General features: G+C 35.1%; 3 protein-coding genes across 3 annotated transcripts in view; all 3 read right to left on the bottom strand.

The window, feature by feature from the left end:
* Positions 1-8,458: 8,458 nt before the first annotated feature.
* On the bottom strand, positions 8,459-10,548 carry LOC109613926 (putative gustatory receptor 93b). Its single transcript, XM_020039116.2, has 2 exons — positions 9,402-10,548; positions 8,459-8,963 (listed from the first exon to the last, which is right to left on the bottom strand). Exons 1-2 carry the CDS (start codon positions 10,539-10,541, stop codon positions 8,775-8,777), a joined length of 1,329 nt encoding a protein of 442 aa, XP_019894675.2. The 5' UTR covers positions 10,542-10,548; the 3' UTR covers positions 8,459-8,774.
* Positions 10,549-25,180: 14,632 nt separating this feature from the next.
* On the bottom strand, positions 25,181-40,672 carry LOC101888232 (uncharacterized). The gene is made up of 2 exons (XM_005176021.4): positions 39,499-40,672; positions 25,181-26,229 (listed from the first exon to the last, which is right to left on the bottom strand). Exons 1-2 carry the CDS (start codon positions 40,049-40,051, stop codon positions 25,820-25,822), a joined length of 963 nt encoding a protein of 320 aa, XP_005176078.1. The 5' UTR covers positions 40,052-40,672; the 3' UTR covers positions 25,181-25,819.
* A 17,668-nt stretch (positions 40,673-58,340) lies between these two features.
* The window catches only part of LOC131803778 (uncharacterized), a 4,679-nt gene continuing 2,604 nt past the window's right edge, over positions 58,341-60,415 (bottom strand). Inside the window, exon 2 of the mRNA XM_059125461.1 lies at positions 58,341-60,415. This exon is cut by the window's right edge and continues 1,000 nt beyond it. Coding sequence (XP_058981444.1) covers positions 58,376-60,415 — 2,040 coding nt within the window. The 3' untranslated portion in view covers positions 58,341-58,375.

Here is a 60,415-nt window from a genome sequence, read left to right as displayed (position 1 = left end):
AAGTTCGGTACTTACTTACTGCTTTTTTACCTGCTTTTTTTTTTGACCCACTTACGTTTTTGCCAGACAAATAAAAACTATCATTTAAATAGTCTAAATTCTTGTAAAATGAGAAATTATACCAACTTGATGGAATAGACCGATATATACCATCTTCACACCAGACATTGGATTAGTAAAAATATTCTGATGTGTGCCATTTCAAGACGATCGGACTCATAGATCATATTTTATAGGAGTTATAACTATCCCAAATGTTGGCCTTTTGTGGGGGTGTAGGTACTTGATGGAGTGGTCGAAATTTTCAACGAAATGGACCTATATTGCATATAGTCGAACTCGATCTAAGTTTGACAATTATGTTACGAGGTACCAAGCTAAGATCAAATCGGATACTCCCTTCGAGAATTATCGCGTGCACCAGCCAGACAGACGGACATCGCTAGATCGACCCCAAATGTCCTGAAACGGATTTGGTCCAAAGAGACCAAGGATCTAAAACCGTCATTCGACGAGGCCAGTTTTGGCCGTATCAAATGATATATTTCCTCTCTAGCCATATGCCTGAGGGTATAAACAGACAAGCTTTCGATTTGCCACAAAAACTAAAATGTGATTTTATTGGGGAGTTTTTGGTTACATTTCTGTTTTAAAATAAAATTTGAAAAGACAAATAGAGCGATGGCGGTTCTTGTATGTGGCACATTTCGTTGCAGAAACTAACTAATATTTTTTTCTGTTTTGTGGGAGATCCCTTGTATAAATTCATGAAAGCGTGGCTCCGTAGATTAGAAGGGAGGGCCATGCTCAAAACTATTACACTTGGTTTTCCATTCCACTCGGTTTGTGGATTTTTTTTTTTAATGAGACGGACATTGTGTCCGTTTGATCTCGACCGCGACCATTCGTTGTTTTTGTTAAACGCCGCACTATGCTTCCATCTAAATACTTTTGGCCATCTGTTGGCTCCCATTCTTGTCGTTGTACACAAACTAATGCAATCATGCCAGGGACGTATTTATGTTGGGGGTCAGGGCATCTTCGAGATTTTTTCGTTTAAATCACACATTTTGTTGTATCTGAATGTAATCGTATTTTTGCTACCATAATATGTTTCATGCAAATTGCAGCAACGGAGAGAATTTCGAACTCGTATTCAATAGAGAATCTATTTTTCTTACTTTACCTGACCTTCTTCCAAGATAAATTGTCTGTCTCAGAAAATAGTGTTTTAATTCCACCTGAAAACTGGTCCGATTGTTTTCGAACACCGTCTAAAATTTGTCAAACAATGTCTGTCATTGTGAGCAAAATGAGATACATCGAGTACTAGGGCGAATAACACGGCGTAACATCAGCCAGGGAAGAGGGGAAGAGGGGAAGGGAAATGGAAATGTATAGAAGGAATTTCCCAGAACTGTTGCTTTTGTCTTAATTGAATAATAACTTTTCTTTCTCATACGAACTAGAATTGGCACTTGAAATCCCCGCCCCCAGAATGAGTCCTGTGTACGTCCCTGAATCGAAGACACTTGTTGTTATCGCACCATCCTTGCTGACATTGTTTTTGTAATTGCAGCACAGAGTACTTTAATTGCAGAGTAATCTGAGAATCGTAAATACTGAGGCTGTAGTATGATTGTAGTATATGTATATGTATAAATTGTGCACCTTTCTTGTTTCGGCATCGTTCCAAGGAATTAGACAAAATGCAACCTTGGATTATAACAATAACTATAAAGTTCTTTTTCCACCGGGGTTGGTAAGAAAACATTTAACCTTTTCGAAAAACTTGTCATGAAAAACAAAAGTCAATGATGTTAGTCTAGTTACTCCAGTATAGCCGAACGCATGTGACATTAAAAGTGTTTGCAGTGCAGCACAGCTACATTTTTCCTTTTTATACCCTACAACACAAGGTGGTCAGGGTATTATGTCTTTGTGCATTTGTTTGTAACAGGCAAAAGGAAACGAGATAGACCCATACTTCCTTTTTAAAATCTGCATAGAATCACATTCTGAGTCAATCCAGATTACATTCTGCACAAGTCATTAGTTTGACCCAAGGACAAACCCTATTGGAGATAATCGGTCAAAATTTAGATATAGCTCCGATAGCTCCTTTTCCGATTTGTCTTTTATTGTGCATCAAACGTGTATCAATATCAGCCTAAATAGTATGAAATTTTGCAAATACGACCAAATTAAGCCTGATAATAAGTATGCCAAACTTAATCGAAATCGGTTCAGATATAGCTATATATATTTATGTCCTCCGCAGCCGTAATATGCTTGCTTTTTATTGTGCACCAAACGTGTAACATTAGCCCAAATGGGATGGAATTTAGCACTTACGACCAAATGGAGTCTAGAAACAACTATGCCAAAATTGGTGAAAATCGGTTCAGATATAGCTATAGCTCCCATACATATTGTTATATGAAGCTCTACTAAATAGCCGAAGGGGTGTAGGGTACATAAAGTCGGCCCGCCCGACTTTTAGACTTTCTTTATTGGTTGGTTTTGATGATGATGTGATGTTTTCACATCCACAATCAAAGACGTGTGATTTCGGAATTACCGCAGGACATCCACTGTTTTCATTTTTAGTAAATTCCGAAGACTGTGGCAAACTGACAACAATTTTAATCACAGACATTACAGCATTGGAAAGAGGGTTTGCGCACCGTTAATGCCCTGTTGTTTGACGACGCCTTTATGTAGTCTTGGATTTCCTTTTATACCCTCCGCTATAGTAGGGGGGTATAGTAAGTTTGTCATTCAATTTGTAACACCTTGAAATATACATTTTAGGCCCCACAAAGTATATATTCTTGATCAGCACAAAATTCTATGTCGATTTAGCGATGTCCATCCGTGTGTCCGTATGTGGCAATCACTCTAGCTTCCCAACGAAACGAAGTAGGTTAATATAATTTTACTCAAATGTGTATTATGCCTTCAGGGCTTTTTTATAGCCCCCATATAATGGTACCTCCCTTTTTCGGTATTTTGATGATTTCAGCGACATTATTCACCGGAAATGTTTCAAATTTGGTATTTGAAATTCGAAATGGATGCTACAGCCTAAGGCAGAAAAGTGTCTGTGCAGGTCCACATTTTGGTATAGCCCCCATATAATAGTACATCCCTATATTGATGATTTTAGCTACATTATTTACCGATTTTTTCGTTTCAAGTTTAGCATTTGAATATTTTAATGACCTATGACAAAATATGCCTATGCAGGTGCACGTCGTCGTATAGACCCTAATACAACGGCTACGTACGTTATTTTTAAGATTCTAACAGAATTTTTAAAGGATTTTGTTTTTTTGAAAATTGGCAAACTCGTTTCAAATGGTGGAGGGTATTCAAAGATCGGCCCGGCCGAACTTATAGCTTTTTTACTTGTCGAAAATTAACAATATTAATATTGTTTTAAGGTGTAGGTACATAAAGAGTTTTTTAATGGCTTAAGTCATCGGTTAGCTCCATTGTAAAGAAACAAAGGAGCTTAGGGTGAGCGAGCATAAATTATGGGCCGAAATTTAATTAAGCCAACCCAAGCCTCCTTTCTTCTTTTATGAAGCTCTTTATCCTCTTTACACCTTTTCTCTCTTTTTAAGCCATTAACAAAAATTTAGATAATTTAATTTTGGATAATAATTTATAAAAACCAATCTGAGATAGAAACAACCAGTGTGATATTCTGCACTTGTATGGTGTTTGTCTTGCTTAAGATTGAAATTTTTTCGTTTTTCTATTAAAAAAAGTAAAAGTTATGGCAGGTCATGGTTTCCCAATAAAATGTTCTGATTGGTGGGAAACCATTTTGTCTCAAATTTCATATGTCAACTGAGTTCGCATTGGGCAGATTATATATATTTTAGGTTCATCGTTACATATTCGGGTTGAACACGACCGAACTCTTTCGCGTGATGCTACTTAAGGGTTGGTTTCCTCAATCAATTTGATTTGAAAAAAAAAACATCGTAATTTAGGTACTTATTTTTCTTCTAAAATGTGATCATAACTAAAATAGTTGTGTATTCATCATTTACCGTAGCTACGCGTTCTTTGCTTCGAAGTGAGTAATTAGGGATATATTTATAATTCTATGGTAATCAGTGATGAGGCTGATTAGTCACTATCTGATTACAACTGAAAATGTGTAGACGGCTGTTCCCATTATTATAGAAGTAATGATGCTCATTTTGGCTGTTGCCCTCTTTTTAGTTCTACGCCCAGCTTAATGTTGAAATTGCCAACGTTGTGTGTGCAAACGTACTTTCTGCGGATTGAAGGTACAATCGTCAGATTATGAATGTTTTTGGTTTCTTTCCTTGTCTCCGTCTTAGCCAATGGGAGCAAAACGTTGCTGCTAAATTCGACGTTGGCTTAGTAGGTTATCTATGCGAAATACACTGTCGCTTACTGAAATAGCATTCGTTTATTGGGAGTTCTAAATTTTCAGAATAACAAATACAAATGATGCTTAAACTAAATTTTTGAAAGAGGAAGAAATAATTGAAATCGCAATCAGGAAATTGGTAGTCGTCCTTAACAGATTTCCTACAGTTGTACCTATCCCTCAGTCCATCACCGGATCATACAAAGCGGTCTGTACGAAGCCTTCACCCAATGCCAATTTAACAAAGTCGACGAATTCCGCCACAAGATGTAAATACGTGTATTTATTTAAGTCAGCCCTGCTCAAAACCGAGAGAGATAATTTAAGAGAAACATAAAATTTTGTTTTTCTTTATATTTTTCGACTCTCTTTAAATGTTTTTAAACATGAATGTTTGCCAAAATTATTTATAAAGCAGGCAGATAAAAAATCTTATCCGTTTTGTTCTTGATTTAAATAAGCGAAGAGAATTTGAGTGGAAAGAGATATTCTTTCTTGAGCAGCGCTGATTTAAGTGTTGCTAAATGGCACAACTTATTATTTTCTTTTGTATGTTGAAAATAAGATACTTATATAATGTTAGGAAGGGGTATCCTAATACCTCTCATATACCTTTGACGTTTGTCACCACAAGAACTGAATACATTTGGACCATTTTGTCGTGACATATTGTGCTATTTAATTCAATGGCACTGTCAGGCGTACCTTCGTCCATCTCGTAAAGTCATTACAATTATGGGCTAGCCACAGAGCTAGTTTTGAAATTGATAATGAGCAAGCGAAATTCGGTCCTCAGGAATGCGATTAGGTGAATAGATAAAAGAATATATTGTAATTCCTATGGAGCCACATCCGATCATTACAGCGTCCAGGGCATATGGTATAATGCAAGTAGTCATCCAAAACTACTCACACAAACGATTGTGAGGCTTATAAAATTAACAAATACTTTTTATACCATACATACCCTATGTGTTGGGGTATAACAAGTTTGATTGGGCCAAAAATTATGTAACACCTCGAAATATTGATCCTCGACATAGGAAACTACACATGGAACTTCCCAATTCGCCGAGCTGAGTCGATCTAGCTATGTATGTCCGTTCATCCGTCTATTCATGTTAATTTGTAATCACGCTACAGGTCGCCATTATGGTCCGATCCTTACGAGACTGAAAGCGGAGGTTGGGATAGGGTCAGATAGAAGCCTATTGTTTTTGGAGATAATCGTCGTGATCAAAATATTTAGGGGTTGAAATGAAACAAAAACAGAAAAATTTCCAAGGGCCAAAATGGAGGTTGGGATAGGGCTAGATAGAAGCCTATTGTTTTTGGGGATGATCGTCAAATGATCGTCGTGATCAAAATATTTAAGGGTTGAAATGAACCAAAAAGAGAAAGGGCCAAAATTATAAGCCAATAGACGCGGAATTAGGGCTGGACGGTCACGGACAATATTTAGGGGGTAAAATGAACTAGAACTTTTATGTCAAAAAATACGAAAATGTCCACTAGACCGCAAATATTTTTTTTTTACCCGACCAAATCACAAATACATTTAAAGGTCACTTCTGATCATTAAGGTGAGGCAAAATAGCTACAACATATACATATTAAAAATGTAAATCTTAGTTATTCTGTTTATAAGTCAAGAACCGCTGGTCTGATTTTCACCTTTCTTAACGATTCGGTTTGGTGTCCTTTGTTAGAAAAGTATAAAATCTAAAATTATGACAATAAAACAGATAACCTTCTTTTATTTTTCTTCAACTTTTGGCAAAAATTTTTTATCGCATGCGATTTTTCAAAATTTAACTTGCAATTTCTACACCTCGCAACACTATGTTTTGAGGGTATTATATACAGACCGCAATTATCTTCCGATCTTCTTCCTCACGAAATTTTGCATCGGGATAGGGTTAGGATCAAAATTTGAAGAAGTAAGGGGTTGAAATGGACCAAAACATTAACATTTTCCTAATTTTGCAGTCACTCTACGGGACACAATTAAAAACCAATCGACACGGAATTTTGCACTAGGAGAGACTTAAGAACAGGGCAGAAGTCCAGGGTTTTGGACGACTATTGGATTATATTTAGCTGGTAACAACTTATATGTGAAAATATTTTGAATATTAATCAGCACGACATAGAGGGGTAAATATGTATAGGGAAAATGCCCCGGTCAAAACACGAAAGGTAACATTTGTGCAGTACTGTATGGCATTATTTAAAAAAATCGAGTAATATGCAATGCAATTGCAATATATTGTAGGGTATCACATGGTCGGCCGTAGTACGACCTTTTGCCTTTAGCCTTTTCATACTAGTTTTAAATGCTGTCAAGCCTGCCATTACAAAAGACATAACAACTGCCTTCATGAATAAGTTGTCAAAAGAACAAGGCTTGTCTGTGTGACGTAGGCGTTCGCAACATTGGCCAAATTTTCGTAGAACTATGAACGAAAATTTGAAAATTCTGCAACTATTGGATGTTTCTTCGCTTTAGCAACTATTGACTGTTTCGCTTCAGCATTCGCTTGCAATGTCAAGAATTGTTAGAATTCACTGGCTTTGAAAAATGCTAGACAGACATGTATGAACATATGTGGTAGCAAAGACGCTCGATTGCGTACATACATTTATTCATGAAATCGTTTCCAGTTATTGTGTTTTACATTATGACCACAATCGCACATTCAATTCTGCCCCACAACAACTTCCCGGCATGGCAACTACTAGTCTACACTGCAGCGACTTCGTCAACTGCACTTGTACTTGGCCTTCAAGGGAACATAGAGGCATCAGAACCAAATATTAATTGTGGGAACTTTTCACTGCTCACACGTTTCTAAGCGGTTCGTTGAACACCGGTGTCCGTTGTGTCTGGAGGGGTGGTGGCTGCTTAAGGCGGTGAACACTCTTTCGCTCAGTTACAATATGTTTATAATTGTAGCGATGACCAACTTTTCTGCTTCAACATTCAGTTACCTTCATTAACATGACAACTAATTGCACGCAATCAAGGTTAACATTCGCCCGTCTATGGCTCCGAAGAAAGGTTCATTGTACGAGTTCGTACGCATAGCTGTGGACTGACACCAAACCGTCGGGCTTTGTTTAGTTTCTGGCTTAACGTTCTTCGAAACAGTGTTAGGCGAATGAGAGGGTCGACTCACTAACGTAACACGTTAGATGAAGTTGTAGTTGCTTATGACTTCCCACGCAACAGATGAAGTTCCAATGGGTGTATTCTCAAGTGTACGAGTACAGTTTTCTGATTTAAAACGAAAGATAGAAAAGTTTAGGATATAATATAATAATAAATGCAACGATAATAGCTTTGGTCGTTTATGTGCTATTGTTACGCAATAGGTGCTCCCGTATATCTGAACATATTCACGAAAATATATTCCATTGGCTTGCGTATGAAGCAGTTATTGGATTTCTCAATTTCGACCGAACCGACATTTAGACCTCCGTAATTATCTCTTGGCATGTGATACATGCCATGCAGCCTGCAAATATCTCCCTCCAGTCTGGTTGGAATCGAAGTCGATATAGGTTTATATTCCATTTATATGTTCTAACCGATTTGATATTTAACCTAACCCAAAGCTGTAACACACTTCAGATACCAAATGTCAGACATCGTATGTAGGCGAGAGGCAATGGAAATAGTTCACATTTTCATCAAGTCCCCATAAAAAATGACTTTTGATCTGACCACCAATCAAATCATTTAAATATGTAGACGCAATCTTGACAGAAAATGGCCCAGATTTTCAAGTCACATTTTCTAAGGTATTTGTTTAAAATTCGGTACATATAATTCGTAGAGGATTCTACCTCCGGACTTTAACCAAAGACATGTCTAAACTAAAGCCCATGATCAGGACCGCTTCAATATTTCTTAAATCCAAAATTAGGATATGGTCTCAATTCGTCCTTTTTAAATTAGCGCTGATGATATTTAGAAAATATATTTTTTGGATTCTGGTCAAATTTTTCTATTTTTTTTCGGGGCGAAAATGTACCTGACAAGTCAATTTCACCCGAAACTTTATTGGAACCACTATTCGGGGAGAGTGCAATTTTCCTACAAAGCTGGTTTTATGGTATTTGCCACCAAATTAAAACACGAAAAAAGGGTTAGTTACGTTTTAATACAGTTGTGGGTTTTTATTTATAAACGTTACAGCAACCCATTAACATACATTAATATAGGGTGAAAGTTCGACGCTAACGTCCTTTTCGAACCAAATTTACATTCAATGGCAATCACCTGTTTCCAGTCACGGTCTGTGGTTAACCATGACGACGCAAGTGCTCCGTGCTGTGCCTTATTTTCATTTTTAGCTCACATTGAACTCCGATTTTCTAGGAACTGCTGTATGCGGTAGGTTTTAATGGAGAACGGTACAAATATACTAACCGAGGTGAGAATTCCGGAAATGAATGCCAGAGTCAATGCATTGCTGACATCGAACATGCCAAAAATATTTAACTTAAATTCGTTCAAGCTGAGCCGATGCAGGAACAATTCAATCTGCAAAAAAAAAAAACAGACAAAACTAAATTTTTCATTGATCTTTTATCCTGTTTCAATAAAATGAACAAAAACAAATCAGATAACTCTTTGCTCAAAAAAGGGAGGTACAATTTTTTCTGAGAGTGCCCTCCTTTTGCCAGTTTTGTGTTTTTGTATTTTTTGTTTTGAAAAACGTACATTGCCGGGAGGTCATTAAAGTTTTTTTTTTGTTTAACTGTTTGCCATGGTATTGAAATATTAAACATTTTGTATCACATTTTTGAAAGAAAATCCAAGCAATTCATTCGGCTGTTGAGTTTTTTAGGTAACTTTGAAAATGAGGACACATATCAAATTAACGAGAACCACTTGTTGTTTCCAATTTTGAATAATTCCCACAGAAAACGGGCATAGCCTGGTTTAAGGTACAAAAGGTTTAAATGGCAAATAACTTACTTCCCTATTCCATTTCTTATCGTCAGTCATTGCGGCATTCTCCAACCCCATACATCGAACTAATTGCGAAGCTCTAATTACGCGGTGGCCGGTGAGGGACAGTAAGCCAATGTCGAATAGCAGCTTCAAAATAAAGAAAATATACCGACTGTGGATCAGATTGACTTCATAATATTGCCAGACCATGTAGTAGATTACACAAATAGTGCCCCAGTAAATGAAGAGAATAGTGGTCACTACCAGAAGTTGACATAGGTTATGCAGGTCCAGAGCATTTCGTTGAACGCGGATCATAAAATCCGAGAAGACACTCAGGTCGATGTATAGGCCATTCACATAGCTGGGCGATGACAAACATATGATGTGTGTTTCAACGGCTTTGATCCGTGGAATAAAATTGTGCCTCATGTAGTGATTCAGGGCACCAAACAACGCGTCGGAACAAATGTACAAAATGCTGATCAGATGCAGGCTCAGCCAGACGGCAACCATCAAATACATCTCCAAAATCAGCAGCGAAATCGAATAGAAATCTCCGTTGTCGAGCGTGAAGTGTATTTCCTGTACAATGCAGGCGAGTTCGTAGGCGAATGATGACAGCTTCAGGCCCAGCAAGGCCACGTGAGTCCAGCAAAATAGTTTGTAATTCGGTTGCAACTCTTCGAGTTCACGCATTAATTTTAAAAGCTCATTAATGGCGGACACAAATTCTCGTCTGTTGCGAAAATTAGTCAAAGCCTCGACCAGGGGACATGCGGTGAGGAAAAAAACCTGAATCATGACGTATATGTAAAAGTAGTCGTCCAACTTCCACATTTTCAATGCGCCATAGAAAAATAATGAGCAACAAATTATCCGACTTATAATGTTGAGCCAAGCCATCCACTTCGTTTCGTAGGCTATCAGTGGGATATTGTCGCGGAATTTAGTATGGTAAATCTTAGGTGTTGATGGCAGGAACAAACTCTGCCTGTGTTCGCAATGACTTGCTGTTGCGTTAGAGTTGGCAATCTTACGCCGTTCAAAACTGTAGTAAACTATTCCAAAGCAGCGGGAGTAGCAGTAGCACGCCCACAACATTTTCAGGCAAACATCGTTCGGGCAAAGGGTCCCCGAATTTCTAATTGGAGCTGTTACCATGATTATTCCTCACGTAGCTATGTGCATAGAACAAAAAAAATAGGAGAAATGATGGAAAAAAGTGAATGTTTTGAACTGGAAAATAATTCATTTGAAAAACAATATTATTATTATTATTATTATTATGATTATTATTATTATTATGATAATTATTATTATTATTATTATTATTATTATTATTATAATTTTTATTATTATTATTATTATTATTATTATTATTATTATTATTATTATTATTATTATTATTATTATTATTATTATTATTATTATTATTATTATTATTATTATTATTATTATTATTATTATTATCATGTGTTTGGAACTGGAAAATAATTCATTTGAAAAACAATATTATTATGATAGTTATTATTATTATTATTATTATTATTATTATTATTATTATTATTATTATTATTATTATTATTATTATTATTATTATTATTATTATTATTATTATTATTATTATTATCATGTGTTTGGAACTGGAAAATAATTCATTTGAAAAACAATATTATTATGATAGTTATTATTATTATTATTATTATTATTATTATTATTATTATTATTATTATTATTATTATTATTATTATCATGTGTTTGGAACTGGAAAATAATTCATTTGAAAAACAATATTATTATGATAGTTATTATTATTATTATTATTATTATTATTATTATTATGATTATTATTATTATTATTATTATTATTATTATTATTATTATTATTATTATTATTATCATGTGTTTGGAACTGGAAAATAATTCATTTGAAAAACAATATTATTATGATAGTTATTATTATTATTATATTATTATTATTATTATTATTATTATTATTATTATTATTATTATTATTATTATTATTATTATTATTATTATTATTATTATTATTATTATTATTATTATCATGTGTTTGGAACTGGAAAATAATTCATTTGAAAAACAATATTATTATGATAGTTATTATTATTATTATTATTATTATTATTATTATTATTATTATTATTATTATTATTATTATTATTATTATTATTATTATTATTATTACTATTATTATTATTATTATTATTATTATTATTATTATTATTATTATTATTATTATTATTATTATTATTAATATTATTATTATTAAGAACTTCTTTAAACTCTGAAATTAACCAAGTCAATATTGCCACAAAAAAACTGAAACTCTTTACCAAGTGCTTTAACGATTCTTACTGTTTGACAAATGCAATGGAAGGCCACGCCAGAATATATTGACAAGCTCTATAAGAAACTATTCCATAAATTGTATGCATGTGTTTTTATAAAATGCCGCCGTTTTGTTAGCAAGGGTCAAAGAAAACAAGGAAATGTTGTTTTTATTTTCTATGATTGATTGGTATCAGAATTCATTAGACTAATGGAAAATGCACAATTTGTTCAATTGTGTTTTCCTTTTCGGAAATAATAATAGGAAAATGTTCATCTTTTAAGTTTACAGAGGAGGATATAAGTGAAACCAATTCGAAATGGACACATGCCATCCTACAAACCAACCGTGATCCAAAATTAGTACCAATAAATGCTTTTCGTACAATTATAGTACACATTTCCAAAATCACCTTCTTATCCCAATTCAGGATACCACATAGACCTCAATATCAAATTTGATGATTCCTACCTTATCTCATCACACAATACCAAATTTAGTACCAATTAGTACTTTTCGTTCAAATATAGAACGCATTTTCCAACCACCGTCAAATCTCAAACACATATACACATATAATTTTATATATATATATATCCCTTTACCCTTTTCGAACAATTATAGTACACATTTTTAAAACCATCTGCATATCTTAACCACAGACATCAACAGAGATTTTAATATAAAATTTTAAGACTCCGGTCCAGTTCACCTAAATCCAAATTCAGTACATATAAGTACGAATTTCCCAAAATTCCTTAATACCTCAATCCTACACTCACTACAAATTTCCAAAACTACCTCCATACCTCAACCATACAATCCCATGCAGCCCTATCGTTTCACCCAAATCCAAATTGTTCCAAATTTAGTACCATTTAATACATAGAAGTATGAATTCGAAAACTTAATACCTACCCCAAAGAAATCACAAGTCCAAAATTCGTCCCAATACAAATTGTACCAAATGTAGTCCCAATTTAAGTACAAAGTTCCAAAACTACCTCTATATCCTAATCCTACACTCCGATAGTAATCTTATATCCAAATTTCAGGATACCAGCTCTATTGGTTCACCCAAATTAAAATTGTACGAAATTTAGTACCATTCGATACATATAAGTACTACCTACACACTTCAATATTACAAAGGAATAGTAATCTTATTTCCAAATTCCAACAGTTCAGCTCCATCGGTTATTAAAAACGAAATTTACCTAATTTAGTATTTTTCGTGCCCAAATTTCGAAAACATCCACCATATCCCAATACAACACTCCGCAAGTAATGTTAATTTCAAATTTCAGGATTCTAGCTCAATCCGGTCCTCCAAATTCAAACTGTACAAAATTTAGTACGGTTTTGTACTTTTCGTATACATGAGAATACACTTTCAAAACTATCCACTTGCACCGACTCTACTCCTCATCCCTGATTCCAATTCCAAAATTCAAGTTTTTGGCTCTAATACGCTTCACATTATACGAAATGGTACCAAATATAGTACTTTTCGTACACTTATAGTGCAAATTTCCAAAAACCCTTTGTTACATCTATCATACACTCCTTCAGTGGCCCTCATTTCAAATTTAAGAGTTCTAGGTCTACTGCTTCCTCAAATACAAAGGGTACCATATTTAGTACCTTTTGATACTTTTCGTACCGTTCTAGTACGAATTTCCAAGAACTCAGCCTAATCTGACTCCTTCCGACCAAGAGTAACCAGAACACAGAACTAGCAACAACTTTCAATTTCCGTATGAGACATTGTGACATTTAATTCACAATTGCACTCTTATCAGATGACCTAATTGATAGGTCATGTCATGGCACAATCAATAGCTACTGCCACTGATCGTCTTGATTAGTTGTCAAAACATTTGTTCTGCAAAATGTAAACAAATTTTGTCATTTAGTCTGACCGGGGTAACCCCTTGTCATTCGGCCATGGTTTATGTGAAAATCGTTGTGTGTAGATACAAATGAATGTTTGAGAGAGAATTAGAGGAGGACAATTATTGAAAATCGAAGTGCGTGTCACAACTTAAAAAAAATACAACTAAAAATCCAAAGTTACTTTCACACAAACATTGATCCAGCTTGACCCTGAATTAATCAATCTCAATAAACTTGACCATAGTAAGCATCGGGTTAACTATATGAGATTGCTCAATTTGGCATTATGGCAACGATCGGAAATGTGAGGTAAATTACGGACAGAATTTTGACATTCTAGTAATTTCATAATTTATGACATAACCCATAAGACCATAATCGTATACGACGATTTAGGTCTGCATCAGCATCAAACCAACTGTCACGTTATCCTTCGGATTAGCAACGTGACGAATATAAGGCCGTTGATAGATCGACATGGATGCAATGCTGGTGTTGTTTAAGCCATTCCATCAATGTTGTGTGATGTGAATCCACCAAGAGTACTGTTCACAGTCAGCGAGACAAACAACGAATGGGGGCCCACAGAAGGGCGAGAAGAGATTCCGATTTCAAATTAAGGAAATCGAAGCAGTGAAGAGGGCGAAACATAAATGCATTAAAGTGAATTCGTGCTTCTTTTTTTGGCTAACACATTTTCCCAGGAAAATTACGCTTTAGGCAGAACAGTGAAAATCACACGAATCACACTCAAGGGTTTAGCATCGACGCAAATCGCCACATAATTTGACTGAATTTTCTTTGGAACGTTGATTACTGTTGGTTGGGAGAATATCCAGCACAATCGTCTTCGTTGAGAGTTCAAAGGCAATTGGTGGTCTAGAATCGTGTAAATGTTTCGGCCAACTATTGCAGGCACCATGCATGTCGGCCTTTGACTTGAGTGCAAACGCTGCAATGTGAAATTTATTGTCATCTCCCGTCTATTTGGTACCAAAACGGAGAGGTCTTCTTCGGTCATTATATAAAGAAAAACACATACCTACCATGGAAATATAATGTTTTAACCAGTTTGACTGGCAGCCCTGTTCAACAGTTGAACTGTCGTGTACAGTACAGTCATCAAACCAGAAAGTTCTGTTATTTTACTACAGAGGAATAGACACCTGGGACATGGCCCACAAATAACACACACTCACACATACACAGAGACAAACACTTACTACACTCATGCAAGTTTTCATAGGTGGTTTTAGCTGCAGGATTTTTGTTTTTAATTCTGAAAAAGTTGTCTAACATTTCCAGCTTAACATCGCCGCTAGGCTTTGCATTTTCCCTGTTTTGAGAAACACAAACTAACCAAACAACTTCAAAGGTACTAAGAAAATGGGGGGGGGGGGGGTGGGTAATTGTGATAGGTGAGAGGGAGATATGCAGGGATAAGACGTCTTGCAATTGTTGTGAAAACCTGTTGCATCCAACGCGGATATTGAACTAGAAAATCCCAATAACAATAGCAACGTCGCCATGCAAAAGTGTATCCATGTTCAACAGGTCAGCTAGAGAAATACAAACTAATTTGGGACATTTCCGCTAACGAAAATAGAAAAAAAAATGGGGGAGGTGGGGCACATGAAGCCGTACATCTAAGATTGATATTACCGAATTGTGTATGTCAGATTCCCTAATACCACCCCTTTTGATTGCGGGGTGCCTATTCCAATTATTATTGTGTTGATTTTTTCAGGAACAAAATCTATCGAAAGCAAGTTCGGGTGTTTTATTGAACAATCTTGTCGTGGTTAACTGCGATAATACGAATTCAATAGGCATGTTGACTCCATATGCAATTGATGATCGGAAATTCGATGTTTACAATGGGCGGGAATGCTAGTATTACGAATCCGTTTCTTGACGGTTTGTAGACAATCGGGAATTACGATGTATGGAAGTCAGGTATCAGTGGATTACGATGATGGTCCTCGGGTAAAACAAGTAAGCAAAGGCTATAGTCGTGCGGGACCGACCATGTGATACCCAACAACACCGCAATATATTAGAAGCACCCTTATGTCCAAATCGATTTTGGAATATTTCGCTTTTGAAATTATGTCATGGAGCACTGTTCAAAAAATAAAATCCTTAAAATATTCTGTTAAAATTTTAAAAATACCAAATATCGTCACTATATTGGGGTCTATAAGACGTGGGCCTACATAGGCATCGTTTGTCATAAGCCATTACCATATTCAAATTCGAAACTTGAAATAAATAATGCAGCTAAAATCATCAAAACATCGTATATAGGGAGGTACCGTTATATCGGAGCCGTGCGAAGACCTGGACCTGCATAGACAATTTTCTTTCACAGGCTGTAGAATCCATTACGAACTTCAAATACCACATCTCAAACAATTTCGGTGGGTATTGTACCTAAAAACGTCAAAATACCGAATATAGGGAGGTACTGACATATGAGGCCAATACGAAGACCTGGACTAGCATAGACAATTTTCTGTCACAGACTGTAGTTCCCATAACGAACTCTAAATACGTAATTTGAAATAATGACGCTAAAATCATCAAACCATTTACGAACTTAACCTGCCTACTGAAAAAATAAACATGTGTGCAAAATTTTAGGCATCTATTTCAATTCGTTCGAAAGATAGCGTGATTACAACAGACAGACGGACATCGCTAAATCGACTTAGAATTTTACGCTGATCAAGTATATATATACTTTGTTGGGTCTGCCATGAGTATTTCGAGGAGTTACAAACGGAATGACAAAGTTAATATACCCTCCATAGTATGGTGGAGGGTATAATAAAAGACAGAAATCAGCATCTTTTAATGCGATTTTTTGATTACATTCTTTTATGCCAGCGCATTCTAAATTGACAAAATTTGTCAAAATCGGACCAGCCATTTTTTAGATACATTAGCATGCTAGCTAATATCCCCTTCCTTTGTATATACACATTGTATATATTTCGCTATATAACGGTCAGAATTGACCTTTTCGTCTTTTTGTGATTTCGTCGCGATTAAAAATTTTCGCGGTCTAATGGAAAATTTGACATTTATTTAACATTTGACTTTTATTTCACCCACTAAATATTACCCGATGACCATCAAAATTGGAAGACATCTGTCCAGCCCTAAACTCTAGCCCCATGCTAACTTCCGCGTCGATTGGTCTATAATTGCGACCTGTAGAGCAACTGCAAAATCAGGAAATTTTTTGGGGAATTTCAACCCCTAAATATTATGCGATCATCTCCAAAAGCAATAGGCTTCTATTCTGGCCCAAGCCCCACCTCCATTCTAAATTTCGTAAAGATCGGGTTATAATTGCGACATGTAGAGTGATTACAAATTAACTTGGACAGACGGCCAGACATACATAGCTAGATCGACTCAGCACGGCGAGATAGGATGATCCATATAAACCATTATCAAAGCCATTATTTCGAGGTGTTACATAATTGTTGGCCCAATCAAAACACATAGTTTTGTAGGATATAAATACGACTAAAATTATTATTACAAATGCTGGCAATAACAAATCGTAAACTTATATCAAAGACCTAAAATGGAAAAGACTAGACAAAATGCATATGGTTTGTGGCTATACTTGAATAACAGCTCATAACAGAGGCATGTTAATATAAACAAGTCCACAATTTGGCACCAATTTGGCAATTTCCAAAAAAAAAAAAAAAATAATAAAATCCGTTAAAAATTCTGTTAAAATCTTAAAAATACCGAATGCCTATACAACGACGTGGACCTGCATAGGCAACTTTTGTCATAAGTTATTACAATATTTAAATGCGAAACTTGAAGAAAAATCTGTTTATAATGTAGCTAAAATCATCAAAATACCGAATATAGGGGGTACTGCTATATGGGGGCTATAAGAAGACGTGGACCTGCACAGACAATTTTCTCGCATGGGCTGAAGTATCCATTACGAACTTCACATGCCGTATTTGAAACAATCCCGGTAAATAATGTCGCTAAAATCATCAAAATACCGAATATCGGGGGCTACCGTTATATGGGGGCTATATGAGGACGTGAACCTACATGGCTCACTTTTTTGACTTAGGGTTACGAATCCATTACGAACTTTAAATACCAAATTTGAAACGATTCCGGTAAACAATGTCAAAGACATAGAAGTGTAAAGATAGGACAAGACAGAGTCCAAATATGGTAACCCTGTGAAAATACCTCTGTTGTTATGATATCATAACAACATAGTCACCAATGTTAACTGATTTAAACCGCTAAGACAACATGCAAATTTTCGGAAAGGTCTATGGAATAGAATTTTGAAACCAAAATTTTGGATTTTTCAACTTTTTATTTGTTATCCGTTTCTGTAATTGTGGTTTTTATATTAACATGTCTCTGCCATGAGCTGGTACTCTATGTATTGTAGACACAAACCATTTGCTCAAAATGCATTTTGTCTAGTCTTTACCATTTTAGGTCTTTGACAATGTCGCTAAAATCATCAAAATACCGATTACCGGGGGGTACCGTTATATGGGGGCTACACGAAGACGTGGACCTGCACAGATAATTTTCTGTCTTGGGCTGTAGTATTCATTACGAACTTCAAATGCCAAATTTGAAACAATTCCGGCGAATAATGTCGCTAAAATCATCAAAATACTGAATATCGGGAGGTACGGTTATATGGGGGCTATATGATAACTTGGACCTACATGGCCCATTTACAATAGCGTGATTACAACAGACAGACAGACACACAGACAGACAGACGGACATGGCTAAATCGTCTTAGAATTTTACGCTGATCAAGAATATACATACTTTGTTAGGTCTGACATGAGTATTTCGAGGAGTTACAAACGGAATGACAAAATTAATATACCCTCCATAGAACAATGACAAATAAAAGTTTAGATAATCAAAAATTTGGTTTCAAAATTATATTCAATAGACATTCCTAATTAATTGCATATTCCCTTAGCGGTAAAATCAGTTAACATTGGTAACAATGTTGTCATGATATCATAACAAAAGAGATGTTTTCACAGGATTGGCATATTTTTTCTTCGTCTTGTTCTATCTTTATACTTCTATGTCTTTGCTTATATATCCCATTTTCAATACCAAAAGTTCTACAGACCTAATATGCATTGGACTGATGTTTTGTTCCTCTACTTTATTTCATTCGGAAGTTAGAGTGTCCTCTAAGAGCTTCAGAGCTTCATAATCGGACGAAGATATGGGAGCTATATCTACATTTTGACCGATTATCTCCAATTTCAACAGGGTTCGTCCTAGGGTGTGCAAAATTTCATCTTTGCTTTGTTTACAAAAATACATGGACAAACAGACGGACGGCCATACACAAATCGACTCAGAATGTGATTCTGGGCAGCTCATCAAAAGGAACTGTGGGTATATCTCGTGGTGTAGGGTATAAAAATTAACATTTTTCAAAATAAAATAATTTATTGGAAATTAATTGTTTTATTTGCATTTTTGGACATACAACTCTGACACTTGTATTACGTTTGTATGTGGTTGTCGTACAACAACACTTGCTGTTACCTGTATTATTCTACCATGGTAATTAGAGGCAACTCAAACGAACTCACGATATTTTGTAATAATTGTTACCAAACTTAACTGGATGTTGTCTTTTTTTACCGAATAGTCAAAGAGCTAAATGAGCGATAAATGTTAATAGTTGCTGGTTAAAAATTCACTGGAAGTTTTATATACCATTGAAGATTAACCCACTTGATTTTAAAAATCGAGTGGGTTAACACTGTGTGTATGCAGACACATCCAAAAGAGAATCCAAAAAATTGCCAAAAAAAAAAAACTATGTAGCGAAAAAGCCAATGCGGAGACAACTGGAGTTGAGTAAATTCAGCTTGGTGAATATACAAATAGATTGTTATAATACAATAGCAATACAAATACAATTTCAGTTTTTTTTTTTTGTTATTGTTCGATTGCAAAATGTAAAGAACGCCTTTGCGAAAATTAGATTAATAACACAGTGATGCAAAGCCTACTGCATTTTTAAAACAAAAGCAGAAGACTGTTTCAGAAATTGCAATATCACATGAAAATGTTTTCAGAAAGCCACGAGTTGCAACTTACAAAACTTTCCTGAACAACATTTTCCAATAACAAACATTTTGTAAATTCCTTTCAATTTATTCTCATTGAACTGAACTCTTGGGTAAGCAGACAACTTATAGTACAAATTATCATAGACATTTTTTACAAATAAATCGAGCACGCAAATACACGAATTAGAAGGTGAAAAACTACAACAACAACATAGAAATGTGTTGTTGTAAGCATTTCTAAAATTCTGCACATTGCACAAAAGTGACATTCCACCATTCGGAAGGAACTTGAAAATTTAAAAAAAAACGTCGAAAAATACCTCTCAAATGAAAACGAAGACGTGGTGCTGGATAAATAATTTTTTGTGATAGGCTGTAGTAACGAATCCGAACTTCAAATACGAAAATTGGCGCAGTTCCGGAGAATAATGTCGCTAATATCATCAAAATACCGAATAAAGAAAGGTACCGTTGTATGGGGGCTATACTAAGAAGTGGACCTGCATAGACAATTGTACGTCATAGGTTGAAGTACCAATTGCGAACTTTAAATACGACATTTGACGCAATTCCGGTGAATAATGTCGCGAAAATCCTGGAAATTCCGAGTAGTGTTATATGGTTGCTATACTAAATCGTAGACCTATATGAAAATTCTCTTTCAGGGGGAAAAGTACTCACAAAGAACTCCTTGTATAGAATTTCAGACAATTACATTAAAAAATGTGACTAAAATAATCAAAATACCGAATGTCGGGAGGTACAGTTATATGGGGGATATATGATATCGTGAACCTATATAGACAATTTTCTTTCAGAAGGCTAAGTTCTCAGAAGGAACTCCTTGTGTGGATTTTCAAGATATTCCATTGAAAAATGTGGCTAAATTCATCAAAATACCGAATAACGGAGGCAACATTGTATGGGGGCTATACGCTATCGTGAACCTATATAAGAAATTCTCTTTCAAGAGGTAGAGTACTCACAGAGAACTCCTTGTGTAGAATTTCCATGTAATTGAAAAATGTGACCAAAATCATCAAAATACCGAATATCGTCGGGTACCGTTATATGGCGGATATACGATATCGTGGACCGATATATTCCATCTTCGAACTTGACCCGCCTGCAGACAAAAGCGTGATTACAACAGGTGGACAGACAGACGGACGGACGGACAAAAAAATACATTTGCTCTCATATTTGGCGTTCCGCGGAGCTGTAAAACAGTTATTTCTTTCATAGCTGAGGTAGGTAACATGAACATATGAAAATGGAAATTTTCATCCTTTTTTACAAAGAACTTACTTCGGGTTTTTTACCCTCCACCATACTATGGGAGGCATATTAACTTGTCATTCCGTTTGTAACTCTTATATACTTATATCAGTACTAGCCAAGTATATATATTCTTGATCAACGTAAAATGTTAAGTCGATTTAGCGATGTCCGTCGGTCTGCTGTAATAACGCTATTGAGATAAAAGGCTTAAATTTTGTACACAATGGAATTTTGCCAGTACGCAGGTTAAGTTCGTAAATGAGCCATGCTGGTCAATGTTTTCATATAGCATGGTATTTTCATGATTTTAGCGACGTTATTCAACGGAATTGTTTCAAATGCCGTATTTGAAATTCGTAATGGATACTAATACCTATGACAAAGAATTATATATGCAGGTCCACGCCTTGGTATAGCCCACTTATAACGAACCTCCCTTTGTTCGGTATTTTGATGACATAAGCGTTGTGATTGGCTGTCTTTAAAAACTGCCAGATATGCTCTCTTCCCGAACCTGGAAGAGACTACTAGTTCTCCTTTTTTTCGATATCGATATAGAGGGAAAATCGGTTATGGTAGTAAAAAGTTTTAAATTCTTGTCGTTCTGGAGCCGACTAATAATAAGTTTGGGTAGTAATTTACAACTAATATAGAATGATGCTGAAAAAGAATTTGTTCTACCAAAAGTTGATCGAGAAAAGGGGGATAACAAAAACGCCGTTATTGAATGCTTGCTGGAATCGAACATTGCCAATAATATACAGGATACAATTTCTTCTGGAATTGCTTGTGTCCGTCTGTCACCCTCCCAGTGTGAAAATATACCACTTTAATAAAATAACATTGAAGACAAGATTACTGATCTAAAGCCATGAGAATGTGTACGTGAGGTCACGTCATAAGAGTAATCGGAATATTCATCCATCCATCCATCCACTGGGAAAGATATGCAGATCAAATTACATTTCCTCGTACATGCTACGATATTATTTTTGCTTTGTGCACTGGCAGACACACATCCATCCATACATCATTAGGCATGTTGGTGCTATACACGGGCTCGGACGAATGGCCGCTCTCATTCACAATTGAAGCAAAGTTATTGTCTAGATGCTAGCAATGGTGCCGGTGCTCATTTTACGGTTTCGTAACTGCGGACATCAAGTGCATTGTACTCTTAGGGAGGATGTGGCATAGTAGGGCATCTGCATACCTCCTCCCCCCTTTGTGTCCGATAGCGGACGACGTTTGTTCAAATTTGTGGTTAACCACATTTCTTCACATCCATCACTGAATCGTTTCCCATTGCTGTGCTCAGGGATCGTATGTGGACAAGCTCCATCGGCGGCGTTCTGATTGGATCGTCAGAGTTAAGGATGGAGTGAAGTCGACAGGCTATTCCCATTATTGGCCTTACTTTGATAATTTCGTTAACAATTGTGTTGCAGTTTGCACGTAGTTAGACGTCCTTTACCTCGAACTTTTAAAATGCAAATCTTTTTTTTTCGATCGCAGCGTTTTTGTGCGCGTTTCACTCTGCTTCGCCCGGCTAGAGAATGGCGGTGCTAATTTATTTGATTGCTAAAAAATTTGCATGGCAATACAAACAATTACTTTGGAAACAATCAACGCCAGTGTCATTATTGACCAATTTGCCATTCGGAGTGGAATACAGGAAGAGTATTGGGCCGAACATGCATGAGTTCGCGTGGAACTCATAACTACGTGGCTGTATGTATGGCTTCACATGCATACTTACATATCGTCGGTGTCATGCTCAAGTGTTCCATACGCCAATTGTCGGTATTGAGAAACTGACTGATAATCGAATTTTTAGGTGTGAATGGAATGGTTAGGAACCATAAGTGGAAATATTCAGATACGTCTCTGTTATAACAAAAACGTTACAGGGTTTTTAAGCAGACAGTAAATTATTCTAATTTCACAAATTGTCTTATTATAGTCAGGCGTAATCCCATTGTTGTTGTTTTTATAAACACAACGTTTGTTTATTAGTTAAGGAAGATGATAATACTTACCGGGGGGTAAGGCAGGGAAATCTAGGTTTCCAATCACCACCACCAATCCAATCCTCAGTTCCCTTAATTTTTGTCTATTATATTCTCCCCAGAAGTTATTTTAAAAATGACTCCTATAACAAAAAACTGTTTACCAAAGTAACGGTTGTTGACGTAACAACAACAACATACAATTTTGTTTTTTTTTTTCACGTAACACAAGTGTCAGAGTTATATATACAAAAATGTAAACAAAGAAAAAATTAAATACTTTTTATTTTAATTTGGATTATTAAATTTAAAATGCAGAAGAATAGTTCTTAAAATATACTATATATAATACTAGGCATGGTATAATTCTGGTATATTCTATAATAATAATTGGTATATTCTTAAAGGATGCAGCAAACCCCAGCTGATTTGGCTCTATAGTAACACTAGCGTCTAATTCGATATGACGTTTTGTGATTTAATTACATTTCTTGGTATAAAATAGGGCCAAAACTTCTATACATGACTATTCTAATTCTTTAATTTGCAATGTCAAATTTAAAACTGATTTCCATCTTTGATCTGTGTGTAAACAATCGATTTATGAACCAACATTGTCCAAATATTGTCAAATGCATAATTTTGAAAAAAAAAAAAACAATAGTGGGATTTCATGACTTTACTTTCATAGTTCTACCATGAGTGTATACGTTTTGCATATAAAAATGAAATGTAATCACAAAGGGACACATTGAATGTGACACTACTATTGCCGTAAAATTCCATTAGAAAATATATACCAAAAATCCTTAGATATATCACAATATTGCAAAGTGTCAAAAATGACGTATGTGAAACATAAGCATCACGTCAGCGATATGTATGGAGATTGGAGCTTATTGTGAACTTTGGCCTTATTCAATGGTATGAGAAGTCTATCGGATTTCACACAGTGGAAGTTTGGGCCAAATAAACAATTCCTTGATATCTGTCTTGCATATATTTGTTCCTTAAGGTGCGAATACACCGAAGCCTTTTTTACTGACTTAAGTCATGGGCTGGCTTCTTCGTAAAAGAACAAAGCAGTGACTTAGTTCAATTTCAGCCCATAATTTACAATGCAGCCAGCCGATGCCCAAGCCAGTAACAAACTTGTTCTATGTGTTCTCGTCTTAGTCAATTAAGGAGCATGATTTCTAAAGAGTACATTGGAATTCCTTCTTGCAAAGAACTAATTTTTAAACATAACTGTCCGTGACAGCAAAAAGTTCATTTGGAAGATCAAAGTTCTGAAATGTAATCCACATTTATTTCTATTTGTACTAAAGAATGTTTGTACAATGATACAAACATTGTCATGTGGGGTAAGCTGATTAAGACTGAATAACATTATGTATTCTACACTTCTCTTACAGTATTAAAGAGAAAATCGCGAATAATTAATCTAACCTCACGAATATTTCAAAATACCGAGTACCAGATATGATTAAGTTTCCTTTTATCCTAAAACGAAAAAGGATATTTTCTTCAAAAACTGTAAACATAAATGTCTATATAAGTCTATATAAGGTAGGCCTAGAAGACAAATTTGGACAACAATTTGACAATAAACATAATAGTTTTTCCACCATTGCGACTTGGTTGTCTGATGGACTTACTGGCCGACAATATATAGGCCATGCATGGTACAATGAAACCTTAGGCCAACAAAAAGGAAACCCCATTATATGCAATATATTAAGGCGCACATTCACATTCCTAGAGGGTAAAAAAATTTTTATGAAAAAAACAGAAATTTAACATTCCCTACTTTTCGTGGTGGGGAATACAAAGAGCAACAAATTGTTGTCATTCATGTTCCGCCGCCTTTAGTCGTCCCTAGCTTGGTGCCAAAAATCAGTCGATAATGTGAAATTCCATAGTTGAAATGATGCAGAATCTCTCTGAAAAATTAAATAAAAAATTGCAAATAGGTTTTTTTTTTAAATCATTTATTTTTGTTTAAGTAGGATTTTGAGTTTTTTAGATTTTTTGTTATGCAATAATTTAAATAAAATATTTTTCACAGTTTAGTTTTAAATATTATATTTAACTAGGATTGAAAAATTCTTAAAGAAAATACAAAACAAAATTTTTACAGTTACTTTTATTTCCTTCTTCTGAGGCGGTTTTGCATGGTAAAGTTAAATTTGCACAGTTTTCGTTCTTGTGTTGTGGTTTATTAAAATCAAATTAAAAATAGTTAAAAACAAATTATCATAAATAATAGAAAGTGGAAAGAAAAGGACATGAGAGACAACCAAATAATGGGATATTTAAAAAATCAACACTAAAGTATTCATTGTTCTGAGATAATAAAATGAAACATGCTTCGCTTTCGGTTTGAACTTTCGTTTTCAATGGGGAAGGAGTAGGTTAAAATAAATAATTTAAAATAGTTCTAAGAATATGTTTATGTAACTTTTATAATTTTTCGTTTCGATAATTGTATCTTGAAATCAAATAGTTTTACGTTTCTGTGGTGTAGATGCTTCGTTAGTGTTGTTTCTGTTTGTGTTTGTTCTGCTTAAGTCTGATTTGATATATTTAGATATTAAATTCATTATAATATTTATATTTATTAAACTTATTTATTTTGTTTTTCTTTCCGTATATAAATGAGATCATTTGAAAGTCCAATTCAAATGTGAAAATTCGAAAATTTTCCTTATTTTTCAAATAAACATACTTTTTGTAAAAGTTTATTTTTAGCATTAACTCAAATCAACTTTACGCCTGGTGCTTGTGGTCTTGTGGCGTAGAGGAGGTCGTGGTTACCACTAACTTCAACGACAACGTAGTGTCAGTGGCTCGCTGTCTCTGGCTTTTGAAATGAGAGCTGGCATTTGGCTTGTTTTGTTCAGTAGATATGTTCTCTTCAGTACTGCCCTTTGCTCGCGAGGTTGTTTCGTTCGGTTTGCCCTCTAGTGAATTGTCTTGCGCGGCTTGTGGCATATGTAATACTTCCGATTTAAAATGAGTATTTTCTAATAGATTAAATGACTTAGTGGTGTCATCCGAGAAAGGCGACATCAGTGAGGATGTTAACAATGGTGATGTCACTGCAGTTGACTGTTGTGATGCTGATAGGGACATTATCGATGGCGAGTAGGATTTGTTTTTGCGTAAGTTGAAGCTTTCTGAAAATAAGAAAAGAAATACACAAGAAACAATGAAATAGTGTGATTAAAGAAAAGACAATACAATCTAGGGCATGCACCCATGAACATACTTATAGATAAGTAGAGTAAACAAGTCTCTCGCGCTTGTTTCTTTGCAAGAAGAGAGCAACGGATAATGTACACTGCACTCGCAGTATCGACCAAATACCTCATGGAAAACACAACAAAGGTCAACGAACAGCGTAACGTATCTTCATTGACCTTGAACAAAATGCAATAGCACATTTTCAATGATAATGGCCAAAATACAAAATTATATATATATATATATATATATATATATATATATATATATATTCAACAACAAAATAATTTTATAGCTTTAATATACGTATTTGCAAAATGATAAGATAACAGTCCAATATTGAAATCGACTTTGTAATTGCTGTGGAGTCCGTTAAAAAGTGTCCAAATTCGTCTTAAAAAATACTCAAAACTTGCACAAATTTGTTTTGGGATTAAAGTTCGATGAAGAAATATGTTACAGTTTCACCAAACATGAAGGACTGTAATGCAAATTAATAAAACGAATAAATCTCCATTCTGCAAAACTATCAACAAAATACTGCATTTCGAGAAAGCATCAAATTCAGGCCTTAAATCTGTCTAAAGATTTACAATAGCAAAGAAGTTTTGTTCAGAAAACATAAATTCATAATAAAATTGAAATTGGAGACCGATATTTTGGCCTGTATTTAAAAAAGTGTCTGCTACTACAATTTCAAGTCATTACAAAAGTTAAATACACGTATATCAATGGACATTACCTAATTCCGCCCTAAATCATGAATATGCATATGAACCAATTTGATCATATAAAAATACTTGATCACCCACTTTTTTAACATATTCCGTACGGTCGTATAAAAAGTTCGATGAAGAAATATGTTACACTTTCACCAAACATGAAGGACTGTAATGCAAATTAATAAAACGAATAAATCTCCATTCTGCAAAACTATCAACAAAATACTGCATTTCGAGAAAGCATCAAATTCAGGCCTTAAATCTGTCTAAAGATTTACAATAGCAAAGAAGTTTTGTTCAGAAAACATAAATTCATAATAAAATTGAAATTGGAGACCGATATTTTGGCCTGTACTTAACTTACTTAACTTAACAATTTCAAGTCATTACAAAAGTTAAATACACGTATCTCAATGGACATTACCTAATTCCGCCCTAAATCATGAATGTGGCATATGAACCAATTTGATCATATAAAAATACTTGATCACCCACTTTGTTAACATGTTCCGTACGGTCGTATTAACCAATTTACAAGGGATCTATACAAATGCCGATTTAATAAGGAGGCAGACAGTTGAAAATGCTAGACATTCTTACATAGAAGGATTTTTCCAACACAGGAGTCAAATTTGTCACAAGAATTTGCGGGTTTCTAAGGGACCTAGAAAACTTAAAAAGATCCAAAAGAGGAGAGAAATTTTTGTAGAAGAACAAAATTGACCTTAAATTTACAAGGCAGCCAAACAAACAAAAACAAAAAAAAACTCTTTCACAGAAGGAGATATATAATACGATCACGACATTTAACACAAAAAACATATCGCATAACCCTATGGTTTTACATATTACCATGTTGTAAATACTTTTCGACCTAAATTTATGGTCGACCGCCAATGTTTGTTTATTTTTAATTTATTATTAGAGCGAAAAGGTATTTCGCCGCAACGCAGCAGGAAATTTCTAATTTGTTCAGACCATTCCTTCTTCTAACATAACATGCAAATCCTCATTGTCAATTAACGCACTTACATTATGTGAAAAGAAATTTCAGAATTGTTAGTTTAAGATCAATAGAAGACATCGCTGGTCCTTACCATGACTACTTCTTGCTTTGCTTTTTTGTTTTCTTTGGTGGTCTGTATTACCAATAGGATAAACATGATGGGTTATTCCTTAACAAATAACAAAATCACTGATATCATATGGTCGCGACTTTATATCGGTTCGTTACCCGACTTGTAATGAGTATTTTCACCAAAGTCCATGAACAGGTCATGATATACCGTATAAAATGTTTCGCTTCACTGCAAATAGTTTATTTTCTGGTACACTTTCACCCGCGAACGTTAATGAAAAGAAGACAACTCACAACATTATTAGGTTTTCTTCCCCCCGAAATTTTTCAATTTCAATTTCATGCATTTTTTCGTTTTGAAATCTAATTGCAATAACGTAATTTGGCAACGACCTTATACGATTAGAAACTCACTTTGCAGTAACATTTATTCTGTACTGACAAATGTTCCCTTGAAGATCTACGAAAGTTTCATCTTTTTGCCCATAACTCAAAAAAATCGACCTAGTAGTCATGGAAAGTTATGCCATCCCCCCCCCCTCGTCATTTGCTGGGATATTAACGCGAAACGTAAACAAACGATATGAAAACAAATCCAACAAATTCGTAAACAACAATATACATACTATTATTTAAATTCCACACATATACCTACACATAATATTTATAGCTTTGAAATTTCGACCTCAAGGAGAGGTTCCCTCTCCGAGAGACAGTGTGGATCGAGAAGACAACGAAACTCACAAACAAATTATAAACATACGAAACATATGCATATGTATTGATAAATTAATGTATGCATATGAGTCGGATCGGTTTGTACGATACAATACGAACGCGAAATAATATTCACAGAAATAGCTGCTGGCAAACAAGAGAGTAAGAGTTTATCAAAAGGCATGGAGATAAACAAAAGTGTGGAGACAAAATCAGAAACAACCATGCCATGCACAGAATTGAGCGGGGACGTGGACGGGGTGTCGGGGCACATCGACTTCGACACAAATAAAATCAAGAGCAAAAACTGAATATTACTGGGTATAAGAAAGAAAGAAAAACAATCACCAGAAGTAGTAAACAGTGTCGCCATACATGCTTCGCTCCTCTTGTTTTGGCTAGAAAACGATAGAAAGTGTAATACCAACTCCTCTTTAAACAACGGATCCATCCTTGGAATAATTTTCTTTTATCCCATAAAAATTAAAATCTTGAAAAGCTCTTTTGGGAAATAGTTTTCTTTCACATTCAATTTCGCATCGAAATACACAAACAGGCACTAATTCTTGTGACGAATGAAAACATTGATGGGCGATGGGTTACATAAAAACCATTAGTTTTTTCCACCCAACACTAGAAATGTGGTTTTGGAGTAGATGTATTCAAACCCCTTACTTCAGATTCGTTAGTTTTTCCACGAATATCCAGACAATGGTAATAGAACATAATCAAAACGTTAAAACACTCAAATCGGTTCTAATATATTGACAACGCGTTAGGAATGAGGACGATGTCATTACATGGCGGTCAATATCGAACTGGGACATAGACAAATAAAAGTATAAACTAAAACGTTTTAATGATTACCCCCCTCCCGGCAGAGGCCACCATGGTTGATCATTAGGATAGTGAAGTCACTCAGGGTTGGTAAAGTCCCTCGACTTCGATAACAAACTATTAGAGTTGCATATATTTAATATTTTACGACATACTTGGATAATGTAAACGTAAAGCAAATCATTGCGATGTTTTCAAATAATAAATGTTAATAAATCATAAAAATATTCGATATTTTGCGTATTGTGGGCAACTTGTTCCCGAATATCCAATTCATACCTAACCTAAATAGGTCAGCTGATTGAATTGAATTATTAAAAGAATCGAATGTGATCCACAACAAAGTCCTTCTTAACGCAATGCAATGTAAAACCAACCATTCGTTAATGGGCAGTACCAAAATGCTATATGTTCAGTGAGTATAAAACGATTTCGTTTGCAGAGAACAAACACGTTCGCCACATAGAAGAGAATCCAAACAAATGCTCCGAACCAAATAGAGTGTGGGTGCGGCTGCATTGTGAGTGAATAAAGAAATCTAGTTGTGTTCGATGCACATGTACAGTTCCCCGCATAGAAAAGCAACAGCGACGAACCCAAACAGAATATCATCCATTATTAAAGAACTGCATATTCATAGAGGGCAACCATCAGCTCAACGATAAAAAATCTGTATCACACACTCTGACGTCATTGCGAAAGAAAATTGTGGAACGTATTTTCCAAAGACGACAATGTAAACTAAGCGACGTAAAAATGCCATAGTGCTATATTTGAAAATGTTCATGTTAAAACCTATATATTTATATAGGTCTAGGTTTGGGTGGGTATAGCTCCCCATAAAGGTTCGCTCGATATTCGGTATTTTTAAGGCTTATGAGCCAGCATTAAATGCGTCTGTTATACTATAGTTTACAAATTACAAATGGTTTTATCTAGTGGAAAAAAATATACACATTTTATTTATGCGGAAAGTTCGGTCATATATCCTAAATTATTCGAAACTATGACTGTCTTAGACGCAGCCACATCTTAAATAGTATCAAAATGTCTACTGGAATCTTTTAAATTATAAATAAAAAAAGTATTGCAAGTGTTTCTTTGCCTATATATTATTATCATTTGTTCAGTTCCAAAAATTAAGTTTTTAAAGCAACTCTGTTTTCACTTCAATTTTTAATCAGAATTTGATCGTTATAATTGATATTTTGTTTAGAAAAATTCATTTCAATATAATTAATTTATATATTTGATATTGTCGCACATTTCAAACAATTTTATTCAAAAATGTGGTTACATTTATGAAATATAAGACATAACATTGCGTATTGCTAAAACACAGGCGAAAACGCAACATTTATATCGTGTCTTAGATTTTGGTGCAAATTTAAAAATATGTATAATTTGTTGAATGTTAACTGATTATTTCTATGAATCACAAATGAATTGAGAAACTTTATATGCCATTATGTGGAGGAGAGTACAAAAAACAGACGAATATGCTTCAGATTTTACTCATCCTTTTATTTTTACCAAACATTATCCCTGTAAATGGTACATAGAATTTCAGAGAAATTGTCCATCAATATCTGGAAACTCTAAAAGAAATGAATTCTCCTTCCTATCGTGTATAAGGGTATGCATATTCAGAATTCAATCAAAAAAACAAAAAAATTAAAAAGCTGTAATATTCGCAATGACGGATATAATTTCTAAATATAATAAATTATATGTATGTACGATAGTATTTATTTCAGTGTATTCATAAAATAGCCGACAGCCCCTTCCTCATCGACTGCTAGAAAAAAATAAATATTTTACACAAAACCATTCAAGACTCGTAGCCATGTTCAAATTAACAAATTTTCAACAGGAAATTTGAACAAATGAGAAATAAATAACTTAAAATTTTATTATTTAATACTCGTAATTGAAAGTGATTTTGGGGTGTTTCTCATAATTGGGAAATTTAAAAACTGAAATCTCAACCTGAACCTATAAAATTGATATCGGTTACATTAATTAACATGTACAGCAACAATGACAAAAATCGTCATACTATAAAGGAACGTTTTCACTCAAATAGGGCGAATGATTGAACAAGGGAAACTCCTAAAAATGCCGACCATCACTTTTATAATAATTTTTTAATAGTAAAAATGACAGACAAAGTGACAACAAATTTATTAAAGTTAACGCTTTTAAAGAGAATATGGAGGCGAATAGCTCTAATGGGGTTTCTAAAAACTGGTGTCAATATTTAAGTAGCTATCATTCATTTTAACAATGCATTGAAATTTTTAAATTAATTAATTCACTAGGACAACCTCTGTGCGATTTGGTTATGTGCTCGTGGTGGTTATTTCATTATTAATTTCATGCCTTTCTCTTTATTAGGAAATAAACATCTGCAGTAGTGCATTCATTTTTTGAGTAACCGACAAAAATCGTTAAAATAAAAATGCTCATTGTTTTGGTCATAAAGACATTTTTCGGCAAATTAGCGACCAAAATAAAAAAGTCACTGACTATGGATAGCAACAGTGCTGTCAACTTTAATTTTACAGATATATATCGGTAGCCTAGAAAAAGTGAGTAAGAGAATCCCATTACAAAGCACTTATTGGAAAAAAATACACTTTCTTCAAATACCAAAATAGCACTTCTTGGTGGAATATCTTTATCAGTTTCGGTACTTTATAGGTACAAAGCAACAATGGGTTTTTGAAGATGAGCAAAACTTGATAGTTCCCACTACTGGGACATTTACCCCACTAGTCATAAGGTGTGTCTGGTTACCCTAAAATTTGTAACAATTGTTACAAATTGTTACTGGAAGTCGTCTGTTAACCCGAAAGTTCTGCAAAAGAGAGCGGTTGGAGAGAGAAATTTTGACAGTTCTTTCAGTGAGAGTTTGCAAATTCTTGCTGGACAAATTTCTTCTTACAATCTCTTGCAACTCTTCTTCTTCTCATTCATCGACATTCAATCAGATGTTTACTATTGTTTAGTTATTTCTTTTTGTGATTTTAATTTGAAAATATTGTTTTGGAATTAGCAAGACTAATTGTTTTTGGAGAACAACTTTACAAAATGTGAAAAACATAAATATTAATATATAATAAGAAAAGACTATTTCCAACATTTTTAGACAAATGCCACTAGCAACAAGTTTAAAGGATTCCGCGGAACACATCAAATCTATCTTCCTTTTATTGCTCATATTTTTATTTTATTGTCAATTTCCTCTTTATTTATAAAACTTGTGAAATTGGTGGTAGTTCCTTTCGTTTAATTCTTTTAATGGGGAACACATTGGTTTGTTTTGACAAATCAGTTGATTAGTTGCAAGCTTCTGCAGGAATACAGTCTGTTTACTTTTCGCAATTTCCTTGCAAAAGAGAATAAAACTACCTTACTCTCTCAGAAAGATGTTGCTGGACAATTCCTGCAGGGAAAGTAACCAGACACACCTATAATGCTGTATGTCAATCCCACGGCAGCGGGTTCTATGACACCGGATTGACCCGAAACAACAACACTCCAGTTTCGGCCAGCGGCTGCCAACCCAGTGTATACATGTTCGTGTTTGTTTATTTTTCTGTTTTGGGAGCAGCACATCCCGGAATGCTTGCTCCGGATTCTTTTGGTCCGTGCCGGGCTTGAGGAAAACCCCGGACCATGGTTCTGTACGGTTTGCCAAAACACCATCCACCATAGATCAGTCTCGGTGCGATGTAATGGATGCAGAGGATGGGTGCATTTTAGAAATTGTTCCGGTTTAACCCGGTTGCGAGACTATAGCGATAGGGACTATGTTGCTTCGTGCTGCACCAACACAGTCCCCAGTGAGTCCACGACCTCGTCGTCAACTTCCGAGTCGTCGTCGGAGTATGGAACTCCCCCGCAGTCTCCAGAACAGCAACCACTACCGCAGCACTTAACGCCACATGTTGCTGTTCCAATTCCGGAAATGCATCGTTCTTGCAGTTCAATTGCAACGGACTCCGAGGTAAAATTGATGAGATAGTAGATTTTATGAATCGGAGGAATATTAAGATCGCAGCGGTGCAGGAAACCAAGCTCAATGAAAATTGTAGCTTACAACGTTGCAATGGTTACAACGTATTGAGGAAAGATCGCACCAGAAGTGGAGGTGGGGGATTAGCGTTCCTGATACACCATTCTGTTCAATACAGACCTATCTCGCTTGAGCTAGTCTCTAGTGACCCGTACATGGAGTGTATGGGGGTAGCAGTCAAGTGTGGTACTGCCGAGGTAGAGGTGCTTAATGTGTATATCCCGCCGGTTAATAGCTGTGAACCGCGTTACTTGCCTAATATAAGCCCACTTTTGGAAGGCAATAACCGCCTGGTACTAGGGGACTTCAATGCCCACCATGAGTTGTGGCATTCCGTCCTAGGTAATGACCAGAGGGGATCAGCGTTGGCAGAGCAGATTGACTGCTCCACATTTTGCACGGTAAACGAGGATGCCCCCACCCGAATAAGAGGAGAGTGTCACAGTTCGCCAGATTTAACCATCGTGTCACCCGGTCTGATAAATGACGTGACTTGGCAACCCGTCATTTCTCTTGGCTCAGACCATCTCCCGATAATCGTCTCCATCAGCAGATCGCCCGATTTCATAACCTCTGAACGCCGCACTTTCCTTAACCATGGGAAAGCCCACTGGCCCGAGTTCAGAGAGTTCACCAACCTTCGCTTCAGAGAACTGCCCAATCCTTCTGATGTTCGGGTAGCTGAAAGGATTTTCCGGGACATCATCAAAGCTGCAGCCGCTCGCTATATACCTGCTGGTCGAATACCCGAAGTAAGACCAAATTTCCCAGCAGAGGCAGCGGGATTAGCGAATGAGCGTGATGAGCTCCGACGTACCAACCCTACTGATCCCAGAGTCAGTGAACTGACAGTGGAAGTCAACCGGTTGGTACAGGAGCATAAGCGGAAAAAGTGGCTAGACCATCTGAAGTGTTGCAACATTGGAACCGATTTGAGTAAACTGTGGGTAACGGTAAAGTCACTCTCGAACCCTGGAAAAAAGGATGATAGGACAGCAGTCACATTTAACGACGTAACTGTGACTGATCCGAAGAGGTGCGCTGGCTGTTTTAACCGCCAATTTGTCGAGCACCCCGAGAGTGATAGGGCGAGGCGAAGAGTACTACGTCGTATAAGAGCTCTTCCCGCCGAGGATGTACCTCCACAGTTTACGATGGGTGATGTTGCGAATGTCATCCGAAACGCTAAGTCATCTAAAGCGTTGGGCCCGGACGGAATATCAATGGTAATGTTGAAGCAACTGGATACGCCGGGAGTTGAGTATTTAACCAAAGTCCTTAACTTGTCGTTAGCCACCCACATAGTTCCCGAAGCCTGGAAAATGGGCAGGGTGGTCCCGCTACTGAAGCCTGGCAAGGATGCCAGCAAAGGCGAATCATACAGGCCAATTTCGCTTTTGTCGCCAGTAGCAAAGACTCTCGAGGCCTTACTCCTCCCCAGTATTAGAGGAAGCTATTCAGTTGCTAACCATCAACACGGTTTCCGTCCACTACATAGCACTACTACAGCATTGCACGCCATATCCACACATATCAGTCGAGGACTCAACCAGAACAGGCCGTGCCACAGAACAGTAGTGGTGGCTCTTGACCTATCAAAGGCCTTTGATACGGTCAACCATGCCACGCTGTTCGAGGACGTTGAGAACACTACCCTCCGGCCAAGTTTGAAACGTTGGATAGTCAACTATATGTGTGGACGCCAGTCGTACGTGGAATTCCGGAATAAGAAGTCCAAGCCTCGTAGAGTGAAACAGGGAGTTCCCCAAGGTGGGGTGATATCTCCGGAACTGTTTAACCTCTACCTTTCCGGAATTCCGCGCCCTCCAGACGGCATCGAGATCGTAACTTATGCGGATGATTGTACGATCATGGCGTCGGGTCCTGTAGTTGATGACATATGTGTCAGGGTGAATAACTATCTCGCGGAGCTTGCCGCCTTCTTCCACGCGAGGAATATGAAAATATCCGCCACTAAATCGACGGCCACACTATTTACCACATAGACTGCGGAGATGAGAACACAGCTGAATGTGCAGGTCGAGGGGCATATAATTCCGACCACCAACTACCCCAAAATCCTTGGGGTCACATTCGATAGCATGTTCAAGTCTTCCGCGCAAGCCACAGCTATTTGCGATAAAATGAAAAGTAGGAACAAGGTCCTCAAGGCGCTAGCCGGCAGCACTTGGGGTGCGGATAAGGAAACCTTGTTAACCTCTTATAAAGCGATAGGTCGGTCTGTGGTTAGCTATGGCGGCTCCAGTGTGGTCGGCGAATACAAGTGCAACGCAGTGGAAATGTATTCAGACCTGCCAGAATGCCGCCCTGAGAACTGCAACAGGGTGCCTCCTCATGACACCTGTGGACCACTTACATGAGGAGACGAAGGTTCTTCCCTTACGTCAGCATAATCATATGCTTTCGTTGCAGTACCTGCTTGGGTGTTATCGCGGGAGTCACCCTAACCACCATATGGTGGATAGAACTCCTCCACCTAGGCGTGTCAGGAAGGACCTGCACGATCTAGAGAGAGAGGTCCAGCGATATAAGAGAGAGCCTCTAGATCATGAAGCCTATCAAGCGGGTCTGAATAGCATTCATACCGATGCAGTCACTGAGGTAGTTAATAATTACAGTATGAATGCCATACTCGGAGTCCACCCCCCATCCATTGCAGCTGAAGAACGTCGGCTGCCTAGGCAAACCAGGGTAGTTTTGGCCCAACTACGTTCAGGATGGTGCAGCCGTCTCAATTTGTATTGGGCACGAATTGATGAGGATGTGCGGAACGCCTGCCCAGCGTGCGATACAGGCCCGCACAACACGCTGCACTTGTTTAATTGTCCTGCCAAACCTACCCAACTCCGTCCAGAGGATCTATGGCTACAGCCCATAAAGGTAGCAGAATTCCTAAACCTGGACATTGAGGAAGAACCAGATTAGTCGGAAAAAACAACAGAACGTGTAAAACTGCTACAACAACAACATAATGCTGTATGTAGTGCTTGAACCGACAAGCTGGGCGTCATTTCTAATAAAATAAATGAGATGGGACAAATAATACGTTCATAAACAGGGCTTGATGGCATAAGGCCACTTGACGTTCGCATTGATTCACTGTTCCTACCTATCTATTTTTGTATAGGTAGTCGGCGGGAAAATGAACTTTCAAATCTGTCGCAAAAGCTGTATACACCAGAAGACAGTAAAAAAAAAGAAACATATTTGACAAAAACAACTGTACCACAAACATGACCATAGCGGAATGCATTATTTGCTGTGTTTCAATTAGAGATGAATGTGCCGATGATTAGTCGGCAGAATCGGGCTGGCGATCTTGTTTATCTATTTGTGTTTTTGTTGTAGTTGGCAACAGACAACGAATGTGCGCATTCTTGCGTCCAAAAAACAAACGAAACAAAACTTTTTTGATTCTCTGCCAAAAGAAAAGACCGATTGGCGACGTTTGAAAATGGCGGGAAACTTTCATGTTTAGAAATAAAGGATTTATTTTTGTCAATACATACCTACAACTTGTATTTTAAAACATAAAAGGGAACATTGTACCTATGAATGCAGATGTCGCAAATTCACCCGATCCCTTGACTCGAAAGTCAGTATTACTACCATATTCCTTCACTTCCTCACTTTTAAGGCTAAAAAATATCAGAAAAAACTATTTAACTTTGAATGAATTCAATTTTAGTGTATATACTCAAGATTTTCTCTATTCATTGTTCCAAAAGACAGTATAAAGAGGGCATGATTATAAATATATGTGATAATATCTTTTAAAAATGATCCTTTTGGGATATATGTACTGACATTAGTGGTTCTCAATATATCTAAGGTTCGTTCCTCAAAAAAGTTAAGCCGATACATTTACACATATTTTTTTTTTTTAAATTTCTACTTTCAAATGGTGGAGGGTATCGAAAGTTCGGCCCGGTCTAACTTGACTTCTATTTTATTTTATTTTTTTATATTGTATATTCCATATACATATTTCCTTGTCAAATGTTATTTTGATCAAAACAAAAACAGTTATAAAATCGTGTCAAAGTGGTTAGGTTTTCTATTTGCCTCTTTCATTTAATAAAAAAAAAACTAAAAACCGACACTAAACTAAATATAAACCCAAAAAAAAAAAAAAAAAACAATACATTAAAAAGATACTAATCAAAACAAAAAACACCGAACGATGATCGATACGAGTCGTAAGAGTCCATCCCCAAACGATACTCGCAAACAGAATAACAAATGATAACGTTTGAACAAAATATTCGGAGGGCTGTTAGATTGTTGTCATGATTTTTAGGCGCGAAACACTATTTTACATTTTGTATTTCCTTACGCCACACTTTCGTCACAAAACCCCAAAAATACAGATAAGTACAAACACGAGAAAGCCAAAATCGGCAAATAGTAAGAACAAACAAAAATATCGCACGATGATTGGACTTGTTTTGTTTTTGGCTCGCGTTGTTCTTCGATTCGATTTTATTTGTTGACGATTTTGTTTTTGGCTCATGTTATTCTGAAGAAAAATTGTGACATACACACACGCACACACGGGTACTAACATATCTACACAAAACAACTTAAGAACCCAAACACAAGTGAAATGCGTGTGTTTGATTTTTGGCGCCTTTTTTCGACATCAAGGATGACTACAAGCAAACATACGACCAAAGAAATCTGGGTACAGTTCACCCACATCCTTTGGAACGCACTACTGCCTTTGGAACCGGTCCAACTGCCGAGTCCAAACTATTAAGATGTTAATTTGATTTCATAGCCACCAATTGTTACATAACACCTATTTACGATTGTTCAAACATATATCTTCATTCTCTGCTTGCAAGGCAATGCAATTCACAAATTGTTACTTTTGTCTCATTTTCTGTTGTTTTTATTTTTTGTTGGCCAAATACTATTTGTCTCCATCAAATCATATATAGATAAGCGCATCGACAGCGTCATAAAAAGCGGGCACACTGACAGACGGGTAAGGCGAAAAAAAAGAGCTTTTGCGGTGGCGGTGTCGGTTGCCGTTTTACACATGAAAAAGTCATCTTGTAATTGGAAAACTAATTTTAACTCAGCTGATTATTGTATCTGACTATTACAATAGACGTTTTCCCAATGTTATGTAATAAAACTATTGTTCACTTCAACGACATTCATTCATTTAAAAAAGGTTGTTCGAATTATTTTAACCACTGGCTATGATATGAAGTAATCATAACCAGTGGTTAAAATAATTCGGACAATACGAACAGAAAACTAATAGGTGTCTTTATTTCAAAAGCTATGAATAAAGACACCAGAGCTAAAATGTGTAGTGTGGATGCCTTTCTTAAAAGAACGCTGGCTTACTCCAGCAGATAAATGCTACAGACTAATATATCAAGCATTCGTAGTGGAAACACACCCATCGTCGCCGTCGAGAAATACATTTAGGGGTTGATGACAAAATGAGCCATATGCGATCTTATTGGAAACGTAATTCGAGATTTGTGTCCATGAACAGATGGCGTAACATGAGATTTGTAAACAAGGGTTGCTAACGTTTTTTGCCCAAGGAGGAGGTTGTATTACCAGACAACAAATAAGGAAACGAAGTCCTATGACGTAGTTGTATAACCTTATTTCAAGGAAATCAGGCGCTGGTTTACAAAGAGAAGGCGAAACAAGTTTTTAAGACATTTTTAATACTAGAATCGGACTAATGTGGTCGCTTTTCATATCCTGCGATTCTTACCTGTTAGCAACTGTTGCCTGGCGTAGGGCTTTGGACGTTCCGAGCTTGATATTGACGTTTGCACGGTTTTACAAGCTCCAGAAATGGAGTTCGCTGTCTCATTAATGCATTTTACGTTTGATTTAACCTTCTCACAGTTAGCTCTTTTCAAATTGCACTCTTCCTCTTGCAAACGCTTTTTATGCTCCTTCATTTCATTGTCAATCAGTGTGGGCAGCGAGTGCGTTGGCCGTTGGCTGGGGACAGAATCAACAACAACGCTGCTTACATTTGTGGGTATATCCTGTGATCTTAGGGCGTCAATATCGATATTGTAACGTTGCATGACGTAGGATTGGCAGCGTTTAGTCTCCTTCTGAAACAAGCTGTTGACTTCCCCCGGCTGTGGCGAACCGAAAAGGTTACGACTGACCCCACGAATTCTCTCCAAGGGCGGACGCCTCGGTGCAGTTTGCAAACTTGCTGTAGAAGCTGTTGTCGCCGATGAAGTTGTGTGCGGCAGACCCATTGCCTGCACCCGACACGCGAACAATTCTACACTGCTGGCAGTCATTTTTATTTTTTCTACTTCTAATAATTAACAAAATCAAGCAACGGAGGTACAAATTTCACTTTTATATTGAAAACGTATTGCTTTTTTCTTTCTATGGTTCCCAATGGCATCAACCCAATTTCTGTTTCACTTCTCTTTTTTTTTATAAATAATTTATGAGCTGCATTTCTGACACATCTCTGTTGGTGTTTCTTTCTTTTCACAAATGCATTGTTGATTAAGACAATCATTTATTTTTTCATATTTCTTGTTTAATTTCCAACATGGAATGAAGTCACACAATTTCGATTTTCTCCTCAAGCGTACAGTGCCATCCATGCAATTTGTCAGGTTTATTTTTTTAATTTCTTCTTTGTTATTATTCTCTGCGTTTTCTTTTTCACTCTCACAATTCGTATAGTTATTTATTTTTCTTTTTATTAATGCAAATTAGGGAAATGTTTGAATTCCTTTCTCACGATTTTTCTCCTTTTCTAACTCTTGCATGTAAAGATTATTCTATTGCAAAACATTAAAAGATTCATTTGTTTTGTGAAATAAAATATTTTTTTTTCTTGAAATGATGCGCGACGCGCAAAGCCACGACCGAACACTCCGAAGGGAAAATTAATAGTGACAACACAAAACATCAACGACGCAAAACGAGTGTGTGTGTGTGTGAGTGAAATAGTACGAAGCAGTACAAAGAGAGCACCATTTGGTACCAATGAACGAGAGCAAAAAACAATGGGTGTGTTCCTTCATAAAATATGTAGATAAAAAAATACTTGATGTTGACGAGACGAAAATCCACACAAAGAGTTCCTTTTGAGCATGGCATAATTACAGGAGGTAGAAAAAAGCTACCCCCTAAAATAATTTTTTTCGAATTGTGCCCTTATTCTGTCAAAACATATACACATTATGTGTATGTATTGTTTTGAATAAAAAATACAAAAAATGGAAATAATTTCAAATTTGTTTGCAAAATAAATACAAATTTTCGACGAAAAGTGTAACAAATTGTACAATTTTGTTATAAAACTGTATTGTCCTACTATTTTAAATGCAATCTTGTTTCGCGGGTTCTTCCCAATATTCTTATATTTTGTTAAAATAAACTAAAAATAAACAAAGCCAACTGTTGCATATTTAAGAGTCTATTTGACAAGAGCACAGAGTTGCATTATACAGGTCCCATATATCGGTACCTCCCTATATTCAGTATTTTGACGATTTTAGGTAAATTTTCACCGAAATCGTACTACGTCCTGCGGCAGAAAATTGTCTATGCAAGTCCAGGGCCTCAATTCTTGTTCTATGAAAATGTGAAATGAAAACTTTTATAAAGGAAAGAAATGTCAAATGAAAAATTTTATAAAGAAAATATTTTTCATTTCATATTTTCATAGAACAAGAATCCAGCCCCAGGTCTTTGTAGAGGCCTTATATATTAGTACCTCCCTATAGTCTCGGTCTTAAAGTCGTTGCATATTCGGTATTTTGATGATTTTAGGTCAATATTCACCGAAATTGTTTGAATTTTCATATTTGAAGTTCCTGAAAAGTATTACGGCCTGTGACAAAGAATTGTATATTTTCCTTGATTTTTACGGGAATTTTTTATTTATTTTGTTTTCAGTAGTGTGTATGTATTAGTTTTGTTCTGCTTATGCGGGGTTGAAGCTGGATGAAATTTAAGTCCAACCAAAAACGAGTCTCCTCACCGAAAATGCCTACAAACTGTTTTGTTAGACCTGAACGATTACTCTCGTGTAAATTGGCCATTAATTTAGCTCATGGTAGAAGAATATATATAGAGGTATCCAAATTCGCAAACATTGATTTGTCAAAATTTTGTTAAAAATACCTCAAAAAATAAATGGAATTTAAAAGCATTTCTTGAACGACGCCAATCGGAGGTTGTTATGACATGCATTTTTCAATAATTTTTACAAAATTTCGATATTTTTCATTCAAAAATTTCAATTCCAAAATTGGTTTGACAGCTCATTGTACCAACAGCTGTGTTGATGCGCCTACCTGTATTATTTTATCATGATTTAGCTTTCTTCTCCATATTTTATTATTAGGAGTGTTCGCTTACTCAATAATTTGCACATATTTTTACTGGAAGCTGTTCGTGAACCCAAAAGTTCAGTAATTGAGAGAGAAATAAGAGAGATATTTTGACATTTGAGTTATTGAGAGCGTTAACATTATTATTGGTGAAATTTCCCCAATAAGAATTATCCAGTAACATCAGCTGATTATTAATCCGATGTTTTGGAAACAAACAAACAAATGTAACGTATATTGTTTTTTTAGAATAAACCTATTACATTTATTAACAAAAATTGATAAATAATGGTAGAAATAAGAAGGTAAAGTCATGTAATCATATGGTTACAATTTTTTCAAATATACATACATTTGACCACATCTCATTGTAAAAATCTGTATTCGTAAATCTATTGTATACACAGAAAATCAGAGATGGGAACTGTTTTTATGCATTGAAATGTTACAAAGTAAATAAATGAAAATGCAGAGCTGGGAATGCTATTTTGAAATGAGGTTACCTTTATTTCATTGTACCATGGGATAGTTAAAGCGTAAGTAAAATTATGGTAGAACTAAGAAGGTAAAGTCATGCAATCATATGTTTAATTTTTTCAAAATTATTCATTTGACAACATCTCGTTGTCAAAATGTTCATTAATAAATCTATTGTACATATCCAAATCAGATAAGTGAACCTGCTTCCTATGCAATGAAATCTGACAAGGTAAATTACAAAAAATGCAAATATGGGAATGCCTATTTGAAATGACTTTACCTTCTTAATTTTACCATGGTAAAAATGAAAAATAAATAATTTAACAGCGGATGATGGGATATTTTGTCTATTTTGGCGTCGGCGATAACATTGTGCATGGAAACGCATTATTTTTTATAATTGATTTTATTTATTCATTTATTTTTATACCCTACAACACTATGTGTTGAGGGTATTATAAGTTTGATTGGGCCAGAATTTATGTAACACCTCGAAATATTGGTTTCCCATATAGGAAAGTATATATGGATCTTCCCAGCACGCCGAGCTGAGTCGATCTAGCTATGTATGTCCGTCCGTCCGTCTGTCCGTCTGTCCATGTTAATTTGTAATCACGCTACAGGTCGCAATTATGGCCCGATCTTCACGAAATTTAGAATGTAGGTGGGGTTAAGGTCAGAATAGAACCCTATTTCTTTTGGAGATGATCGCATAATATTTAGGGGTTGAAATGGACCAAAAACTGAAAAAAATCTTGATTTTGCAGTTGCTCTACAGGTCGCAATTATAGACCAATCGACGCGGAATTTCGCATGTAGCTAGAGTTTAGGTCGGGGAAGAAGCCTATCAATTTGGGTGGTCATTGGATAATATTTAGCGGGTAAAATAGACCATATCTTTTGTGTTGAAAAAATTCAAAATTTTTCATTAAACCGCGAATATTTTAAATCCCGGCGAAATCACAAAGCCATGACAAGGTTACTTCTGATCTTTACATTGTTGTTAACATCCATCAAATCGGATATATAGCAAAATATGTGCGATATATATGTCTATCAAAGAAGATATGCTTGAAAAATCTCTTATATGTCGAGAACGGCTGAACTGATTTCGACTGTTCTCATTAATTTAAAATGGCCTCTTGGCAGGGAAGAAAAAACGTCTAAAAAATTGCATAAAAATATCTCTCTAAAGATGAAAATATTGATTTTGTAATATTTTCTCATATTTTTTCAATTTTGTCATATTTTTGGCATATTTTCATTATACCCTACAACACTATGTGTTGGGGGTATTATAAGTTTGATTGGCCCAAAAATTATGTAACACCTCGAAATATTGGTTTCCCATATAGGAAAGTATATATGGATCTTCCTAGCTCGCCGAGCTGAGTCGATCTAGCTATGTATGTCCGTCCGTCCGTCTGTCCGTCTGTCCATGTTAATTTGTAATCACTCTACAGGTCGCAATTATGGCCCGATCTTCACTAAATTTAGAATTGAGGTGGGTCTGGGGTCAGAATAGAACCCTATTTTTTTGGAGATGATCGCCAAATGTTTAGGGGTTGAAATGGACCAAATACTGAAAAAATGTCGGATTTTGCAGTAGCTATACAGGTCGCAATTATAGACCAATCGACGCGGAATTTCGCATGTAGCCAGAGTTTAGGGCGGAGAAGAGGCCTACCAATTTGGGTGGTCATCGGATAATATTCAGCGGGTAAAATAGACCATATCTTTTGTGTTGAAAAAATTCAAAATTTTTCATTAAACCGCGAATATTTTAAATCCCGGCGAAATCACAAAGCCATGACAAGGTTACTTCTGATCTTTACATTGATGTTAACATCTATCAAATGGGATATAGAGAAAAATATGTGCGATATATATGTCTATCAAAGAAGATATGCTTGAAAAATCTCCTATATGTCGAGAACGGCTGAACTGATTTCGACTGTTCTCATTAATTCAGAATGGTCTCTTGGCAGGAAAGAAAAAACGTCTAAAAAAATCGCATATAAATATCTCTCTAAAGATGAAAATATTGATTTTGTAAAATTTTCTCATATTTTTTCAATTTTGTCATATTTTTGGCATATTTTCATTTTGAATTAAACATTTGGTAATATTTCTACAGCTAACAAAACTAAGTAGTTAGGATATCAGGATATCATATACAGATCGCATTTATGGCCCGATCCTTACGAAATTTTGCATGGAGTAAAGATGAGGGTCAGAATAGAAGCCTACTCTTTTTGGAGATGATCGCCATATATTTAGGGGTTGAAATGGACCAAAAAACTGCAAAATTGTCTGCAGGTCGTAATTATCGCCCGATTCTCACGCACATTTGAATGGGGGTTACGGACATTACAAAATCCAAGCAGTTTTGGATGGCCATCCAAAAATATTCAATGTGTGAAATAGTTTGCCAACTTTTGTAGACAAAATACGAAAATGTCCATTCCAGTGACTTTTTGGACACAAATACTGGAAAGACGCACTTCTGACTATTTCGTTAACGCTGATTTCGTTGAAGAATATAGTCAAATGTCTGTATCTCATATAGATGCGTTTCAGTCAAAAACCAATAATAAATGTTAATCTTTTGCCACTTCTGAGAGATTATAGGTCTTTGGGAAATATTGGTTCCAGATCTAGGAAGACCATTTAAGTGCAACATCTACCAATAAATTGGAAATGAGCAAATTAGTTTAAGTTGCTATTATTCGAAAATTAGAGAACGGAACCTGATGGTTTTCTTTTATTATTTGTCACAATATCTTGTGGAATTCTTTCGAGTATCTCGCCTATATAAACTGTATGGTTTATTATAGTGTTGTAGGGTATTCAACGGTCGGCCCCGCTCGACTGTAGCCTTTGCTTACTTGTTTTTTTTTTTTGAAAATGCTGTTCGGATACTTTTTGCAATAATTTTTTCCCAGCAACTCGTACTAAGTAAGTGTTACTGGGAAAGTGAACGAGCAAACCTATTTTCTAAAAATGTTGACATTTGCTCTGTTCCAGAACCTGCAACAATCTACCAGTTTTAAAATTTTTTTTCCGATATCATAAAGGAAAAATCCATTATCGTAGTATTTTTTATATTCTTGCAATTCTGGGACAGAACAATTGTAAATGTATTTTTGTATTTTCCTATTTTCAAAATCAACCGGAGAGACAAATTCGAACTCGTTCAGAAGAAGAGAGAGAAGACTACATGTACTTTCGTGTGAATGCATACAGCTCAGAAATTTGCCAATTTTATCGAGATCGGTTCCCCTGTACGGATGTAGCTCCCCTATATATCTTCAAGTTAATTGTGCACTAAATGGGCAATACAAGCCCGTATTGAAAAGATACAAATGCTTCGGCATAGGTCGAATAAAAAAAATTATTTAATTTATAATATTATTACATTATTTATATTGGAGTTCATTCAATGAACACACTTTCCGGGTTTGGCAACATGCACCTCATAATTGATGCATATATTTGTATATAGATATATATAGGGAAGTGTGTCCATTGTATCCACTCTAATATAAATATTGAATGAATGTGTATTGCTATTGTAGTATGGTTCATCTAGGGCTGCGTTAGTATTGATACAATGAATACCACATTTTTGGAAAAGCTGAAAAGAAATAGACGTGCGTGACGTTATTGCATTTCCAAAGGACAATTGCCTAATATCCCGCAGAGAAGAGGATAATAAACATATGTTTTTAATTTAATGTTTTATTGTAGCAGCATGTCTCTTTTCAACAAAAATTGACTAATCAGCATTTTGATGTTGTTCGTGATTTTCCGAGTGACAACAAGTAATTTAAAAGGCATGCCAATGTGTACCGCTAAACACACCTTGCCTTTTCCGTGTTAAAGAAGTCACGTTTATGCAGCATGAATGAGTCGGATTTTCGACTAATTGATATAGTTAAATAAAATAGGGTCACTTGTGTTCAAAATAGACTTCCTTGTTAAACCCTTAAGGTGTATTTAAAAGTTGGCAAAATGTAAAAAATAATAAATTAATAACAAATAGGTAAATAATAAATGTTTATTTTTTGAACGAAATAGTACTAAGTTGATATAATGGTACAATTAATTCAATGTAGTATCTTCCAAATAATATCCAGCTTTGTATTTTTTGTAAACTACTTTGCCAAATTGAAATTCATCTTTGACTTCGGTATATACGATAGATTTTCGAATATACATTTGGACATTAAGATTCCAAAAAAAAGGTAAACATATCGTGTCAACTGAATCATAGATAGTGTAAGCCAGAGCAGAGCAACATCTCATTTGTTAAGAGAAAACTTAAATTGCATTTTTATAACCTCCACCATTCTATGGAGGGTATATTAACTTTGTTATTCCGTTTGTAACTCCTCGAAATATTTATAATGGACCATACAAAGTATATACAGGGTGAAATGACTGTTGTTATTTCTAAGCCACTCGTCCGACAGCTGTTAAAATTATTCGTGTCACAGCTCATTATATTGTTTACAAGCGTACAAAAGCATTTTGGTGAGAATTTTCCAGGAAAAAAGTTATTCATGATGGAATTCAAGCGTGATAGTGTGATTTCTTCATATTTGGCTGGAAAACCACAAGTAGCTATCGTTAGAGCACTCCAGCATTTAAATGTGAATAAGTCGTTTGTGTCTCGTACCATCGCTCGTTACCGTGATACTGGTGGCATATCCCGACGTCAAGGAAGTGGACGGAAGAAATCAGCCACATCAGCAGAAAAGGTGCGAAAAGTAAAGAAGCGACTTGATCGAAACCCACGTCGCATTGGCCGAAAAATAACTCGTGAGCTGAATTTGCTATATTCCATTCGGCAAATATTGAAAAATGAGTTCGGGGTAAAGAAGAACTTACACCCCAACCGAAAATGTACACCTTCGGTTGGCCACCACAACTCAAGCGCTGGCACTAAAAAATACTAAAGTGTCGATCACCTCAAGCAAGCGCTTCGCCGTTTGAAGGCCATAATTCGTGCCAAAGGTGACTAATTCGAACAAATCTAAACTGATTCTTAAATTTGATGCTATTTCCGACATTTTTTGCTTTCATTTAATAAAATTAAAAAAATGTAAAAACGATGACGTTTGAATTTTTTGCAGTTAGTAGATAGAATATGAGACCGGAAGTGGCAGGGTCAATAAAATTTTACGACTTTTTGCCTCGGTGCATTAACCCCCCCCCCCCCCCCCAGCATGCCATGTGTGTAAAGTTTTATGGCCATCATAAATTAGGTGTGCATTGATTTTTATTGGTTTTGCCTGTCCGTGTGGCGAAGTATGTCACCCTTTGCATTGTGTTATCTGCTATTTTGTATTGATTGTGGTCTATTTGAATTTGATGTGTGTCTCACCCTCATTCTTGGCACTTGTGTTTTTCCTCAAGATTGAATATGTCCGTCTGTGCGATCATGTGTGTTACACACAGTATTGTACTGATTATTGTTTGTATGTGCGGCAATGTTAACCTTTCCATTTGAATTTGATGTGTGTCTAACCCTGTCTTGACACTTGTGTTTTCCCCCACCCCCCTCAAGATTGAATGTGTTGTCCGTCTGTGCGATCATATGGGTTACACACAGTTGTGTATTGATTGTTGTTTGTATGTGTGGTAATGTTACCCTTCCCATAGTTTTCTTTTAGTTTAGTTATGATGCGTTTAGTTCAAATATGATGTGTCTATGTCGTGTGTTTGTCCCTAATTCTTCTCACTTGTGTTTTTCCTGAGGATTGAATGACCTTGGCGCCCTTTGTTTGCTGTTGCACATTTTGTTGCCTATATTAAGGCTTAGACGTTGTTGTTGCATGTGCCCTTAGAAAGAAATTTGTCTCGAGTTGTTGTTTTTCCTAATTAGCGTAGACATATACCTACAGTCGGGCGTATGCGTTTGATCCCTACATTCAGCCATCATCATCACTTGAGGGTAATAAAAAAAATGTAATGAGACTCATATTTTGTTTTTTTTTTGTTTTGTTTTTTTAGTTTTTTTATGTTTGGGGTTTTTATTTCACATTGGGAATGTTTGAACCGCTGTATGTATGTGTGTGTGTGTGTGTGTGTGTGTGTGTGTGTGTGTGTGTGTGTAATTGTGCGTTGTTTGGTTTTTTTTTTTTTTGAGCCTACCCTCACTTGGCATCATCCCACTTGTGCCACTTGTGGCACATATCAAAAGAGTTATAAAAAAAATATTTGAAATAATTTTGACAGGTCCCTCACAAATGCGGTTGACCCATCACTACAGAACTAGTGTTGTAAAACATATTTTGCTCTCGATGTTTCCTAATATGATATGTTTGTCTAATATTATCTCTTGAGGATCAAATGAGAAAATATTGGTGTGTTTATGTTAAGGGGACAAGGTAAAGGGAATACCATTTCTTTTCCCAGTAGTTGTTGCATTTATATATTTTAGAAAAAGGATGTATTAAACTAATTCAACGCTTTGTAAATATGATTCCTTTTGCATTGAAACATCGAGATAAATCCTAAACTATGTTATGCATTAGATAGTTGTGTATTTCTTTATCCGAAAGGATTTTTAATGTAAACAATATATTGGTATTTAAAGCGGAGTAAATCTTGAGAAATATACTCAGTTTTAAAAAATCCTTTACGAAGACAGCATCTTAAGAACAAAAATGTCCTTTGCGTTCAGCGAAAAACTTTCGGAAGATGTGGATGTCAATAACTTCTATGAGGATACAGAAGGCGATATAGTCATATGTTCCGTCAAGGAAAAAAAGGATGAGGAGAATGTGGAGGATGTGGAAATGGAAGAGGTGTTGGAGGACCATGGTGAAACAACAGAGGACTCCTCAACTCATTATGAGGAGGAGGAAACCCAGTCCACAATCCTGGATGATGATGAGATTGGAGACGATGGCGATACCACGATCACTTATGAGGAGGAGGAAACCCAGTCCACAATCCTGGATGATGATGATGAGATTGGAGACGATGGCGAAACCACGATCACCGAAACAACAGTAAACGAGCTTGACAGAATACGAGAGGGTCTGCCGGAACGAGCAGTGGTTACCTCATCGATCGTATTATGCCCACCTCAATACAGTGTTCTTCATGATTTTGAGGATTATATTAATAAGAATTTTGTAGATTTAAATTATATAGTTCAAAATAATGAGCATTATAAAGAATTAAGGGTACATTTCAATGAATTTGACAAAAATAGAAATAAATAATAAAAAAAAAAATGTATATATATATATATATATATTGTGTTCTTTATTTGGTGGGATGGTTTGGGTTAAAAAAAAAATACATTGAGTTCTTTAAAAATAGAAATACATAATAATAAAAATAAATTACATTGTTTTCTTCATTTGGTGGGGATGGTTTGGGTGAAAAAAAAAAATCATTGTGTTCTTCATTTGGTGAGATGGTATGGGTGAAAAAAAAAAAAAACAAGTTTTTCATATAAATAGGAGGACTATGTTGCTAAAGAAAACAGTGTGAAATAAAGCCTAATAGAAATAATGTCGAGCGTAAACCTTGTAAATTTATTCAACTCCTACAACCACAAAAGGATTATCACAATAAAGGAGATGGATCAAAACAGGGATTACGTTATCAGTGGAGCATACAGAACCCAAACCAAATATGGTGAAAGAATTGTGCTTAAACTGGATGATGCTATACTTTACCTGCCATCTAGGTTCTTAGCACTACGAGAAGAAGACGTCAAGGAATTGGGATGCGGTGGATATACCATATCAAAATCAACAATGGGAGGCGAGAGAGATAACACATTATACAAATTGGAATTGAAGCAAAAAAAATCTAATTTCTTTTATCAACCATATTTAGCTTAGTAAATACAACAACAAAAATGTAAATAAATAAAAATAAATTTATATTTGAAATGAAATTTTTGTGTTTTTTTTTTTTTTTTTTCTACATGAAAATGTTGGCATCTATAGAATATAAGACTAAATATCATTGTTAGAAGTTATTCAGTCGAGGAAAGAACAAGCGTGAAGAATATGGCATCAAAAAATTTGGGGAGCAAATGCTTGGAAAAGGATGCAGGATGGGATAATCCGGAAATTGCTGAATATCTTATGATGAAGGCTTCTCAATTCGAGGCTTTTTATAGTTTGATGATACCAATAGAAGAGGAATTCCCTAGAAATGAAATACCCACAAGGAATGAAAATCATATACTTACAGAGAATGAAGTCAATGGAGATGATTATATACACATAACTGAAGGACAATCATTGTGGGATTTAGATGAAAATGATCCATGGTGGGAATAACATAAGATATATTTAAATATAAAACGAAAATGTTATTGTTGTGTGAGAGAAAATGCAGAAATAAATAATGTATTATTTAATAAAATCAACTCGGTTTTTCATTTACACTTCACAGTTTGTGAGTGGAGCTCCTAGTAGAAAGATGTACCCCCAACTAAATAAGGAAACTGAACGTCTGAAAACATTTTCAAATTGGCCACTATCCTATCCAGATCCCAAAACCATGGCAGCAGTGGGACTATTTTACACTGGAGTAGGCGATGTAACAAAATGTTATTTTTGTGAAGTGTATATTCATCGTTGGAAACAGACCGATTGCCCGGTATCTGAACATTTGAGAAATTCTTGCAGCTGTCCTTTATTAAGAAGATGTGTTACAAACAATATTCCCGCAGCACCTAAAACTTTAGATGTACTACTTCCAGAATTGGGATTAGATGTTTGTAGTCGTACATTAGTGAATCCTTTTTCACCAATATTCATTATATTATATACATTTATAACCTTCAATTCTATAAATAAAATATTTAAAAAATAAGAAAAAAAAAAAAATATATATTTTTTTTATTATTATTATTCTTTATTGATTTCATCATATATTAAGTCCATGTTTTTGTTCCAATTTTGCTCAATAAATACAAATATTTTAAATAAATTATTTATAGCACATTTATACACAAAGCTTGAATGTATTGAACAATTAGTAAAATAATTTCGACATGTTCTTAGCTTAATTTTGTCTTCTAAATTTATTATGTTAGCAGTGAGATATTTCTGTAGAAATTGTTTTTTGTCTCTTCCAACAACAAAAATGTACTTATATTCATCCAATGGCATGAGGACACTCTCAACCTCATTGTAGTCCACATCTCCATCCTCCCAATCCAATCCGTTTACAAAGTTCTTACAGTATACATTTGTTCTGCAGGCTTCGTTAGTAAGTTCTTTTATATTAAAAGGCGGACGAAACAGAAAATGATTAGGCACAATAGAAGTACCACAAATGAACGCCAGCTCCTTCATAAATATGCTCTTGTGGTTTCCATGACAAAACTGAAAATCCACTATCGCAATATCCGACCTATCAACTGATTGCATCTTCATGGAAGTATTAAATTGAACTAACCAATTTCATGTTTTAAATTTTGTATTTATAAGCTTTTTCTATTAAGAACTTTAAACAGAGGTGTCCACAATTGTATGTGTTAAAGTGTTGATCTCTTTTATAATTATAAGTAATATTTGGACCTAAATAATATAAAATTTCTAACGGAGGTTGGAGATTTCCAAAACTATCATAATATTCAATGATGTTGTCATATTTATAATATGCTACCCAATGCGTGCCAGGTCCACTATCATTATCCATATTTATAATACCACACTCTTTCTTATATGGCATCTTAGGTAATCTGTTGCGCATATATACACCTCTAAAGCGTGGTATATATTTTTTTCCAAAAGAATATATTTGTTTGTCAGTAAGTGGTGCGTTGGGTAGTTGCTTAATTAGTTTTTTGATGTATTATTCAAGTAAATACCAAAACCTTTTTTGTAGGGTTTTAAATACAAACCCTTACCCATAGCTATAGCTTCGATAGTTTTGTTATGTCTGGTTTGCTCCTCTAATTGTCGTTTGGCATTTTTAGCATTCATAACAGCATTAGCAATTGCTGAACTACCCGATGCTAGGGCACCCAAAGCACCTAGACCTGTTAGAATAGGTATAAGGGGAAGAAATCCCCCAGTTTTTGGTAACTTAATAACTCGTGGTACAACTACCTTTGCCTTTCTTCCGCGAAAAGTTTTTTGAATTTCTTTTCTTGCTATTTTTATAGCATCATCAATATCAGCTGGTTTTACACTCTTAAGTTTCATTGACGCATTTTTGAGTGCTTTATTAAAAATCTGTTGACCAGTAGCTTTTTGAAGTTTTTTATTTTTTAAACCCATACCAAACTTTGTTTTCGCTTTCATTATGTTCGAGACTAGATATGCGTTAATTTTTTCGCCAAGGCTGCTATCTTTTGCTTTAACTCGCTCCCACGCTCTTTCAGCTAGTTCACGATCAGCAATGTGTCGTTTATGAATATTTTCGTTTTGTGAATAAGCGATATCGTGTTCTCTGCAAGCAGCATCCAATGGGTTAACACCTTTATCCCCCCTTTCTAATCGTTTTAAGAGCTTAGTTCCGGGGCCACAGAATTGATAACCCGGCAGATGAAGTTCCACTGGTAAAGAATTAATTAATTTATTTACAAGTCCTCTTCCTTTAGCGGTTCTCTTTCTAATAACATTATTGTTGTTATAAACAATCATTTTATACTTTTTGAGCTTGCTGTAAACAAGAGAATAAGATAAATAGACATTGTCAATTAAATCACTCATTAGTTACGAAATGAGATTAGTTGAACAACAAGCAAAACTTCCAGTGCGAAATGCGGATTTCGTACAAAAGAAATCACCCAGACACAGCGTTTTATTACCAAATTCTATAAGAGCCTTAATAGTTGGCCCTTCGAATTGTGGAAAGACTAATGTTATGCTAAGCTTGATAGAAAGTCCAAATGGTTTGAAATTCCAAAATGTTTATATATATTCTAAATCTCTATATCAACCGAAATACGAATATCTCAAGAAACTTATGTCATCTATAAAGGGTATGCGATTGTTTACTTTCAATAATAATGAGGATGTTGTACAACCAGAAGATATAAGGCCAAATTCAATTATCATATTCGATGATGTGGCTTGTGATAAACAAAATAATATTAAAACGTACTTCAGTATGGGTCGCCATAAAAATGTCGATTCATTTTATTTATGTCAGACATATACTAGGATTCCGAAACATTTACTACGTGATAATGCAAATATGATTATTATGTTCAAACAAGATGATTTAAATTTAAAACATATATACAATGATCATGTTGGAAGTGATATGAGTTTTGAAAAATTTAAAGAAATATGTCGTGAATGCTGGAAGGAAAAATATGGATTTCTAACAATTAGCAAAGACGATGATATTAACTCGGGAAGATATAGAAAGGGATTTCACACATTTATACAACCATAAATATATTTAAGTAATCCCTATTATAACCACTGCTATTAGTATAATCACAACCATGGAAGAAGAAATGTTAAAGCGCCTTGTTAAGTCCCGAAATGCCTTGAAAAGAAAATTACGAAGCATTAAAAGGGGGGAGGAATTAAAAACAAACGAATTGAAAAATACATTCAAACCCATAACTGAGCCAATACATAAACTATTAAAACTAACGAATGTTAATGCATCAAATCAACCAATACCTAAGAAGGAAAATATTGAATCATATAAAGATTATTTTGCTATGAGTACACCCGTTAAAAAATTGAAACACGATATTAAGCCAGAACCTAAAATTTTATGGGAGGAAACCGATGAGTTGGATTCAAAAGATGACACATTTTATACAGATAATGATGATACCGTTGACCTTTCTCTTTTAAATAAAAACAAAAAATTGGATACGGTATATGGACCACACAAAGATATTCACGGAGAATGGAAATTTGGGGACAAACCATTAAAAGTTGATGATCAGAAAATAATTATTGGAAATCAACATTGGGCATTTACACCGGGTCTATTTGAACTACTATTTTATCAAAAACCTAAAAATTATGACGCGTCAGAACTAGAAATATATAAAAAAATTTTGCTGGACTCTAATGCACATAAAGTAAACTTTAAGCATAATGAACGAATCAAATCCAACAGAGGATATAAATATAAACGTGTTATTAAACACTTGATGGATGATACTCACAGCGGCAAAGGCCTAATGAGAGTAAATCTCGGTAAACCGAACTATATATACTGGGACGATCCTAATGAATTAATAGAACGATTAAAGCTGTTGTTAGCATCACAACAAGCCGGCAATAATAATCATACTAATGAGATTGTTTCTATTATCGAGGAACTGAGAGAGGGAAATATAATTTATTAATCACCTGAATTACAAAATCAATGACTGTGGATAAGTTTGGTCATCATTATCATCTAAAATATACTTCAGCCACACTAAAGGGAAATGTTTCGAAAGTGCTGGGAATCAATATTGATGAAGATAACAATTTGGACATACAGAATAAGAGGATTAAAAACTTGGCTCCCCCGGCGGGAGGATCGGATGCGGTCAACCAAGCATACGTACATTCGCAAAACAAGAACCTACAAGAAATATTAAAGAAAAACGTATTTCAAGAGTGCTCCGATATAAGAGAAGAAATATCGCGTTTAAAACACTCGTTAAACGAACTTTATGGTATTTTATCGAAAAACACATTTACTCACTCCACTGTAAAATATTACACTGAATAAAATGGAAAAACGGGAATTAGTGAATGAACTCCACACTCAGGCAAGAAAAAAATTTAAGAGGCGGAGGGTTATTATAAAGGGGATTGACGACCTATGGCAAGCTGATTTAGTTGAAATGGGCAACTATTCTAAAGCAAACAAGGGATACAAGTTTATGCTAACAGTTATAGATACCTTTTCAAAATATGCGTGGGCTGAAGCGCTCAAGTCTAAAAATGCCACTGAAGTTTGTACAGCATTTGAAAAAATACTGAAAGCAGGACGAATTCCGAAAAATTTGCAAACCGATGATGGGAAAGAATTTTTTAATAAAACATTTGGGGGACTTATGCATAAATATAGAATAAATCATTATTCTACATATAGTGTATTGAAAGCATCAATTATTGAACGTTTCAATAGAACCCTAAAAGGAATGATGTGGAAAGAGTTTAGTTATAATGGAAATTATCAATGGATCAAACTCTATAGGGATTTACTAGACAAATATAATAGCACCCCTCACGGAACGATAAAAATGGCTCCAATACAAGTTAATTCCTCAAACGAGAAGAAACTGCTGAAATCCGTTTATAATCATATAAAAATTTTTAAAAAACCACGCCTTCATGTCGGCGATCACGTACGCATCAGCAAATATAAACATCATTTTGAAAAGGGTTATACTCCAAACTGGACAACCGAAATTTTTAGAATAAGAACGATAAAAATAACCAACCCCACTACATATCTGCTGGAAGATTTTGAAGGAAATCCAATACAAGGATGTTTTTATAGAGAAGAACTTTTGCCTACAAAATATCCAAACACATATTTGGTGGAGAAAATTCTAAAATCAAGGAATGACAAAGTTTATGTGAAATGGTTGGGTTTCTCAAATCGGCATAATTCTTGGATAGATAAAAATGATGTTTTGTAATGATATTTAACAATAAAATATAAAAGTATGAGAATCGATTGTGTACTGTTTATTACAACTTAGTATCTTGCAATGTCAAGAACGTTTACTTTGACGGGTAGAAATTCAATTTTATGCTCAAATTATTCACCACCTATAGAATTAGGTGATAATGATTACGAGTGTAGTTTAATTGATTTTCAATCGTACAACTCAATTCCTAATGTGGATGAGGATAATAACTTGTTTCATATTGGAAATGATACAATAGAAATACCTATAGGATCATATGAATTGCAAGATATTGCAGACTTTTTGGAAACAGTGTACAGATCTATGTACATAAATAGATCTATAGATATTAAAGCCAATAATAATACATTACAAATAGAAATTACATCATCTCATGATCCTATTTATTTCAATAAGGAGAAATCTATATCAAAACTCTTTGGTTTCACAGACAAAGTTTTAGAGCCTGGAAAAAAGCACATATCTAACCTTCCAGTAAATATTTTGAAGGTGAATGCTGTTCAAATACACTGCAATATAGTAACTGGTTCATTTATGAACAACTCACCTGCACATATTCTTCACGAATTTTCTTTAGATGTTCCCCCAGGCTATAAATTGGATGAAAGACCATTGAACCTCATTTATTTGCCTTTGAACGTCAAGGAAATCAGTCGTCTTGAAATATTAATACTAGATCAAGAAGGTCGATTGATAAACTTTCGGGGAGAGGAAATCACACTTCGAATTCATATAAGACCAATACAATCATGATTATATACAATAAATACAATTATAAACAAACTCCTAAAAACATTCAACATAAAGTTGTCAAACCGACAAGACCATTTCTAACTAAGGAAAATAAAGAGTTTTTAAAATTACTTAAATTAAAAGTAAAACCCAATGTCTGAAGTACTTAATATAAATGAACGGCCATTCTCTGATGAGAATATCATAAAGCGGGATTATCACAGCTATGTTCCTTATGTTCAATCATTTAAAAACAATGATGAAATACGTATAAGCATTCAAAACCAAGATTTGTACATATTACCATCAGAGAGCTATTTGTACATTGAAGGGCATTTGAGAAAAGCAAATGGAGAAATTTCACCAAACGCTAGACTGAGGAATAATTGTGTTGGGTATATGTTTGACGAAATTCGTTACGAACTAAACGGTGTTGAAATTGATCGTACACGCTATCTTGGAATGTCAACAAAAATTAAAAATTGGATTTCTTTAAATCCATTTGAAAGTAATGTTATGAGTAAAGCAGGATGGAACGTAGATGGTGATATAACCACTAATTCTTTTAACTTTTGTGTACCCTTGAATCGTCTGCTGGGATTTGCTGAAGACTTCAACAAAGTAATATGCAATAGTAAGCATGATTTAATTCTCTTGCGGAGCGCTAATGACATGAATGTGTGTTATTCAACTGACTCGAAAGAAGACATTCGACTAACAATCACAAACATTGTGTGGAAAGTTCAACACATTCATTTGTCTGATTATAGAAAAATTAGTTTTCTGAAAACTATAAAGGAAGGAAAAACATTGCCGCTGGCGTTTCGTAGTTGGGATTGTTATTTTAATCCAACTTTTTCTGGTGGTTTAAAACATAATTGGAGTGTTAAAATGTCTGCCAATCATGAAAGACCGCGATATGTTGCTTTAGTGTTTGAAAGAGACAACAAATTGATCCACTGTGATCTTGAGAACATCAAAGTACACTTGAATTCTGAGACATACCCTTATGATGATTTAAATCTTAAGTTCTCAGAGAATCGTTATGCAATACTTTATGACATGTATGCCAAATTTCAACAAACATATTATATGAGGGAACCACAACCGCTTCTAACATACACTACGTTTAAACATAATCCAATTACCGTTATTGATATAAGCAATCAAAATGAAGCTGTGAAAAATGGACCAATTGATTTAAAAATCGAATTTACCACCAATATCCCAATACCTCAAAACACCTCATCATATTGTCTAATCATTCATGACCGCCTGGTGGAGTACATACCTTTAACCGGAATTGTTCGAAAAGCTGTATAAGTAATTTATACTTCCATGTCTTAATATTAAGTATATTTGTGAAATAAAACTAAATGTTTGATTTTTTTTTATTTTTAAGCAATAAATGTTTTATTAAATATATACAGATTGTTTTATTTATTTACAAAGTCATTTTCATTAAAATTTAAAAATTGTATAAAATCAAGAGATTCACAATTTGTATATTCACTTTCTGAATCCCCCAACAATTCAAAAATAGATTTGTCATCCCCGTCTAAAGGAATGTCTATTGTATTTACAGGAGGTATGTTATTTATATCTACATCTAGTTCTATAGGAAAATTAGAAATACTTATATTTTCTAAATCTATAACGTCATTATTATTTACATTTGCGATCAATTCAAAAATAGAAGTGTCGCTTGCATTTTCAATATGAAAATCAAGTTCCATTGGGATCACAGAATTTTCTTCATTTGAAAGGGCTACCTCATCTTCGTTATCATTTTTAAGTTTATAATGGCCCCAAGCATACGTACTTACACCATCTTCCCGTATAAATCTTTTATCATCTTGGAAACTGAGACACACTTTAGTTATATTGTCTGTGTATATCTCATGTTTCCTCGATCTAAATGTATACATACTATTATAATATTTTATTCGATTATACAGACAATCCCTATACGTGTCAATGGTGTACTGCTTCATAACAGATTTTTTAACACCCTTTGATTTCTTTACCTCTTCACTATTGTGGACTTTCATAGCGTACATTTTTGGTCTTAGGCCTACAAATTCCGATACCGTCTTTCCGCAGTTCTCATCCTTCATCATTCCTATAACTTTTTTATTAAGAAGAGGTATATTATATGGATTGGATGGTGAAAAATCTGATGTATCAAATCTAGCCAGTATTTCCTCTCGTGATAGTTCAGCAAAGAGGTTGCGGTTAGTGAACGTTAGTATGAATGAATCAGTATCCATATAGTTTAATACGAAGTCGTTTCCAAACTTAACTTTTAAAAAATCATAAAAGAAATCGTACATGACCCATTTCGATAACTCTAGAATACAAAATCCAAGGTATATCGGTTTATCATACTTCACCCTCACTTTGTTCATTTGAATTGCCACCATTTCATCTGAAAAGTGTGTAAGACTATGAAAATTTGGTTTTGAAATAAATTCCCGTGCACCCCAGCGCTTCCCATAAGATTCCCAATGGTTTCTTATTTCCACGATTTTCCTTTTGTCCACATTTTCCATTGTTTTGCCATAAACAGAATTATTCATAAATTTATAAAAATTTTTTGCGAAAGCATCTGTGGCTTGTACTCTGAGATTGTTATTTTTCATTATGTATGCTGCAAGCCAATTAGATTGCGTAAACTGTAAACAGCTATTAATTTTTTTAAGAATTAAATTATGCTGGATACATTGTTGAAGCACTCTATAATCAATTGTATAAGACGTTTTGTCATTCAAATCTGCAATCAACTTTTTGATCTTACAGCCACCGACACATTTGGATTCAGGACAAAAGGGTAAATCATTGTGTTTGTCATGCAGATTTTTTGGATATTCTAAATCCACATTAAAAAAATAACCAGTTGGTGAATCATTTGGAATCGCTAATATTTTACTGACGTCATTGAATATTTCCAACTCTTCTTGAGTTAAAAACTTAAAATCTTTTTGTGGCAAACATTGTGTCATTGCTTTACCATATAAATTGTTGACGTCTAAATAATAAATATTTACCTCGGGTTTACTAGGGTCATAGTCTTCAGTGTATTTACTATTGGCTACCGAGTGTCTATTTGAACATTGTGTAAGTCCACCTCTAATGCCATTTTTACAGAAATTATACATGTTAATATCTGTAAATAGCTCTAATTCAACACCCGTGCACAGCAACATGGCATCCCAAGATAGTGATGGTACTGTGAAATACTGACAAGGATCAAGTCTATGGTGACGGAGGCACAAACTTCGAAAGTTTTCGAACACATCAGCCAACAGTAAGACATCTGCTGTTAAATACAACTCCATATAATCCTTGACAGTTTGGCATTCAAAGTGCCTCCATACATTCTGCGCATGTCTATAATCATCTAACGAACACTCACTGTCAGTCAACCTGTTGTAAAATTCATTTCGGTTAGGCAATTTTCTTTCATATAATTTGTC

Source organism: Musca domestica, unplaced genomic scaffold (genome assembly GCF_030504385.1).
Source record: "Musca domestica strain aabys unplaced genomic scaffold, Musca_domestica.polishedcontigs.V.1.1 33, whole genome shotgun sequence".
In the NCBI taxonomy this organism is placed as follows: Eukaryota; Metazoa; Arthropoda; class Insecta; order Diptera; family Muscidae; genus Musca; species Musca domestica.
The sequence above is the reverse complement of the archived record's forward strand: the minus strand, read 5'-3'. Positions and strand labels throughout refer to the sequence as shown.

Bases quoted from the DNA above. Each gene is read 5' to 3' on its own strand.
- LOC109613926 (XM_020039116.2), bottom strand. From the start codon at position 10,541: ATGGTAACAGCTCCAATTAGAAATTCGGGGACCCTTTGCCCGAACGAT. The intron at 8,964-9,401 runs GTAAGTTATTTG...TTTTTTTTGCAG, and splicing joins ATAAGAAATGGAATAGGGAA to ATTGAATTGTTCCTGCATCG.
- LOC101888232 (XM_005176021.4), bottom strand. From the start codon at position 40,051: ATGACTGCCAGCAGTGTAGAATTGTTCGCGTGTCGGGTGCAGGCAATG. The intron at 26,230-39,498 runs GTAAGAATCGCA...TCTTATTTTCAG, and splicing joins CAGGCAACAGTTGCTAACAG to AAAGCTTCAACTTACGCAAA.